At 38.2% G+C, this 72,089-nt stretch overlaps 2 protein-coding genes and 1 long non-coding RNA gene across 3 annotated transcripts; 2 read left to right on the top strand and 1 right to left on the bottom strand.

Annotated features, from left to right (window-relative positions):
* Nucleotides 1–11,361: 11,361 nt before the first annotated feature.
* LOC308696789 lies at nt 11,362–13,087 on the top strand. The gene is made up of 3 exons (XR_014030870.1): nt 11,362–11,556; nt 12,021–12,095; nt 12,186–13,087. It is a non-coding gene; the product is annotated as an uncharacterized lncRNA (long non-coding RNA).
* Nucleotides 13,088–15,992: 2,905 nt separating this feature from the next.
* LOC308703306 (uncharacterized protein) lies at nt 15,993–37,318 on the top strand. The gene is made up of 2 exons (XM_081386667.1): nt 15,993–16,215; nt 36,108–37,318. The coding sequence occupies exons 1-2, from the start codon at nt 16,158–16,160 to the stop codon at nt 37,094–37,096; spliced, it is 1,047 nt and encodes a 348-aa protein (XP_081242793.1). The 5' UTR covers nt 15,993–16,157; the 3' UTR covers nt 37,097–37,318.
* Nucleotides 37,319–53,122: 15,804 nt separating this feature from the next.
* On the bottom strand, nt 53,123–69,044 carry LOC308703341 (uncharacterized protein). Its single transcript, XM_081386748.1, has 3 exons — nt 68,901–69,044; nt 66,319–66,519; nt 53,123–53,976 (listed from the first exon to the last, which is right to left on the bottom strand). The coding sequence occupies exons 2-3, from the start codon at nt 66,374–66,376 to the stop codon at nt 53,198–53,200; spliced, it is 837 nt and encodes a 278-aa protein (XP_081242874.1). The 5' UTR covers nt 66,377–66,519; nt 68,901–69,044; the 3' UTR covers nt 53,123–53,197.
* Nucleotides 69,045–72,089: the final 3,045 nt, after the last annotated feature.

Here is a 72,089-nt window from a genome sequence, read left to right as displayed (position 1 = left end):
ACACATTATTGATATGCTTTTAAAACAGGAATAAAGCATTTATAGCTGTATTTATAAACTGCTTATTAATGTATATTAATTCTTTAAAAAATAATTAACTGTTTACTAATGCTTAAGTAATGAATAATAGCGTGGAGATATTATAAAGCTCCTGAACTAAGCCGCCAGTTAAACATCAGCTCTACAGTCTCAGAGCCTCTCTAGGACAGCAACCTATTCAGACAATAGAGAAGTGTGAACGACGTGTGTTAATGGGCCACTGCAGTTCCTGCTCCAGCCTACAGGAGCGCTGCTGAGTATGAACTTAAACACACACACACATGTAGGTCCCCACTTGGTCAAAAATGAAAAAAATTCACCAGAGCGTGTTTTAGCTGATTTTAACATGTTTTAAAGCATGACCAACAGGGGACTTGAAAAAAGTCCCCACTTGGCTCGACGGTCCCCTGTTGGTGAGTGTGTAACGACACCAAGGTCCCCACTTAGATAGATAGACAAGTACACACACACACACACACACACACACACACACACATAAACTGGATGGCCAAACAGGCTGAACATTAGCCACACCCCTCCCACCCTCACCAAAGCACTTACATCGACCCCATCCCCAAACGATGGAGAACCCAGTGCTACCCAGGCTACCGGCTTTTGCCTAATGGAAACAGTTAAGCTTAAGACGGGCTCCCGCAACTTACAACAATAAAGAACAAGGCACACGTGATGAACATCAGCTGTAACAAAGCACTTAGTGTGTTAAGTAAAAAGATCGTAATTGTCCATACCACTTCCACGATGGTAAAACTGCCTGAAAAGATACCAGATCTCTTACTTGGTTAATGTCTTAATGTATGCTCTGGCGTCCTCCGGTGATTCGAACACTCTCTCGGTACTGTCATATGTAACACGAAGGCGAGCCGGGTAAAGAAGGCCATACCGTAACCCAGGCAACGTTATCTCACGGAGCTGAGATATAACGCCATCTCTTTACGAAGTGATGAAAGCAGCTCCTCCTTGAAATTACAGCACTGTCGCAAGGGGAGGAGGAATCACTACCAGGCGGGGATGAAGCGTGTGCAGCAGGCCGCTGAAGCGCAGCAGATGGAGCATTGCCAGATTTGGGTTTAGCAGGCATTTTACTCAGCGATAGTTAAAGAAGAAGTGTTAGATAGAGCACACACCAAGAAAAATAACGCGAAAATGTGCCAATGAACGTAATTTAACGCTAACAGCAGGAGCTCCGAAAGTTGCGTCCTACTCCATAGATCGTTAAGCCGGAAGTCCATCTTTCTTTCTTTCTAACTAATCTTTGTTTTTAACTAATCTATCTATTTATCTTTTAAACATATCTATCTCTTTCTAACTAATCTTTCTTTCTTTCTTTCAAAACGAATCTATCTTTCTTTCTAACTAATCTATCTTTCTTTTCTTTCTTTCTAACTAATCTTTTTTTCTAACTAATCTGTCTTTCTTTCTTTCTAACTAATCTATCTTTCTTTCTAACTAATCTGTGTTTTTAACTAATCTATCTATCTTTTTAACATATCTATCTCTTTCTAACTAATCTTTCTTTCTTTCTAACTAATCTCTTTCTTTCTTTCTTTCTAACTAATCTTTCTTTCTTTCTTTCTAACTAATCTATCTTTCTTTTCTTTCTTTCTTTCTTTCTTTCTTTCTTTCTTTCTTTCTTTCTTTCTTTCTTTCTTTCTAACTAATCTTTCTTTCTAACTAATCTGTCTTTCTTTCTTTCTAACTAATCTATCTTTCTTTCTAACTAATCTTTCTTTATTTCTTTCAAACTATATTTCTTTCTAACTAATCTTTCTTTCTAACTAATCTTTCTTTCTTTCTAATTCATCTTTCTAAGTAATCTATCTTTCTTTCTTTCCAACTAATCTTTCTTTCTTCGTAATCTTTCTTTCTTTCTAACTAATCTTTCTTCGTTTGTTTGTTTGTTTGTTTGTTTCTTTCTTTCTTTCTTTCTAACTAATCTATATTTCTTTCTTTTTAACTAATCTCTCTTTCTTTCTAACTAATTTATATTTCTTTCTTTCTAACTAATCTATCTATCTATCTATCTATCTATCTATCTATCTATCTATCTATCTATCTATCTATCTATCTAACTAATCTTTTTTCTAACTAATATTTCTTTCTTTATAAATAATCTTTCTTTCTTGCTAATCTTTCTTTCTTTCTTTTTTAACTAATCTTGCTTTCTATCTATCTATCTATCTATCTATCTATCTATCTATCTATCTATCTATCTATCTATCTATCTATCTATCTATCTATCTATCTCCATCTAATATTTTTTTCTTTCTAATTAATATTTCTTTCTTTCTAACTAATCTTTCTTTCTGTATAATAATTATTTCTAATCTATCTATCATTCTAACTCATCTCTCTTTTTCTTTCTAACTAATCTTTTTCTTTCTAACTATTCTATCAAACTTTAAACTACATTCAATTTCAAACCATTTTAACTTCAAACTACTTTAAACTTCTTCAAACTCTCTGGTCCAGCTTTCTCAAGCCAACTTAAAGTTAGTCTCAACAAACTTTTTTTCTAGTTGTTTTCATCTGATGTGCATTTTCTACGAGGCCAATAATCTGTAAAAGCGCAAACCTACAGCAAAATGGCTAACCAAAAAAAAATAAAATAAATTTTTCAGAAAGAGGAGATTAATGTCATTTTAGAGGAGGTGGAGCTATACAAACGTATTTTTTCAGCAGGTTTTAAGGGCAGTCATACAAAACAAAAAATCTGGGAGGATATTGCTACAAAACTGACTTCAACTAGGGGCATTAAAAGATCAGGGAAGGAGGTCAGCAAGAAGGTCAGCTAAAAGGAAAAGGAAAAGGGCACTGCAGAGGACAACATTTAATAAAACAGGTAGGCCTACTGGGCCCAATGATTGAGTCCCCCCTTCTCACAGCAGAGGAAGAAAAGGCCAGTACTTGGCACAAGTGCTTCAGATGGCATTTCTGGTGGTATAAGCATCCATGGAGGAGTAGGGGTAACTCAACCTGAGCCTAAGTCAGGTCCTTCATACTCAGAGGAACTGTCAGCTCTACGATGATTTTCAAGTGCTACTTAAAGGGAGGGTGAAACACTCAGTTTCAGTCAATCTCATGTTAATCTTGAGTACCTATAGAGTAGTATTGCATCCTTCAATCATATCTCCAAAAAGTCTTTAGTTTTATTATATTTATAAAAGAAAGATAGTGGTGCTTACGCGCCAATAGCTAAGAACACACAGACATTTGAAGCAGTTTTACTCACGGTTCCAACGCACGACCGTTAACCTTTATCGTTGGGACTGCTCCATCCTTAAGAATTAGATGATCTGCAAATCCGGCGTCGAACTGGGCCTTGTTTATAAAACAATCATCGTCGAAATGCAGGGAACAAACAAAGTCCTGTGACTGCAGCGAGCACAGCGCTTTGATGGGCGTACTGCTTTCGCTCTCTTGCTCTGGTCTACGGGTGCGCGCGCGCCCTTCCGGGAGAAGTGCCCTTAGGACCCGTATAAGGAAATTCCACCCATCTGACGTCACACAGGCCCATATTTGAAAAAAAAAACGTTCCGAAACTTGTGACAAACCGGAAGGAGTATTTTTGGCACAGAAATACTCCATCAAACGTACTTAAACTTAATTTTTGAAACTTTGTCCATGTTTAGCATGGGAATCCAACTCTTTAACAGTGTAAAAAACTCAGTAGGCCTATGCATGAAATAGCATTTCACCCCCCCTTTAAGTCACAATGCTTTTGGGAAACAGACCGTGATATTAAGATCAGTCGTACGATCGCTTTTACGAACTTACTAATCGGTGAGTGGCGGCTGGTGAAAACTATCTTAGGTGGGGCTGTGCCATATTCAGTCAGTATCAATAGTCTGGTAACCATAGGAGCCATCAGGTCTTTTAGCATTGTGGCTCTTCCTCAAGTCATCCGTCAAGCATCCACCCTTCTCTCATTCAAAAACCTCTTCAAAAAACACATTTTCTTCTCTGAATATTACTCTTCAGCTCACAGTCTGTAAATTCTACCTTATTATATGTTGTTTGTTTGAATCCCTATATCTTTAACTTAACGTTGACCTCTGTATTACTTTCTGCAGTCACTCCTCTTTCAGTAAGGGGCAATATTTGCCCCCTTAAATTGATATAGTTCCAGTGCATTTTTTACCTTTACAAATACCTTTATAAAATAAATAAAATAAATATAAATAAATAACACTCTAGCACCCTCTATTGGCCAGCCGCCCCTGCTGAGCTGATGAATATATAATGTACTGATGATATTCATGACTGATATCCCGGAGAATACAATACAGTTGAGTCTGCCTTATTTATATATTCATACTCCATATGTTCTGTCTCTTTCAGAGATGTCTGTGACCGGCTCCAGTCCAGATGATCCGGGTTCTTCTGATGGGCAGAACTGGCTCTGGGAAAAGCTCATCAGGAAACACTTTACTGGGAGAAAAGAGGCTTAAAGTTAAGAAGAAACAAGAAGCTGAAGTGGATTTTCCAGATACATTACAATACAATACAATACAATCTTTATTTATAGAGCACAATTTAAAAACAACCGAGGTTGACCAAAGTGCTTTACAACATTATGAATACTACAAATAAATACACAGTAAGAAAGACACAAGTTTATAAAACATAATAACATACAAGCTGTAAACACAGGCGAGGTTCCTAAGGCCAAAAACACAGAACAATAGTTCAAGGAATGTTAAACGCCAAGGAAAACAGATAGGTTTTAAGAGTGGACTTAAAAACAGACAAGGTTGGGGCAGTTCTGATGTAAAACGGAAGATCGTTCCATAACTTTGGACCAACAACAGAAAAGGCTACGGTCACCCCTGGTTTTTAGTCTTGTCCTAGGCACTTGCAACAAATTAAGATTAGTAGATCTTAGTGATCTTGATGGAATGTAAGGTGTTGTGGTTTAATTCTTTTCAGGGGAATGACTTCAAAGATATTTGATATCAGAAAAAATTTTACTTTATTAACAAACAAAGCCGAGTGTCCCTCTGCAGAAAAGCCCCTCCAGAAAGGCCTTCCAGCATATGTATATACCTACATCCTTCTCCCAAATATGGTAATGCATTCTATAGATTATTTTGAGAAATAGTTTGTACCATGTGACTTTACTGAAATAGAATTTTCTGCTGCAACAACACAGCTCTCAGGTTCCAAAGTCAAGCAAAAGTCACCCACAGACAAGGAAATAATAGTGTACAAAAACCAGTTGAATTACTTATTTTCTATATAATAAAATCTTCAACATTCCCTCCTCTGGGGCTTATTTAAGCCCCACATTCACTATCATTTTCCAGAGTGTAGTTTCAAAATCCAGTCCCCTCCGTTATACTACCTTAGTAACTAAATTAAGTCACTCATTCTTATTTTCAATGACTAAAATTATGCCACCACACTCCGGTGGAGCAATCGAGCCAAACATCTTTCTCCATACATTTTTCTTTCTTTCAGTTGTTTTTTCTTTTTCAATGGAGAAAGTAAAAGACTCTAATCCTCCCTAATCAACCATCAAACATTGTTACAAGTGTGTGGATGAAATTGGTTCAGCATTGTCTTATTGTCACAGTTATGTAGAACATGTCAAACACAAAAATCCCTTATACAATTAAAAGTTATTCTTGCGGTGTAGATATCCTCTTCGACCCAGACACCCAGGATCTGGCTTATTCATTTTCTTCTTCATCCTTATTTGAGGTACTTCAATCAATGTCCAATGATTGTAAATCTCAATTTGGGTTATAAGCCCAATCTTCTTAATAATATATGATTTAGTTGCCCTCTAATATTAGTTTTCATTATCTGTTTAATATGGGAAGTACACAACAGAATAATAACCCCCTTTCAATATTGCAACTCCAAAAAACATTCCTAATTCTTTAAATAAATTTTCCTTAACTTTTTGACTCAATCGTATTTACAAATTTTTCTCCAAACATAAGTCATTCTGTTTTTTTTTTTAATTGTTTTCCTTATAATAAAGGCAAATCATTATAATAAATCTCTGCTGATTATAATAGAATAAATTATTTAGTTTGCATGTTTTTCCCGCATAATCCATATGAATTAAAATAGGGCTGGGTAAAAATAATTTTATCTCTTTTTTATTTGCTTATTATTTTTATGAAGGAATATCAATTCTTAAATTTGAAGAATCAATCTTTTAGTCAGTCATTTTTAGTTGATGAACAACCATAACACTGTAGTGCAGCTACATTAAATCACAATTTTCTTTGTTATAACGCTTTATATTTCAAATTCTGTCTACTTTATTACAAATTTAACAATAAATAGTATTTTAAAATGTTTAATCTCACGTGTTGCAGCTTTTTCTCATGATAGCTCCTCAGTTCAAGCATACCTTAACTGAATACCTTTTCCTTCCTTTCTACTAATTTCTAAATGAACTATTATGAATAAACTTAATTATGTCACATGTAATCACTCAAACTAAGAAAGCTTCAAGAGCAATGTTACATTTACTTCATAAAAGTAATTCAATGAACTCACTAGACAATTAGAAAACAAAGCCGAGTGTCCCTCTGCAGAAAAGCCCCTCCAGAAAGGCCTTCCAGCATATGTATATACCTACATCCTTCTCCCAAATATGGTAATGCATTCTATAGATTATTTTGAGAAATAGTTTGTACCATGTGACTTTACTGAAATAGAATTTTCTGCTGCAACAACACAGCTCTCAGGTTCCAAAGTCAAGCAAAAGTCACCCACAGACAAGGAAATAATAGTGTACAAAAACCAGTTGAATTACTTATTTTCTATATAATAAAATCTTCAACAAAGGCTGTAACAAATCAGTTAAGTACTGTGGGGCCAGACTGTGTAAAGTTTTAAAAACAAACATTAAGATTTTGTAATCGATTCTATACTTAACTGGCAACCAATGAAGTGAAATTAAAACCGGCGTAATATTCTCGTATTTGCGCTTTCCTGTGAGAAGCCGGGCTGCTGCATTTTGGACTAACTGCAAGCGAGAAACACAAAACTGAGAAACACCGACATACAAAGAGTTGCAGTAGTCAAGCCGAGATGTTACAAATGCGTGCATAGCTATTTCAAGCTTCTTTAGAGATAGAAATGGCTTTACTTTTGAAAGAAGACGAATATGGTAGAAACAAGACTTAACCACTGTGCTTATCTGCTTATCAAATTTTAGGTTATTGTCAAACAAAACACCCAGATTTCTGACACATGAGGTACTGTACGGTGACAGAGATGTACTATCGAAATCGTATACACATTGTTCAGTCGGACCAAACACAATAAATTCAGTTTTACTCTCATTGAGGCTCAAGAAGTTTGTTGCCAGCCAAAGTTTTAGCTCCTCCAGACAATCCAGAATGGGCTTAAAGGCATTCTTATTACCACGCTTTAAAGGAATATAAATCTGAGTATCATCGGCATACAGATGGAAAGAGACCCCATATTTACTAAAGATAGACCCCAATGGAAGCAGATAAAGAGAAAACAACGCTGGACCAAGAATCGATCCCTGAGGTACACCAGATCTTAACTGTATCTCAGAAGAGAAATGGTGCCCAATATTGACCACAAACCTCCTATCAATAAGATACGACCTAAACCATTCCAATACTTTGCCCCGTAAACCAACGCAAGTTTCAAGACGAGAGATTAGAACGTTATGGTTGACCAGATCAAAGGCACAGCTGAGGTCTAACAAAACCAAAGCCATAAACTGGCCAGAATCCGTAGTCAACATGACATCGTTTAAAACTCGTAATAGGGCTGACTCCGTGCTATGGCAAGATTTAAAACCAGACTGAAACTTTTCGTAAATGGAATTATAAGACAGATATGACGGAAGTTGGTTTAAAACAGCTTTCTCAAGGATTTTAGATAAAAAAGGCAAATTTGAAATGGGACGGAAGTTAGACAGCAGTGTGGAATCAAGATTTGTTTTTTTTTAAGATGAGGTCTCACTGTAGCTAGTTTGAAATCATGGGGAACAGTCCCAGTTTGGAGACACTTATTAATAACAGACAGCAGATCAGGGCCAACAGTATCAATAATCTGCCTGAGAAAGCGTGATGGAATAACATCCTGGGGACACATTGTGGATTTCAGACTGGACATAATTCTGATCAAGGTGTCCAGGTTCACAGACTCAAATTCAGACCAGATAGAAACAGAGTATGGAACATCAACCAATTTGTATGATGACAGTGACAAAGCAGCTGTTATTTCAGAAATCTTATCAATAAAATAAACAGCAAATTTCTCGCATAGAGTGTCAGACACCTCAGGAAAAAGATTAACATTTGGATGAAGTGCAGTCTCAATTGCAGAAAATAAAATGTTTGGCTTATAGTTGTTTTGTGTTATTAACTCTGAGAAATATTTACACTTTGCTGCTTTGGCGGCTCGCTGAAAGGCAGAAAGAGAGTCCCGTAGGATTTCATACGAAACTTGTAATTTGTCTTTCTTCCACTTACGCTCTGCCTTTCTGCAAGCCTTTCTAAGGGAACGAGTAGTATCATTGTGCCAAAATACTGAATTATGCTTACGTTTTTTCGCCTTTAGTGGTGCAATAGAATTTAAGATATTTAGACAGTTATTGTTAAAAATACTAAGATGTTCATTGGCATCCAAGCAACAGGTGAAAGAGTTCATAACCTGAGTAGCACTTAATAGTTCATACTTTGTAGAGAATTCTTCACTTGAGCGATCCGTAAAAATATGAGTCCAGCGTAGCTTTGATGATTGATTTAGGTTATTTCCATCAAACATCATAGAAAACCGTATAGGCAAATGGTCAGATATACCAGCGTCCATGATCTTTATATCCAGCAGTGATAGACCACGAGATAAAATCAAGTCCAAAGTATGTCCCTGAACATGAGTAGGTCCAGACACCCATTGCACAAAATCAAAGGAATCAAGTAAACTAAGAAAATCTTTTGAAAGTGGTTTAGAGCCACAACACACATGGATGTTAAAATCTCCCAGTATTAAAATCCTGTCATAACTAACGACAATTTCACTCTACTGATCTACTGGATCCATATCTGAATCTGGAGATGATGATGAGAGAACAGCTCGTCTCTCGACACACCTGCACTTTATGATAATGAACTCAGTAAAGTGGAGATTGTAGCTGAAATAGAAAAGTTTATTATATTCTTGTCTCCTGGACTAAACACTTAAAGTGGACAAAAAAAAAAAAACATACCTATGGACTAAACATGTGATGCGCATGTGCACACCGTCTGTGTTTTCGCGGTTTTGCATTTTTGAGGTTTGCGCAGAGAAAACTTTTTTTTTCAGCATTTTTCAGGGCTTGCAGCTTGATCCTATTTCAGGGTTTGCGTTCTCGAGCCTCAGGCACTGTTTGGTGCGGATTACTTCATGTAATTATTGATTAAACTCTTTACTCATTTTATCAACATCTCATTGTTATTATCCATTTTCTTATTTTCTGCTGATTCTGCTTTAATTAGGAATAATTTTAGTTCTTAAAGTCATGAAGTAACTTGATATGGTTGCTTTTTGAGCTTTCCATGTTTTCATTTTCTCAGAGCTTTTAAATGCCTAATAAATTATATTTCACTGTAGACATGACTGACACTGATTGAGATTGATGTCTGTCTACATTTAACAGTTTCATATCCAGTATCATATGTACATTTCAAAGAGTTTGTTCTAGTCAGTTTGAAGTTCATTCACACCATGAGGCTTCACGAAGTCAGAACAATCACTATGAACTTTAAACAACACCAGCCCTGGCTCCAGCTTTGAGATGTAGGGTGGGCCAAGTGAAACTCCTAGTTTTAACATTATAGTATTTTTTAATCAATGAGTAAAAAGACCAAAGATCATGTCTGGGGCCCCTGGGCTTGAGTTTATGTTCGGGCCCTACATATGCTGCGAATGACCTTAACTGAACATCATTATAGAGTAGCACAACATACACAACAATTAAAATATAACCTATTCGAGGCTCCTACACTGTAAAAACTAAAGGAGCCTCAAGTATCCTGTTGGATACTCAAGGAACTTCAAAATGTAATTTTGGTGCCTCAAAGCTCTTTTTCCTATAGTAGGGTTACTGGAGGAGCATTGACAATCTTTGAGGTTCTTGCTGGAACTTATGGGATCCTTTAAGCACTTTGTATTTACTTCAGAGGTTCTGGAGTCACCTTTTCATTACCATGAGACCTTGAAGTGCTTTGGGGGAAAATAGAGGAACTTAAATGCGATAAAAGGGTTATTGGAAGATCTTTTAACATTTAAGTGGTTCCTGGAAGATCTCTTATGTTAAAGCCAGCATCTGGAGGAACCCAATGGTTCAGTGAGGCCCGAATTAGATTATTATTCTATTATTATTATTATTATCCTATTATTATTATTATAGGCTACTTAAGTTTGATTCAGTATACATACCCAGGTGAAAAAGACGTACTATTAAATGTATTAAAAATGTACTTGAGTGTGTTTTTAGTAGACCTACAATACAAATATAGCCTACTTTAATGCATTTTTATTATTATTATTATTATAGGCAAGTTTGATTCAGTATACATACCCAGGTGAAAAAGATGTACTATTAAATGTATTAAAAATGTACTTGAGTGTGTTTTTAGTAGACCTACAATACAAATATACTTTAATGCATTTTTAATACATTTAACAGTAACTATAGTCTTTTTCACTTGGGTAGCTTACATATATTTAGTATAGGCCTATTTTATTAAGTCATTTAAACCTTAAACAACAACACTAAATAATAATAATATTATATGAAGAAGAAGAAGCAGGAGGAGAAAAGTATTATTCTGTCACGAAACTGCTGCTATTCCTCTGCTGTCGTCGCTTCAGTGATCCTCGCGCTGCTCGCGCGCAACAAAGCTCAGCTGATCGACGTCATCGGTTTGAAAGTAACGGCTCCTCTCATCAAAGCTTCCGCCGTTTGTTCGGCTCTCCATTACAAGGTTTGTAAACTCGCCAAATAAATATAAATACAGAGTCTATTCACTATATATTTAAACACACATATATATAAACTAAATTTATTATACATTACTACGTTTTTACAGTGTTTACCACTCGTTTATTGCACAGTATCTGGTATGAAGGTTTTAGCCGCGATGCTAACTACGTTGATCTAACGTTAATGAACAAATGGAAATGATTGACTTATTGTCTTAGATTGATTTAGTCATTCAATTCAACATATTTTGTACAACTGTGTCTTCAAATTGCTGATATACCCTAACTAATTTAGAAAATTCTCTGATTCTTGGCGTTTGTTATGAATAACAAAAACAGGTTATAGTTTGCTCTGTTTTTGTTTAGCCTAACGTTAACTTTACTTACTACAGGTGCCCTCATTCTCTCTCCATTTACTGGTCAATAAATATTATGTTGTGAATAATCAGCTTTGTTCTTTTGTTTCCCCAGAACAACCATTACATTTCTAAAATAATCTGAACATTTCAGTGGCAACATTGAATTACAGTAAGTTACCTGCACCACATGCAAGTACTTTATTACTATGAACTTTCTCTGTGTGAAATTGTATTGTTTGACTGTGTACTTGTGTTTTTTAATCAGTTACTCTCTGAAAATCTTTTCTCATGATCTCAAATCTCATTCATGTTACTCAGAAAAATAATATCACAGGTTTGATTCACAAAAAATGCAATAGACATTTTAACTCTGAATTATAACTTCAAGTTTAGTCTTTTTCGACAAAAAAATAAATAAATATGAAAAAGCAATTAGGCTTCAGAAGACTTGCAACACAACCCATAACACATGAGTTGTGAACTCATTGATTATTTTTAGGATCTTTTCTGGGACATTTTTGGAGCTTAACCATTTTTACATAAATTGTTGCATTGAATTGAACTAGACAAGTGTGCATAAGAATGGTTTCATGAATGATTTACACATTTTTTTTCTGCTTGTGTTTCATGCAGTGTCAGCGATCGGTGACTGGGGTTGCATTATGCCTGAGATCTGCTTTTGGGTTCCACAGACAGAAAGTCAAACAGGTTTGGAACGTCACAAGGCTGAGGAAATTATTTAAATTTCACAACTATCACTTTAATAACATTACTAACAGTAAATTTTGTACTTTGCAGGGATCTCGGAAAGCTGAAATACAAGTTTGATCAAGAATAAAAATCCTCCTGTAGACCTGAAAATCATTGAAGTGCCTGGACCATCCACCAGAAAAGAGGAAAAACAAACGGAAAACGATGCTGTACCTTTTCACTTTTCTAACTCGTTAAGTACCTCACACCAACTTGGTCCCATAGTGACATTTTTGACCACAAACGAAATTGCTGATCGTGTGAATTCATATTGAAATGACTGAATTCACCAGTGAACATTCACAGAACAACAGATAATTTTACTGCACCTTAACTCTGTTTCGGGTCGAAGCCTCTACTTCTACTTCCTCTATCTTGTTTCATGAGAATACTCAACAACCATTTATGAACACTGTTGATTCAAGTCACACATTTAAGCTTTTCAAAAGCCATATTGTACATTACAGTCTCCAGTCTAACGGCATCCCAGACTTCAACATTTTATGATTCAAAATAGCTGAATAACTAACCATCTGAGATTTCAGTATAGAGATAAAGGTTTCAGCACAATTAGTGTATATTAGCACTGTTGTTTGTTTTTGGCATCTGATAAAGCTTTTGGACTTGGAAACAGTGATGTCAGACTAACCATCGGACTGAAACACAAATGTTTTAAAGTTAAGTATGATGGACATTTTTAATTAGTTCAAATGTAATTTTTTTACATTGATTTATTTAGTGGAACATATGTGTTTCCATGCATTTTGTTGAGATGTCTTTTCTTGTTTATCTATTGTATATACATGGTTGATTATTCATGTTGCTTATGTATTATACTAATTTTTTGTGTATTCATTGATATTAAGCTATAGTTAGCTTTTTTCCCCATGTGCATGGAAGTGTATGTATAAAAATGAACATCAAATATGTAATAAACAATTCTTATTTTGTATTTGGTTCAATTTGTTTATTATAATATAAGTCAAAGGTAACCATAGTAACAACATGAAATTAAATATTTAAAAAAAAAATGAAATTTGGTTCCTGGAGGCACCCAAAGTGGTTCCACACAGTGCCTAATATAAGAGTTCCTCAGGAAACCTGTGTGGTTCCTCAGAGAACCGGCCCTTTTTAAAGGGTGCCTAGAGGATCTACAGACGGTTCCGCCGGTGTGGCGAAGTGAAGAACCCCAAAAGGTTCCTCCAGGCACCTTTTATTTTTACAGTGTAGAACAATTAATATGCAACATGCCAAGCCTAGTCAAAGTTTAGAGGTAATATTAAATAGTCATTAATATACAATACAGGATGTGCTCTATCAGCATAATTGCGTAATCAGTGTTGGGTGTAATACAGTACTAACTAATTAATGAATTACTGTAATTTAATTATTTTTTATTCTAAAATTAAAATAAGGAATTTCTCTTTAAAAATAGTACAGTAATCTTATTACACTGTTGAAGATTTAATAAGTAGCTTTTAGTAGAATAAAGTAGAAGTCACGTGAATACAGTCTTCTGTAGAAGTGTTTTTATTTCAGTGTTTTTTCTTTAGTAAGGACATGCGCTAGTCGAACTGCCTCATGTATCTAAACATAATAGAAGCTTTCTACTTTTATCTGGGGTTTCAACAAAAGGAAATTCTACAGGTGCTAATCTACCAACATGCCTTTACTATTAGTCTTAGGACGCTACAGAATAAACTGAGCCGGACTTTACAGGCCAACACACTTTTCAGACTAGATGGAGGTGATCCTCCTCTGCTTATTCTGACTATTTTGTGCTTCACTTGAAAAAGTTCCTTTCAACTTTAGTAACTGGAGTCACTTCAGTTCTAAAATAATAATAATAATGGAAGGCTACTAGTAAAGCTGAATCTGCGTGGCCCTGATTGGCTGCGGTGGTGTCCCGTACGCAGGCTGATAACGTCACCGCTCGCTCGCGCCGTCTCTCTTCCGTCATAAGCCTCTGTTACTCCAGTTTGGACGCGTAAACGACAGCTGCGCACAGCTCGGACGCGGACTACTTGTATTTATACTTTCTGCTGAGGTCCGCTCGGTAAACGCGTTAAACGCATACGCATTAGATCGGTCTGGCCAGTATAATCGATAATATTTTAAATATTTAAAGTTTATATTTGCATTTATGTCAAAACCTAGACACTTTCAAACATCAAAATTACATTTATTCATATGTATTCGTGTCAAAATGACATATAAACATCTTTTCCTATTCTATTTTGCCTGGAAACGCTTCCAACAGGCTTGCGTGAAAAATAGGCATTGTTTCTATTTCTAGAAGGCACGCGTTTTCCGTTTTTTCAAATTCGGCGTCCATGTTATTTCCATCTCTTTCGCGGTTTTAACCTAATGAACGCGCGCCCTTGGTCCGCGCGGGCACAAAAAATGGGAGGCACGCGCCAGTCCGCAACAAGCCTCCGCGCGCACCCCCGATGACGATTTTTACGTCACGCGGACCCTTGCGGACCCTCGCGCCATCGCGGTCGCGGAAAGTATAACAGAGGCTATAGTGTTTCAGCGTCGAGTCTTCTGAGGTGAGGAGAGCAGAACACGGTATTTCTCATATTTACTCAACCATCACACACACTTTATACAGTTTGATTAAGCGACAGACTCATTTCTGTATTGTTTTCATTGATCACAGCGATACTTGTGCGTCTTTTCTGGCGTCTTCCTTCTGAAATAAACATTTAGTGCAGCAGCAGCGAGCATGAGGAGAATATGTTGAGTTCATTCAGACCTGAGCGAGTTTGTGTTCGTTTGTGTGATTGTCTCGATGTTTGGAGTGAGAACTGTTACTGAATGTCAAGTTAAAGTTTGAGATCTGTGAGGGGAATCGATCTCAAGTGTTTCTGTTGCCGTTTTCATGTTTACCTTTATTTATTATTGTCGACATTTATCGTTGGCAGATTACATTTACTTATTAAAATTGATGTAGACACTTTATATTGTCCCTGTATGAGTAATGAACGTGGGAAACATCAAATCTATACATGCATGGGAATATATTAATTAAGTTTGACACAGGAAACGTTACATTTTCTTTAATTTTTAGTTGTATGATCATTGTCAGTTTCTGTACATATGTAACATGTTAATGATGGAATTACTTTATTGCAATTAATAGTTATTATAAAGTCGAACTATACTTAGATTCACATATTATGTGTTGTAGTTATTTGCCTGAAGAGGTTTGTAAAGACAGGTTATTTAATTATTTTGTTTTATTATTGATGATTTATGTTATATTGATATATTGCAATATAGCAGTTTTACAGGCTTTTATCATCTATCTGACTCAAATAATGTGTTTCTAACAGCAAACACTCAGAATAAAGTGAGATGATCTGCTGATGATCCTGAATGGCTTGTTGAATGAGTGTTGATAGTCTGAGGCTCATCAATATTAACAGATCTGCTGAAAACACTCTTTATTTCATGACAATAGTTCCTGTTTTCACCTCATTTATTATGCTGATGTCTTCAGATCTCCTGTAAATTGACACTTAAAGCTCATTTCATTGGTGTCAGCAGACTGAGGGGATTTGTTGGCTACTTTATGTACCTTTTATTTCTGTTTTTATGATTTTGTTCTGTTTTTCTTCTTACCATTATTTATATTTGGTAGAATTAAAATTATTTATATTATTTTCTATATTTCTAGATACCTGTATTGTAATGAAGAAGTAGAATATTGTTAGGATTAGCAATAAAAATAGGCTAATTAATGAATTGGCGTCAGTTACTGTACGAATAATAGATAGACAGACATAAATGCTTAGAAGTGTCATTTATTATAAAAACAAACTCAGTGATTTATATTTTTGATTTTGGCAGATCAGCTCCTCCCACTGTATTCACATCATCAGTGAAGCTCCTCCCACAGTAATTCAGCAATAAATGCTGTAAATTCCCATAAGCTACAAGTGAAGACGAGCATCAGAGCATCAGGAAGAGCTGAAATCTGCAAAGACTGAGTTTATTAAAGAGGACAGAGAGAACATGAGTGAACCAGAACCCTGCAGAATGAAACACACTGAAGATCCTGAAGAACAAAGAGGTTGGTGTTTATTCTTCATTCATTCATGATGCTGAAGAACATTCATGTTAGAAACATTCAAGCACTTCATCACATTTAGATAAACAGTTCAACTATGAAACGGTACAGAATGTTCTGGGTTTATTTTCAACAAATGGTCAGTAGAGGGAGGTTTGAGACCTTTTTATATTGATTGTCAACATCAGATCAGGCTAAATACTGTTTTAACTGTTTTATTTTACATTTATTTTATATCTGGTTCCCAATTTGCAACAACATTACCAGAATTTTAGTCATTTTCAACATAGTTTACAAAATGTATATTTTTAGGAATAGTCAGTAAACACCAAGTTGTTAAAGTTGTATTTGTCAAATATCATACAAGTTATTCATAGTTATAGAGATTCTTCTTACAGTAACTTTGGTAACAGGGTTGATGAATAGTCAATGCTACAGTTTGTGTAAAAACTGAGACAATGGATTGAGATTATTTTCTTGTCTTCCCATCATGCAGTAGAAAGAGCCTAGATGATGTCACTTCCTGAGTGTCTCAGTTTTAAGAAATACTCTTTTTTTAAAATCAGGAAAATCATGTCAGGAGTAACAGGGTTGAGTGAAACATGTAGGACACAGATAAAGATAATAAAAAATTTTAATTTAAAAATAGTTAAAGCCATGGCCACTCAACACATTGAGCTTGTGAAGTTTCTACAGACACTGCAACGGCCGTGAAATGACGGAAATAAATTTAACATACAACAAATAATAATAATAATAATAATTCAAAATGTTTAAATAAACAATCCCCTCCACTTGAATGCTAAACGCTTGTGTTATTTGTCACAGGTAATTCACTTGAGCTTATGTTTCTGGTGTCCCACTTTCACATGCGGATGAATGGAAGTCAGTGCAAGGAAAAGTCTAGTGTGAACGGCCATTAATAATTAAAACGGTTTTAGTAAAATGTAATATCAATCTCAAAGTTGGTGTCAAAATGGCAGTATTGTATATTTTAATGTTAATATCATGTTAGATAATTGTGTCATTGATCAAATATGTTTAATAGTTCTTGCTAAAGAAACATGGGATTCGTGCCTATAATGTTTTAAAAATAATAATTGGAAGATAAATTTACCTCATTCATGGAAAGACGTACCGTATTTTCCGGACTTATATATATAGTCAGGTGCGACTTATACAGTGCTATGCATAAGTTTAGACACCCATACTAAAGTTGACTAGGCTCTTTGCACCCAATGCAGTTTGGTTTTAGGGCTTATCATTCGACAGAGACAGCAACATGTTATTTTTTGGAAAAGGTTAAATCAAATATGGACAAAGGAGGGATAGTGGGAGGAATATTTCTAGATCTGCGTAAAGCATTCGATACAGTTAATCATTCAGTTTTACTGCACAAACTTCATGCATTTAATTTTTCTTCAAAGTTTATTAGTCTTATTAACTCTTATCTTTTATCTCGTTCCCAAAGTGTAAGAATTGACCAATATAGTTCCACCCCCTTACTATTATCAACTGGTGTTCCACAGGGTTCAATTTTAGGTCCAATTCTTTTTAGTTTATACATTAACGAGCTACCATCTTTGTGTAAGAACTGTGACACTTTGATGTATGCAGACGACACAGTTATTTTGGCCTATGGAAAATCTACAGAGTAAGTTGCATCTAAACTAACTGAGGCCATGTCATCGATTTCAATCTGGCTTGAACAATCCTGTCTGCAATTGAATATATCTAAAACAGTTACCATGTTTTTTTCTAAAAACAATATAAATATAGAACCTGAAATTTTTATATCTGGAGAAAGGTTACAGGTCGTCACAGAATATAAATATCTAGGATTATATATAGATTCAAATCTCAATTTCAAAACTCACATCAAAAAAGTTAGTAATAGGATTAAGTTCAGTCTAGTCAATTTCAGATTCATTAGAGATTTCCTTTCAACAGAAGCTGCTAAATTATATTTCTTTTCCATGATTTTATCCCACATAACATATTGTTTAATAAGCTGGTCCAATACTCACTCTACAACAATAAAACCATTAGAAAGATTATACAAACAAGCATTAAAAATATTGGATAAAAAAACATATCACTACCACCACTGTAGTATTCTGAGGAAATATCAGTTACTTACTTGGGATAATTTAATTAAATTCAAAAACATTTGTTTAATTTATAAAATTAGATACGGCTTAGCACCTCCTCCACTATGTGATTTTATACATTTTAGATCCAGTGAGGTTAGGGTAACTAGAGGGGCAGTGAGGGAAGACTGCATCATACCCCGGAGAAAAACAGCTTTTGGTCAGGCCGTTTTCTCCGTAAGAGCAGTTCAGCAATGGAACACTGTGCCGGCAACCATTAGAGAGTCCTTGTCATTCTTTTCAAAAAGAATGCAAAAAAATGGCTTGTAGAGAGCCAAACCTGTGGGCACTAATGTTTTATGTGTGTGTATTTAAATATTATATTATTATTTTTATGTATTTGGTAACCATAATGTGTTGTATGCAATTATTTATTTTATTTTTTTTCTTGTGATTTTGTACTTGTGATTATTTTTAAAGGTTGCCTTGTTTAAATCTGGCTGGGGGACTACCGATGAAAATTAGCACTTTTGAGTCATATTTTTGTGTCATATTCATATCGTTTTCACTGTGCTGTATGTAAAATTAGCGTTACCTTGTCTTTATTTGAAAAAATTGATTACAGCACGGAATTACCAGATTACTGAGAGCCCTGTTACAGTGTTTAGGCTACCTTCTTTTTATTCACATATTCATATATTTCTAAACGATTACTTTGTGAAAAATACTGTAATAGGATTGCAAATTTAAGAAGTTGCCATCTAAAGTATAAAAGCATGTTTATTTTTAAAATGTGTTTTATAATTTATTTAATATTGATTATCCCTGGAGGCTTAACCAAAGTACTCCAGCCACTCGACATCTCTGTGAACCGGAGCTTTAAGGCAGTCTTGCGTCACCTGTGGGAAGAGTGGATGGTGGATGGAGAGCACAGCTTTATGGCAACCGGGAGGATGCGCCATGCAACTTTCCAGCAAGTCCTTGGATGGATCGACACAGCATGGACTTTAGTGACAACCGAAACCATTCTGTCGGGATTCAGAAAGGCTGGAATAATTGGAACTGATGCCGAATCTGACGACAGCCCCGCAGAAGAGGAGACAGCGCTTCATCTTCCTCTGGAGTTGGCGGAGTTGTTCAAAAGCGACACAGAGGATGAAGAATTCAACGGATTTAGTGACGTGGAATGAGATCGCGGGAGCTTGGTGAACTTGCTTTACCGATAACTGTTGGACTCGCTGGCTTATGTTAATTTAGCCTATTCAGCCTCCTGGGTATGTTCTTTATGCTATTGTGTATCTAACTGTTAATGTGTTACGTTAACATACACCTATTCAGCCTGTTTTTCTGTGTGCTATTGTGTATCAGTAGCTGAATAACTTAAATGTCTGTCTGCTTTAATAACTTACCCTCTGGGGTCTGAGCTGTTTTCTGGGCCCTGGCAGGGCTCCAGACTAACTTTTTTTATTAGGAGCGCTGTAGCCCCTGACTTAAAATTTTAGGAGCGCAAGCAGAAAATTTAGGGGCACACCTTAAATCACCTTGCAATGCAATTATTCACATTTTCCCCCAAAATAACTGTATTACTGACAAATGCTTTGATAATAAATAGCCTTAACGTACAGAAATTACAATGTGCAGTTTTATTTTAAGTTCACAGGGCTCCAGACTAACATTTGAGGGCAGCGGCACTAAGTTCTACAGAAAGTATTTGGTAGCACTGTGGGATGACAAAGCACTGAGCTTAATTTGAGGTGTATAGATAAAGTTAACTTTAATTATTATCATTCATAATGTCTTAATATTAATTCAAAAGCAAAATGAGTGACAAAATAGATATTAGGGAGTGAAAATAGCCAGTAAGCGTCCTCTGCAGCTATGTTTACAATAGTAATTTAATCTTTATCTTTTTTTTTTTTAAATAAGTGTGAGTTTTCCTACTTCTTGAAACTTTTAGTTTTATAAATAGGTACAATCTTTAAAGGATGAACAAAAAATGTTTTGGTCAACACATTAAAAATAACATTTAAATATGATAATATAGTTTTGAAGTGCTGGAAAAATATGTGTAGGCTACTGTTATAACCACAGTATACCATAGTTACAGTTAGTGTTACTACAGTAAATCCAAGGTGAATGTTGCTGATTTGTGGACCTAAAGCCTTCTATAACTTGTTCGCTCATTGCACGTTTCTCCTGGTTTCCACGTCAGCGCTGTTTGATCTGATATGGTTTATAACAGAGAATTCTGCGTCAAATCTGAATGTTTCTCACTGGATCTCGCAGCAATGTTATTAATTCTGTCGCGAACTCAATGGATTTCTTCACTGGATCTCCACGATGTAACTGTTTCGCGTGATCGCGATCGGCCCGCGACTGGCGAGAGGAGCTCTGCGCTGTCTATTATTGGTTCGAACTATTAAACGGTCTGTGAAGCAGAATGAGTACTGAGTAGCGCAGTTTTTTTCCACTTTCATTTTGTTTTTATTTATTAACATGTCACGGCATACTCTATGCTTGAGGCTGAGATTGAGTGTTTAAACTGCGAAGTGCCTGCACTGTCTGCAAACTTCGTTTTCCCCGCAGTTCTGGGGTAGCGACTGCAACATTCGCAGCTCATGGAGTTCATCTCCTTACAGTACCTCAACCAGCTGAATTCTCGTAGCCAGTCTTCCCGAAAATAGTGGGTTCAGGCCTTTATCACCTTACAAACCTCTGACTCTGAATCATCATCATCCGACTGTGTCTGTCCGTGACATTGATATTTGTCTCCGTCTCCTTCCCACGGACGTTTACGCGCGCTCGATTATCTCTAGGACCCTCCCCCTCCACACATTAGCCAGTTACAGTGGCCATTCCCTATTCTTCTCACACTCATTGGCCTGCCACATATTCCAGATTCATTGACGCGCCCCTTCCACGTTTAATGTGAAAAAATAAAAAAAATAATTACTGGTCGCACATGTGCGACTGGGTGTAAAATTCAGTCGCACACTCTCAAATTTTGGTCGCAAAATGCGACCATTTGGTCGCAGTCTGGAGCCCTGCCTGGAGGTGTTCTGACATGCTCTGACATTTGTGTTTATTTCTGTTACTTGTGACATTTTCATGGCTAAAGTCTAATTACACTGTATTCAGCACAAACTCTGCTACAATAATATATCAGCAGCATGTATGTAAAAGTTTGTAGTTTTGAGATAATGACATTTATGCGTGGTTTGTGAAAATACAAAAAAAAAATCTCTCTGAAATAAGGCCATGAAACCCATACTGATTATTTCTTCACTTTTGGAAATTGTATGACGTAGCCTAGAATATTTGCTCTAAAACTATGTGAAAATCACCCTGACTGCTCATTCAGAGAAGACAATATATTGATTTAAAATTTTTACGACGTGTTTTGTGTGAGAAAGCTTTATGCGGGAGGTCATAAATATGTATGGCTTTTCACACCTGAGAAAGACAAAGACCCTCCCCTAACGGCCCTATTAGGAGCTATCAGGCACTGTCATTCTGAGCAACCTTTCACCTTTCATTTATTTACAACACAACAATCCAAAGATACACAACAAATGACAAAAAAAGCACTTAATGAAAACAATGATCCAAAGAAAGAGACCTTTGTGCCATTCCTAAAAACATTGTACATACCTTTCATTTCCAAGGTGTTTGATTTTCACTTTACCATGTTCATGTACAGAGACTCGTGTGAATGTTGAAGTAAGCAGGACTCAGTGGTATCTGGGCCCTGAAAAAAAAAAAGTGAACATACTGATATCAAGAGAAAGGCCTGCACGATTTTTGGGAATAAATTTGAGATTTTTCTGGTTAAAATTGCTTTTTAAAATTCACAGAATACACACACACAAATGTTTCCAACAATATATAATATAATGAACACCAGGTGTGTTGTGCCTTGTAGGCATAGGCTATGCACAGTGCTGCATAAAATAATAACAATAACCTATAGCAGCCTATAAATCTTCCAAAAGATTTCAGTAACAACTAAGCTAGAGAAGAATATATTGATTATCATGTTACTTCAAATTAGAGCCCGACCGATATGGATTTTTGGGGGCCGATGCCGATATTAACTCGAAAAGAGCCGATTTATAAGCCGATATTTTGATTTTGAAAATAAACTGGATATTAGACCCATTTCCTATAAACTGCACTTACACAATATTCAATAGCAAAATATCTGCCTGTTCTATGTATGTGGGCTGTATAAACCATTTTCCAGAAGGGATTATGTTAAAAAAAAGCCTTAGATTACAGTCTCAATGACTAAGCAATTGCACATCAAAAGTATATATTTTTTAATGATCAAAAAACAGTCTGATTTTAAACATTTAACACTTTTACTTACTTCCAGTTGAAGCTGGTTTTAACAGTCTGTGTACTGTAAATAAATTATAATACTAAAGTTAAAGTAAAAGAGCTATACCAAAACAAATTAAATATTCCACAAAACCATGTCAATGAATTGAAAATTAGAGAATCATTTTCAATCATCAGTTGCTGCCTGCCTTCTAAAACCTACTATTTAGCGATCTAAATCCATTATGTGACTCGTTAATGCTGCGGCTGAACGACAGTCTGCAACGTGTTTACTATTACTACTGTCTCTTTAAGAGCTGCGCGCAACGCGTCTAATATACACGCATTTAACAAGCAGATTTTCTCTCAATTTTCTCAAGTTTGCTTTCACTTTAGACATCACCGACTTTATGTAAACTTTGTGTGTATTTGACAGTATTAGCACAATAAGACTCGAAAGATAACTTAGTCCAGTATCCAGGCGCTGGTAGACAGGCTTTTAGTGCATGTGAGCTTCACATGATGTACACGCTGAGAAACACATGTTAGAACAGCACATCAGCACGCGAATTAAATGTTTAACCGACAAGGCATCAAAGCACATGCAAATTATGAACTTTTATGAACTGCAGTGTCCCTTTTCGCTGCTTTAACATTTTATGTGAATATACGTCGCGTTGTTCAGTATGATGGGCGCTAGAATAGGAACTGATAGAATGCCCGATACTACGATATTTCTTCAAAAGCAGATCGTGGAGACATTTTAATCGTCCACGATCAAAAATCGTCATATCGCACACCCCTACCATGAACACACTTCACCGATGATCTCACTCGCGGATAACTGGTTCTCTCTGCCCGACTCTGTCTGGATCAGCAGGTTGCAGGATGTGTGGCGCGTTTATACCCTGTTACCAACAGGGACGTGTAGAGTGCCCTCTGGTGGACAAACTATACAACGCCAACACTCATGACATGGTTGAAGGGTGTTTCGTCCGTTTTTATATTATTTTTGAAATATTAATTTATCGGCCATTACAAATGCCGATACTGATAGTTTGGAAAATGCCTAATATCGGCCGATAATATCGGCCTGCCGATAAATCGGTCGGGCTCTACTTCAAATGTTTCCATACGTTATGATGATATGAAATTAGATAATAGTAACCATAATGTTTTATATTTGAGCGCGATCGCGTATGAATGTATCATATTTTGGATCGTGATCGCGCTCAAATATAAAACATTATGGTTACCATATATCCTACATATCTACGTTTGAGCAGATATCCACAAACACAGTAACAGTAAACACGGGTCTAAATATTATAATATTCACCATATATCTAGCAACAGTTCAACTGCAATGTGAAATTTATGCAACAATAACAATCTAATATGTAAGAATTTCTTACCTGTATTTCTTGTCTTCAAATCACGTTCTTCTTCTTCTGATGTAAATCCAACATAAGCTCACAGCGCGTCTTTCAAACTCGACGAAAAGCAGAGACTTGAAGTGTTTTGGTGTTTTGTTTTTGAGGTAATGAGCGCTATCGCCCATGTGGAGATTTGCATGTGAATCTCTTTTGCGCGAGTGGGCATGGTCAAATTAAAAAATAATTAGGAAGTGTTTGAGAATCTGGGCATCTTGTTGGTTTTATACAAATTACTTAAACAGAGAATATTTGTTTTCAGTTTGAATCCTATCATTTAAAAGTACACACTTAAATGTTTATAAAGGTATATGGCTCATAAATGTGTGACAAGTATTCGCTTTTGTTTCAGTTTATAGACGTGCTCAAGAAAAAAAGTTCACCGCGACGGAGAGGCAGAACGCACACCCTGTCTATTTTCTTTATTTTACAAAAGCACAATGTTTTGATTTGATTGTAAGTGGACACATACAAAAGTAGAAATATCACAGATTCTTTTTTTATATTTCTTTTTTTCTGTATGACCATAAATGACTGATAAATTTAAGTTTATAGTGCTACAATGTGATGAAAATCCAGCAAAACGCGCGGGCACGGGTTAATGTCTGTTTAAATAACTTGTTATTGGTCTTGGATTTTGTTAAATCCATTTCTAAATAAATGCAACTTATAGTCCAGTGCGACTTATATATGTTTTTTTTCCTCGTCATGACGTATTTTTGGACTGATGCGACTTGTACTCCGGAGCGACTTATAGTCCGGAAAAATACGGTAATCAATTAAAAAAAGGCATCAAATTATTACAATATTTTATAACAGTTGTCTACTTTCTACTATTACATCAGGGCTCACTTTCAGGTCCTTTCACTTTGTAGCTGCCTGGTTTAAGAAAGGTTGGACTCTTCGACTGATGATTCTCACACACTTTATTTGAATGTCCGTCATCACATACGATCACCGTCGGACACCATTGACTCGTTGAGAATCAACGTAAAAGCTTGTACAAAAGAAAAGAAAAATACCAAAATGAATAAACCTTGAAATTAACATACATCAAAACCAAATAAATAAAGATTAAAGACTTAAATATACATAAACAACAAAGCAACAACCAACAATTAATCTTGATACAAAGAAAATAAATCAAAACAAAACAAAGATAGCAGAAGTCTATAACCGTACCTTGTTCTCCATTTAAACCAGGAGCTAAATCCTTTTAAACTCCTTGCAAACCGTAAACCTTTGATACCACAAACATGTACGTCTGGGTCTCGTTCCATACTGAAATGTTTGGACCATATGCGCATTATATCCGCTCACGCGGGCGAACGTCAAAATAAAAGACCTCCGTTACCATAACACAAATGAAACCCAATATATAAAAAAAATAAATACCATACAAAAATAAACAAAAACAAAAAAATAATAATAATTAAATTTAAGGACTATATTATTTACATACTTTCAAAACAGACAATATAACAAAGTCATTAACACTCCCACCAAATTATGAGTGCAAATCTCACACCAAAATGTACAAGCACGAGTAATTTCCCTTTATCCTTTTTTTTTTTTTACTTTTTTTTTGTTTTTATACTTTTTTCCTTTCTTTTTTTTTTTTTACAATTTAACCTCAAACCAACATTAAAAATTCCAAACCATGAGTTTAGACATTAAAATGATACTCATTGACCTCTCAATCTCTCAATGGGAAATGTTCGAATGAAGAACACTAATGTCCCTCCATTAGTAAAATTAGTTTTTGCACTGGTCTTTCAATTACGGACGGTTTGCTAACACGCTTGCCCTTTGCATTAAGCTTCGGATCGCCTAGAAATATCTTAGCTCTTCTTACAAGTCCATCATCGCTAGAAATAGTTTCCTTTATTCTGCCAAGCCTCCATTCGTTTCTAGGCATTTCCTCTTCTTTGACGATAACAAGATCATCAACTTGAAGATTTCTCTTAGACACATTCCACTTCTGTCGGGCAGCTATATTCGCAAGATACTCTTTGCGCCAGCGACTCCAAAATTGTTCCGCTAAATACTGCACATGTCTCCATCTTTTCCGTGCAAATACATCCTCCCTAACGAAATTTCCTGGTGGAGGCAAAGCAGTAGTCGATTTTAATGTAAGCAGATGATTTGGAGTGATTGGTGCTAGACTTTGAGGATCAGTCAGGCAATCAACAGTGAGCGGCCTATTATTCACAATAGCCATTGCTTCATACAAAAAAGCTCGTAAGGAGGAGTCATTTAACCTTCCCGGATGAAGTGCAAGAGTAGCATTTAACACAGATCTGATTGTTCTAATTTGACGTTCCCACACGCCGCCAGCATGACTTGCATGCGGTGCATTCATAACAAAATCGCACTGCTTCTCTGATAAGAAGGTTTTCACTCTTTCCACATCCATTTCCTCAAGTGCATTCTTTAACTCATTTTTTGCTCCCACAAAGTTACTTCCTTGATCGGACCTTAACTGCTGCACAGTACCTCTCATGGCAATAAAACAACGAAGAGCATTGATAAAAGAATCCGTTGTCATATCAGTGAGCATCTCAATGTGTACAGCACGGGAACTGAAACAAGTAAAGAGAAGACCATACCGTTTATGAACACTTCTGCCCTGCTGTATAAGAAACGGGCCAAAGCAATCCATGCCAGTATATGTAAATGGAGGCGATGGAACCACTCTCTCCATGGGGAAATCCGCCATTTTCTGTTCTTCAACTGGTCGCCTGTGCTTTCTGCAAATTATACAACTCCTAATACAGGATGTCACAATCTTGTTGATTCCTGGTATCCAAAAGCCATTAGATCTTATCTCATTTACAGTAAATCCTTTGCCTTGGTGCGCAACTTTGTTGTGAAATTCTATCAAAGAATTTGCGGACTTTCTATCAGAATTAATATTGACTGCAGATAAAGTACTAATTGTTGGTGATTTTAATATACACATCGATAATGAAAAAGATGCATTGGGATTGGCATTTAAAGACATTGTAAATTCAATTGGAGTTAGACAACACGTGTCAGGACCTACTCATCGTCGTAATCATACTCTAGATCTAATATTATCACACGGAATAGATGTTGATGCCGTTGAAATTCTGCAGCAGAGCGATGACATCTCAGATCATTACCTAGTCTCGTGTAATTTGCATTTAGCCAAGGCTGCAAAGCTGACTCCGTGTTTCAAATATGTGAGACCTATCACTTCTGCTACTAAAGATTGCTTTATTAATAATCTTCCTAATCAGTTTCATCATCTCAGCATCTCAGATAGCTTAGAAGAACTAGATATTACAACAGAAACGTTTAACTCTCTCTTTTCCAGCACTTTAGACACAGTTGCTCCGTTGCGCTTAAAGAAGATTAAAGAAAATAGTCCAACGCCGTGGTACAACGAGCACACTCGGGCCCTTAAGAGAGCAGCCAGAAAAATGGAGCGCAACTGGAAGAAAACAAAACTAGAGGTATTTCGCATTTCATGGAAGGAGAGCTCTATTGCTTACAGAGAGGCTTTAAAAGCTGCTAGATCTGCTTATTTTTCAACCCTATTAGAAGAAAATAAACATAATCCTAGGTATTTATTTGAAACGGTGGCTAAACTAACGAAAAATAAAGCTTCAAGCCCAGAAGTTTCCAAGCAACACAGCAGTAATGACTTTATGAACTTCTTCAATTATAAGATTGATAATATCAGGGACAAAATTATAACTATGCAACCGTCTACTACAGTATCGCATCAGGCAGTGCATTGTAGTCTCCCTGAGGAAAAATTTGATTCATTCGTTGCTATAGGAGAGGAAGAATTTACTAAACTCATTAAATCATCTAAATCTACAACATGTATGTTAGACCCTATACCGACTAAGCTACTGAAAGAAATACTTCCAGAGGTCATAGATCCTCTTCTTAATATCATTAATTCGTCTTTGTCTCTAGGATACGTACCAAAAAACTTTAAGCTGGCTATGATTAAACCGCTTGTTAAAAAAACGCAACTTGATCCTTCAGAATTAGTCAATTACAGGCCGATCTCGAATCTACCTTTTCTGTCAAAGATATTAGAAAAGGCAGTATCCTCACAACTGTGTTCCTTTCTTGAAAGAAATGATATCTGCGAGGATTTCCAGTCAGGATTTAGACCGTACCATAGTACCGAGACAGCTCTCGTTAGAGTCACAAATGATTTGCTCTTATCATCCGATCGTGGTTGTATCTCTCTATTAGTGTTACTTGATCTTAGTGCTGCATTTGACACCATTGACCACAACGTTCTTTTAAATAGATTAGAACATTATGTTGGCATTACGGGAATTGCACTAGCATGGTTTAAATCATACTTATCTGACCGTTATCAGTTTGTAGCAGTAAATGATGAGATGTCTCATCGATCACAAGTTCAGTATGGCGTACCACAAGGCTCAGTACTAGGACCGTTGCTGTTCACTCTGTACATGCTACCCTTAGGAGATATCATTAGGAAACATGGCATTAGCTTTCACTGTTATGCCGATGATACTCAGCTCTATATTTCTTCAAAACCTAACGAAACTTATCAATTCACAAAATTAACGGAATGCATAGCGGATATAAAAAATTGGATGACTTGTAATTTCCTACTTCTAAATTCTGAAAAAACAGAGTTTCTAATTATTGGACAAAAAACTTCCTCACGTAATAATCTAGAATACTGTCTAACACTCGATGGCTGCTCTGTTAAGTCTTCGTCGTCGGTTAGGAACCTGGGTGTGCTCTTTGATACCAATCTTTCATTTGAAAGTCACGTGTCTAGTATCTGTAAAACTGCATTTTTCCATCTTAAAAATATATCTAAATTACGCCATATGCTCTCAGTGACAAATGCGGAACAATTAGTTCATGCGTTCATGACCTCAAGGCTAGATTATTGTAATGCTCTACTGGGTGGTTGTCCTGCACGCTTAATAAACAAATTACAGCTGGTTCAAAACGCAGCAGCTCGAGTTCTTACCAGAACCAGGAAGTATGACCATATTAGCCCAGTTCTGTCAAAACTGCATTGGCTCCCTATTAAACATCGCATCAATTTTAAAATATTGCTGATCACTTACAAAGCACTGAATGGTTTAGCTCCGCAGTACTTGAGCGAGCTCTTAACGCATTATAGTCCGTCACGTCTATTGCGATCTCAAAATTCCGGCCAGTTGATAATACCTAGAATATCAAAATCGACTGCTGGCGGTAGATCCTTTTCCTATTTAGCACCAAAACTCTGGAACAGTCTTCCTACCATTGTCCGGGAAGCAGACACACTCTGTCAGTTCAAAGCCAGATTAAAGACACATCTCTTTGACCTAGCTTTCACATAATACATTATAGACTTCTATAATTTAATGTTAGGCTGCATAGATTAGGTCAGCCGGAACCGGGAACACTTCCCAAAAATCCTGATGTACTCGTTACATCATGAGAAGAATGGCATCTACGCTAATTTTAGTGTCTGTGTTTATCCTGAGGTTTTCCTGCAGCCTGCCGGATCCAGGCCGTATCCAGATCTGACGAAGGACCTTCGCCTGGACCGATGACAACGCAGTGCTGAAGTGCCAACTAGTCTCTCCCTATGGAGGATCCCACTACCACTCTACAGATAAGGCGTTTTCGGGAAAATCCGTTTCGCGTTCCTACCCCAAAGCAACAAAATAAAATAAAATTCTTTATCAAAATTTATAGGGAAAGACAAGTACTTTGTTTAGGCTTGGCTTGTAGGGAATTCCAAACCTGCATATATTCAAACGCACATAACTATAGAACCCATTCTAAATGCTCATGTGAACGCCATCAGTGTTTCTCACAGGTTCGCGTTTAAAGTCTGTGTAGAGGGAATGGTGTCGTCTTAGCGGCCCCTAATTTAATAACAAATGATCATTGCGACGGAAGCAAATCAATCAAAACTAACTTTAGATGGAAATAACTTAACTCTGCTGTAAAGCCGAAACAATCTCTGTTACCTTAAATTATACGCTTATCTCTGTAAAGCTGCTTTGAGGCAATCTACGTTGTTAAAAGCGCTATATAAATGAAGATGACTTGACTTGACTTGAAAGTGAGCAACAATCATTTCTGTGATCTGATGATTTCTTGGAATTATTATAGGATGTTTCACAGAATCTGGAAAGGTTGAGAGGCAAAGTCTACCTCCCACCCTGAGTAAACCATCTTTATCCATGAAAGGGTCAAGAGAGTACAATGCACTCCGAGATGAGATATTTCTTCCACTCTTAATCACTTTCAGATCATCCTTGTAGGAAGTATCTTGCAGACATTTGATTATGTGAAGTTCTGCCTTTTGACGCTCAAGCATAGTACTGAGATGATTAGATTTGTCTTTGTTAGCTCTCCTTAAAAGACGAGCTACAGCTCTGACTGCCTTTGACCAAGAAGAAAACTTTGAAAGAAGGTCTATCAAGCTCAGATTCCTTGTGCAATCAGTATTCAAAGCACAACATATTTTTACCTCTGGATCTCCAAGCAGAAGTTCAGGAACATGTTCTTCTGGTACAGACATTTCTTCATCCCACAAGAACTTAGGATCAGTGAACCAGTTTGAGGTGAATAACTCCTTCGCTGTTAAACCTCTGGATGCATGATCAGCAGGGTTTTCCTCTGTTGGAACATATTTCCACTGCTGGGGAGTCGTACTGAGATGTATTCTTTGCACTCGATTGGCAACAAAAGTGTGAAATCTGCGTGCCTCATTACTTATATATCCCAATACTACTTTGGAGTCTGTCCAGAATGTCTCCTTGACAACAGCATAGTCCAGTTCTCTCTTAAGCATACTGCTCACTTTAACAGAAACGACGGCAGCTGTTAACTCTAATCTGGGAATTGTTGTAACTTTAAGAGTTGCAACTCTTGATTTCCCAACAACCAATGCACAGTGAATATCTCCATCCTCATTTTTGAGTCTCAAATATGAACACTGACCATATCCATGGACACAAGCATCAGAAAAGTGGTGCAATTCAATTTGAATAGCTCTTCCAAAACTAGAGGGTGCATATGTTCGTGGTACATCTATTTTCTGCAGATGGTTTAAATCTCGTCTCCATCGCTCCCACCTTAAATTCAGTTCATTTGATAGAGGGTCATCCCATCCACTGCCACGCTTGCATACATCCTGCAGTATTCCTTTTCCACTCAACAGCACGGGTGCAATAAGTCCCAGAGGATCATAAACGGAAGCAACAGAAGACAAGATGCCACGTCGAGTAACAGGTTGATCCTTTAACTGAACTTTAAACTTAAAACAGTCCGATTCTCTTTCCCATTGTATGCCAAGAGTTCTTTCCAGGGGTAACTCGTCAAATGAAAGATCAACATTCTTCACATCAGAGATTCTTTCTGAGATGGGAATGCTATCCAGCACTACTTTACTGTTTGACACAAATTTGTGGAGCCGTAGGCCACCTATAGCACAAAGCTGCCGTGCCTCATCTGCAACTTTAACAGCTTCTTCAGCATTCTCCACACTGATCACTCCATCATCCACATAGAAATTTCTTCTCACAAACTGTGAACCTAGTGGATACAACTCACTGTTTTCAGTTGCAAGATGTTTCAAACCATAATTTGTGCACCCTGAGGATGAGGTGGCACCAAAGAGATGAACCTTCATGTGAAACTCACTTGCAGGCTGGTTGAGATCGCCATCTTTCCACCATAGGAAGCGCAGGAAGTCTCTATCAGATTCGTCGACATGAAACTGGTGGTACATTTTCTCTACATCACACATGAGTGCAACGGGATGTTGACAAAATCGAATCAAGATGCCATTTAGACCGTTTATCAGGTCGGGACCTTGAAGCAGGAAATCATTTAAAGAATACCCCCTATACCTGGCTGAGCAATCAAACACTACCCGCAATTTATCTGCCTTTTTTGGATGGAAGACACCATGGTGCGGTATGTACCAGGTTTCTCCCTCCTTGCCGCTGTCACGTACTTCCTCCGCATCTCCTCTCTGCAAGATTTCATTCATGAATTCATCATAACGTTTTTTATACATCTCATCTTTAGTCATCTTCCTTTTGAGATGGTTGAGTCTGATAATGACACCTTGTTTATTGTTTGGTAAGTTAGGCCTCACTTTAAAAGGAAGTGGCATTTGGTAATGGCCATGAACATTCCTCTGTATACCTTCCTTTAATTTCTCAAGAAAAAGGATGTCATCCTGGGAAACCTTTGCACTCTCTTCTTCAGTGTCTTTAAAATCACTCTCAAGGACACGAATGACATCACCTGGCATGATAGAAGGGAGCTCCTTAACCGCAATGCGGTGAGACAATCTATTGATTTCAGGTAGATCAAGGTGTGGTGAAGAACAACCTACTATACTCCATCCTAAGTCTGTCTGAATGGCGTAGGGTTCATCATCACCTCCCACAATTACTTCTCTGGGGATCATTGACCTTGAAAAATTGTAACCTATTAAGAGAGCAACATCACAGTTCTGTAATGGAGGTATCCTGTCCGCAATGACAGTGAGATGATTCCAGTTTTTAGCGACTTCACAAGTTGGAATATGGCTACGATTAGCTGGTATGCAGTCTTTGGTGTAAGCGGGTGGTAAATCAATATAATTATCAGATTCGTATGCTCTCACTTGGAGTCCTGATACTCTCTCACTCTGCAGGATAGTATCTTTTCCAAGCATGGTGGTAAGCTTCAATCTTACTGGAAACGTTGTTGCCTGTAGAGCATCGCACACTTCTCTGTCGATAAACGTAGTATCACTCTGAGAATCCAAAAGTGCATATATCAGCTTCTCACAACTTGGATTTTGTTTTACAGATACCCAGACAGGTACAATCATTGAAGTATAAGCATTTCGCTCTTCCGCGTTTACACTCAAAGTCACTGCATTCATTGTACCATCAGGGTCACTTTGAGTCTGAACTGCAGAAGATAAAGTCTTTACCACTTTCACAAAGTTGTCGTTGTGTAAACTAGTTGGATGCTTCCTTTTACAGGTATTACAAATGAGACGACAACGACACTCCTTTGCACTGTGACCAGACTTCAAGCATCCATAGCAAAGCCTCTTCTCTTGAATAATTTTCCGTCGCTCCTCCAATGGTTTACTGAGAAAGCTGAAACAATTGTCAAGTTGATGGTTATCTTTCTGGCAAAGCATACACAACATTTTATTCACTGGTTTGACAGCTTTTTGACTCTCGATGTTTGCGTGAGTGGTGAAAACTCTAACTCTGTTTCTTGTAGTTGTTTTCAGATTTGACTTTTCAGTGAAAGGTTCTGCAACGTGAAGAGCATGAAATGAAGTAACTGGGTTGCAAGCAATCTCTGCTTCAGTAGACACAAAAGCAGCAAATTCTTTAAAAGTGGGATACTCGTGATCTCCAGAAAGAGATTGTGTGACTTGACGATTCCATCTGCCAATTGCCCAATCTGGTAATTTCAGCACAAGTTTCTGATTTTCTTGATAATCATTTAAAATTTGAAGGCCTTTGACATGTGGCATGGCATCTTGGCATGCATTTAAAAAGTCAGAGAAGGTTTGAAGACCAATGGCATCCTTTTGATGAATTTTAGGCCAGCTTGCCAGCTTTTCTCTGAACGCTTTTTGTATCACAAATGGTTGGCCGTAACGATCGTTCAGTCTGCTCCACGCATCTTTATAGGCTTCATCATCTGCTCTGAAGAATGTTCCTTCCAAAGCTTTCCTAGCAGGACCACTCACATAGCCTACTTCTTGAGGTAAAACATCTTATCAGCAGGAGAGACAGTTTTCTTGTCAATAAGTGCAGAAAAGGATTGCTTAAACTCAATGAAATGAATGGGGTCACCAACAAAAACAGGAGGCTCTGGCACCGGTAACTTACTCATGGTCAGGCCATCTTGAAATGCTTGAACAAGAAGCGGTATATCAGTTGCTGATGCTTCAACTCTCTCCCTTTTAGTTTCATGACACACCCTTTGAAACGTTTCTTGCTTTTTCACATTTGTTTGAGAGAAATCTGATTCTGATCCGTTTATACTGCTACAATCTTTGGACAAGTTAGTCTTCTCTTTCTCAACCTCTTGATTATAGACTTCTAGTTTAGCTTGAGCTGCTTTCAGATCCTTTTGCGCTTGAATCTGCTCTAGTTCCTTCAACTCGATGTCAAGAGCCCTTTTATGTTGTTCTTCTAACTGCTTTATCTTTTCTTTTTGCTTTGATTCTTCTAGCAAAACATTATATGCAGCTTGCTTAGCTGCCACTTCTGCCGCAGCGTCTACACGTTTGGCTTCTAAGCTTGATACAACAGAGCGATGACTAGAGTAATTACTAGTTTTCTGACTAACTCGTGAAACCGTTGAACCAAAGATTGAATGGGCATACTGATGGTCTAATAAGGTACGAAGACGACTTCTCTCCCTTTCACCATCAAAATCTCCATCTAAACCTGTTATTCTTTCATAAATGATTTTAATGATGTCAGCTGTAACTGCTTCACAAGCATCCATTTTTCTCCTCATTTCAATAGCAGGTGATACACGCTCTCTAAAGTCTTTGTAAGCACTCAGAACTTTGTTTTTGGCCGCCTCCAAAGTATCAATCAAAATAGCTAACTGAGTCCCTAGTGCGTCTGATTTAAGATGCTCACGTGCACTACGAGCTTCTATTTTCCATTGATTATATAAAGATACAACCTTTTTCTCCTTCTTTGATAGCTCTTCTTGCTGATACGCTAACATTTTTTCAGTAGGGACATGCGTGCGCTTTGAATGGCGTGTACTCTCACTTTGAGTTTCTACATGATGGCTCTCAGTTTGCCTATCTGCCTCCTTTGCACCTGCATCTGATTTTGACATTTTCAGTTCACCAAATTAGATAACATTATTCACATTTAAAATTCAAATCAATTTGTTGAAATATGTTCAGCAAGTTCACTTTAGCCACATGTGCTGAAACATAACCCTTAAAAGTGAAACTCGTTTGATACACTTTAGTCCATTAATATACGATCTACACGCGGCAATGTTCATTCACCCTTTAAATCAGACACGAAAAAATGAGAAAAGATTTCTCTTCAGAGCTCATTTCATATCTTTGTCTTTGGTACTCACTGCGATCCACCAAAAAATTTGGAACAGTTCACTTCCCTTAATCAGTTCATTAAATCGCTCCAACTGCTGCCCGTAGGTTTGTAGAGCCGTCCTCTTGAACTTCACTTGAAACTTGATCCATATAGAAAACAGTCAATCACCTAACGTTAGTCCACGACGAGCGCGCCGACATAAGTTCCTCCATCAACCATGGCGTTCCTTCAAGCAGTACAGCGGTTTGATGATGGCAAGCTTTTACTGTAGCTGCCTGGTTTAAGAAAGGTTGGACTCTTCGACTGATGATTCTCACACACTTTATTTGAATGTCCGTCATCACATACGATCACCGTCGGACACCATTGACTCGTTGAGAATCAACGTAAAAGCTTGTACAAAAGAAAACAAAATACCAAAATGAATAAACCTTGAAATTAACATACATCAAAACCAAATAAATAAAGATTAAAGACTTAAATATACATAAACAACAAAGCAACAACCAACAATTAATCTTGATACAAAGAAAATAAATCAAAACAAAACAAAGATAGCAGGAAGTCTATAACCGTACCTTGTTCTCCATTTAAACCAGGAGCTAAATCCTTTTAAACTCCTTGCAAACTGTAAACCTATGATACCACAAACATGTACGTCTGGGTCTCGTTCCATACTGAAATGTTTGGACCATATGCGCATTATATCCGCTCACGCGGGCGAACGTCAAAATAAAAGACCTCCGTTACCATAACACAAATGAAACCCAAAAAAAATAAATACCATACAAAAATAAACAAAAAAAATAAAATAATAATAATTAAATTTAAGGACTATATTATTTACATACTTTCAAAACAGACAATATAACAAAGTCATTAACACACTTTATATTTCTCTCTTTGAATTATTTTGATGTACTGAAAATTAAATGTAATATTTGTTTCTTTCATGTCAGACCTGATGGAAGAGAGCGAGGAGAGTGAAGAACTGAGTGAAGTGGAGGAGGAGAGTGAAGAACTGAGTGAAGTGGAGGAGGAGACTGAAGAACTGAGTGAAGTGGAGGAGGAACATCATGTCCAACCTGGAGAAAACCCTTTGAGTCGCTCAAAGACTAAAAATAATTTTTTAAAGAAAAGAAGAGCCAAGAAATCTTTCACCTGCACTCAGTGTGGAAAGAGTTTCACAAAGAAAGGAAATCTTGAGCAACACATGAGGATCCACACCGGAGAGAAGCCGTTCTCATGTGATCAGTGTGGGAAGAGTCTCACAACCAAACAAAGTCTTGAGCATCACATGAGGATCCACACCGGAGTGAAGCCGTTCTCATGTGATCAGTGCGGCAAAACATTTCTTAGTGCATCACACCTGAAGAAACACCTGACAGTTCATACGAAGGAGAAGCCGCATTCATGTTCTGTGTGTGGAAAGAGGTTTTCACTGCTGCCTAATTTATACACACACCAGAAAATTCACACTGGTGTAAGAGAGTACATGTGCTTTGAGTGTGAGAAGACTTTTACTACAGCGAACTGTTTAAAACGGCACCAGAGAATTCACACTGGAGAAAAACCTTACAAGTGTTCACACTGTGACAAGAGATTCAGTCAGTCAGCAAATCTGAAAACACATGAGAGGATCCACACTGGAGAAAAACGTTACAAGTGTTCACACTGTGACAAGAGATTCAGTCAGTCATCATCTCTGATAAAACATGAGAGGATCCACACTGGAGAGAAGCCTTACAAGTGTTCACACTGTGACAAGAGATTCAGTAACTCATCACATCTGAAAACACATGAGATGATTCACACTGGAGAGAAGCCTTACAAGTGTTCACACTGTGACAAGAGATTCAGTCAGTCAGCAAATCTGAGATCACATGAGAGGATCCACACTGGAGAGAAACGTTTCAAGTGTTCACACTGTGACAAGAGATTCAGTTGATCATCAGATCTGAAAACACATGAAAGGACTCACCCTGGAGAGAAACCTTACAAGTGTGATCAGTGCGGAAAGAGTTTCTCCTATAAAATTTACCTGGATCTACACATGGAGAAACCCCTTCACCACAGTCTGAGGAGAAAGAGAAAACTTAACATGGTTTGGACTAGGGATGCAAATTATCGATTAATTCATTAATCATTAATTGATTGACCTTATCGATTGATTAACGATTAACTGATAAGCGTCTATTTTCCTGAGAATGTAAATTTCTCACGGTATCAATAGTGTCTTTAACCCTCTGAGGTCGGCAATCACGCCGGCGGGATCTGCTCGGTTTTTTCCTTATCAGTTGAATTGAGACCCGAAATACTCTTTTGACTTTGATTTTACAAAACAAGTTTCATACATCAATCGATTCTGTTAAATGTGTATTATTTTTGTGTATACTCACAATAAAAACAAAGTGTTGTGCTTTTTGCCAAATAAAGAAAAATAAACACGAAGCGAGTTCTGCCTACTCTTCGTCAATGAAGTCAATTCTGAAACACTTCCGAAAATGAACTGTAACTCAGCGAATACTCAGTCAAACAGGCATATCCTCATATCCTCAAACATTGGAGTGTCCGTGCTCAACTAAGGCAGAGGCGACATTTATGCTAGTGAACCGAACAATGGTGTAATGATTCAGTTCGACTCCCAAGATGAGACGATGCTCACCCGACTGGCCAATAGGAACGTGGCCCCGCCCATGACACAAATTTCACAGCTAAAGCAAAATCCTGACACGAGAGCAAAAAATTGCATCGAGAGCAAAGAAAAGCGTTTTGAGAGAAACTTTTTTTTTTTTTTTGAGAAAATATTTTCACACTGATAGCAAAAAATATAGTATTTTGAGAGAGAAATAATTTTTAAAATATGATTTTTTTTATTTTTTATGTTCTATGAGAAAATACTTTCTCTCAAAACTTTTTTAGTCTCAAATATGATTATTTTTTGCTATTGGTATGAAAACTTTTTCTCTCAAATATTATTTTTTCTCTCATGAAATGCTTTTTTGCTATCAGTGTGATAACTTTTTTCTCAAACTTTTTTTTTTCTCTCAGATCATTTATTTACTCGCATGTAATAAAGACACAAATCTATCTCCATACACCTGTTGCATGTGAAACATTAAGCAACATAAAATAAATGTTAAATAAAAATCTACATGGGTAGGCTTAGCTTACAATATTAAGCCTACATATAATAATCTATCTGGTAAACTACTTGAATGAAAAACTTGAAACATTAGCAGCAGCAGCACTTATAACCCCCCTCGGTCTGAGAAAGGTAACAGTAATATTACTAGACCTGGAAACTTCAAATATAGAACTGAACACAACTTAAATCATCCCTGAGGAAGGTGACAGTAAAATTAGAGGGCGTCCCTCATTTACACTGTCAGTGAAATGTGACCAAATTCCGATTTTTTTCTCACATTTGACACAGATTTGATGTGTTCTATGACAGTGTAAACAGGAAAAAAACGCATGCATTCGGATAGATCGAGATCGGTTTCAGGCCTCATTCATATGTGGAATTAAATCTGTGCCAATGCGATTGTCATGTAAACAGGCAGGTCGGATTTTCTGAGGCATTAGGCAACGTCTCCGCAGTTTAATGATGAGAGAAACCCACGCGCATCTGCAAAGTGACGGATGACCCGACGAAACGTGTCGTACGAGGAATGTGGACAAACGTTGACACAACATATTGTTGTACACAACAAAATTTCGGACCCACTGCTCCTCGTTAAAGCCAATATTTAAAGCCAGTATGCTCCCACCAGTCCTGAGATCTCTCTCACACACAATAACTGAAGCATATGCGCAATGGTGGCACTTTTCGTCCTCCTTCGCCTCAAATTTGAAATGCTCCCACACTCCACTCCGTTTTGACCGCCTCATGTTTGGTCTCTTTTTTGCCGCCTCAGGTTTGTGTCGGTTCTCTCATCGCCCGCGAGAACCTCGTGTCACGCTCGCAATGTTCAATTAGCCGACAATTAATTTAATTTAATCGAGTAAATTCTTGTCGACAATTAATCAATAATCGATTAACCATTTACATCCCTAGTTTGGACCGTATTAACCAAAATAATTATTGGCATAACTGTCTCTTATAACCCTGCCTGTTTCATTGTCCTCAAAATGGCTTCAATGTCCCAGTCTTCCTCTACAATCCTTGGTTGCCTCTCTCTCCTCAGACAGGCAATGTTATGTTGCACAACACATGCAACTACAATGTCACATGCCCTTTGTGGAGTCACTCTGAGGTAATTCAGGCACTGGAACCTTGACTTGATGAGCCCAAATGCCATCTCTATACGAGCTATTGTGCGTGCATGGGCAATATTGTAGCTGTGCTGTGCCTCAGTCTGTGTCTCCTGATAGGGAGTCAAGAGATAAGACAGGCATGCATATCCCTTGTCTCCCAGCAAAACTCCTTAGAATTCACCTGAATCGAATTTTTAAATTTTTATTAAAGGGGTCATATAATGGTGCATGCACTTTTACAAGTTGATTGCACTGAATTGTCTGTTGGCAGTGCCTGTACACAACCATCCTATCATGATAAAAATCCATCCAGTGGTTTTGTTTTAATCTCCTTATATGTTTGACCCTCTCTGAAATCAAGCCGTTCGATATTGTGACGTCATAATATCCAACGCCCCTCCCGCGATTGTGATTGACAGCCGTGTTTCAACACAAGACCCGCCCTGAGTGAGCTGTGACAGCTGTCGTCATAGTAGTCCGCCATTGTTGTTATGCTGGAGCAGAATGGCGTCTAAGCGATTGTGGTGTTCAGTTCTTAGATGTAATAAGGAACACAGCAGTCATTTTACTGTTCCGAAATCCGACCCGCTGAAGACGCAGTGGCTGAGTTTAGTTTTTGAAGGAAATATTCCCAACGATCAATCTAAATGCCATTATGTTTGCGCTAATCATTTCTCACCAGACTTCTTTTTAAACGAGTGTCAGTAGCCTATAAAGCTGAAAAACTAATCTGTACCAACTATTTGTGTGCCTGCTGCAATTCCAGAAGAAGTATAACGTTTTATTAACCTGTATATTAATCTTTGCAAATCGCTTGCACTTTATGATGAATGTGGCTAATGTTTACACTCATTACTGCATCGTAGGGTACATTACGGCATGTTTTCTATGTAACGACGTTCTCAAAACAACTCATAATCCTATACTGTATAATAATGAACAACGCTTTATGGTAATGTGTTATAAAAACTGTGTACAACAAATTATTAGGTAACGTTATCTTTCAACTACTGCTAGAAACAGTCAACACAGAGATAACGATACACAATAAGCATCATTGAGAAGCCTAACATTTACAAAAATAGTTTTTGAGCATCAATCTGTCAACGAACTAACCTATAAATAAGTAAAGCTAAACACGTAGCGTTTGTATCTCACTATTCTACCGTGCCAGTACATACAAGAATAGATCAAAATGGCATTGCGTTAACCAACCATTCAGAAACGTCCTGTCCGAGCCGTAATGGTCGAACTTCTTCTGGGCCGTGTGAAGAAAGGTGACGAGGCTCCACCTGAGAGTGTCATTGCACTCGCTTCAATCTCACCTCAAACTCGACGTCAACGCAGAAAGGGTCACAATAAAAAGCCTGCAAAAGCTGCCGAGGAACTTCCTGGTTTGCTAAAACACATGACAATCTAAACATTGTTTTGAATAAAGAGTACTCTGTCTATCCCTGTTTCTCCCAAGTCACATGAGAGAACAGTGACAAGGGTCTGTGTCCAGACATACAAAGGAGCTATTGTATTCTCAGAAGGACAGTCATGCGGGTATAGAAAATAGACTACGCTAGCTGGGATCAGCTGTTGTGCATGTGATGTTTAGTCTATTTGTGCTTACAGTAAATATGATGTAGACACCTCAATTCAGGATATAAAAGGAAGAAATCTGGACGGGAAGATCGCTCTTCCTTGTAATCTCCAGCCCGGAACCCCTGCACTCCGGGTACAAGAAGCCATTAATTGCCTAGCTAACATTACTCTGTTAGTTCAGAACTTTATTATATTCTGTAACAAGTTTTCTTTTCATTTTGATTCTTTTAATAAATATTGTTCAGCATTTATTACAATCATTTGACTGGAACTTGGAATTCTTGAGTACGTCTCCACTTTTCTTCCCTGGACCAGAAGGATCCTAACCGGGAGAAAACTACCAGAGGGTGAGCATTCATTTCTGTTAAAGAAGATGTATGCACTGTTTGATTGATTGATAGCCTAGCTTACAACAGGGTTATTGTTGTATAGCGAACACGGTTGAAGAGTACCTAAAAAGGTAGATTTATACTACAAAGGGGAGATTTATTATATTCATAATTCTTATTATCTTTATAATAAAATACGAATTTGTAGAGACTGTTCACCTAACTCTTAAAAGTTCGACTAAGAGATAGGCTCCTTAGTTACCGCGGGATTATTTATATGTCCTGGTAGGATGTAAAATAATTTGGAACGGTATTAATCGAAAGAAATCTTTTACAGCCGTCATCTTGTTCAGAGTCCGAATCAGGTTTAAATTGGTATGGTTGCAAAGACGTATCCCCAGAAACTCCCGTTGCCATTATTGTTCCAAAATATAACCTCAACTCAACTCAAGTTGTCAAGGCAACGGTCCACGTGCGTTGTTTCAGAACGCCCCACAGAACAGAGGGGCGGGGTGAGCAAAGCTCATTATCATTTAAAGACACATGCACTGAAACGGCGTGCTGAAAACAGAGCTGTTTTTGACCAGGTAAAATGAGTGTTTTCTTACAATACTAATGAGAATTTTTTAAGTATATTACAAACTTTTAATTTAGACCCTAAAGAAACATATTAGCTTGTACAAAAATGGCATTATATGACCCCTTTAACGGCCAATACTCTTTTCAGGATTGCGCTACGAGATGGGGCACCAAATCAGGTTCAAATTGGTATGGTTGCAAAGACGTATCCCCAGAAACTCCCGTTGCCATTATTGTTCCAAAATATAACCTCAACTCAACTCAAGTTGTCAAGGCAACGGTCCACGTGCGTTGTTTCAGAACGCCCCACAGAACAGAGGGGCGGGGTGAGCAAAGCTCATTATCATTTAAAGACACATGCACTGAAACGGCGTGCTGAAAACAGAGCTGTTTTTGACCAGGTAAAATGAGTGTTTTCTTACAATACTAATGAGAATTTTTTAAGTATATTACAAACTTTTAATTTAGACCCTAAAGAAACATATTAGCTTGTACAAAAATGGCATTATATGACCCCTTTAACGGCCAATACTCTTTTCAGGATTGCGCTACGAGATGGGGCACCAAACAAAAAATGGTGGAAAGGGTTTTGGAGCAAATCCCGGCTATCAGAAGAGTTTTGGATGACCGGAGACACCAACATCTAAATCCAAGCTGTCAGGACATCGCTGTCCTTGAGTCCGTGAATGCAGCACTGAAACCCGCGGCTGAGTTTACGGATCTGCTGTCCGGCGAAAGCTACGTTACAGTGTATTCCCATTAATATTTACCTTTTTTAGCACACCAGGGTGACTAGGAACATGAAATTGTCCAGCTATGACTTCTTGTTTCACAGGAGTTTAAATATGAGGAAGCACAAAGGCCAAATTCCCTGAATCATCCATCACAATGAATAAAACCAAAGAATATAGTTCTGATGTGCAGCAAAAGATTGTTGAGCATCACAAAATAGAAAGTGGCTGTAAGAAAACATCTAAAGAATTGAAAATCCCCATTTTGAACATCAGGGCAATAATTAAGAAGTTATAATCAACTAAAGATGTTACGAATCTGTCAGGAAGAGGACGTGTGTCTATATTATCTTAATGGATAGTGAGGAGGATGGTTTGACTGGCCAAAGACTCTTCAAGAATCACAGATGAAGAATTGCAGAGATTACTGGAGTCTTGGGGTCAGAAAGTCTTTTTGGCAGCAAACCCAGCAAATGTGTTTGGTGCAAACAGGGATGAAGAGTACCCCATGCCTACGGTTAAATACACTGCTGGATCTTATATGTTGTGGGCCTATTTATTTGCTGGAGGTCCTGGACATCTTGTTCAGATACATGGTATTATGGATTCTAGCAAATACAAACAGATAAAAAAAATCAAAAACCTGACGGCCTCTGCTAGAAATCTTATAATGGGCCGAGGTTGGATCTTCCATCAGGACAACGGTCCAAAACAAACATCAGAATCAACACAAAAATGGATAACTGAGCACAAAATGAAGATTCTTGCCATGACCGTCCCAGTTCCCTGACCTGATGAGTGGAGTGAACTGAAGAGAAGAAGCACCAACATGGATCTGGGAATCTGAAGGATCTGGAGAGATTCTGCATGGAGGAATGGTCTCTGATCTCTTGTCAGGTGTTGTCCAAACTCATTAGGCATTATAGGAGAAGACTCAGATCTGTTATCTTGGCAAAAGGAGGTTGCAAAAAGTATTTAATAACAGGGTGCCAACAATTATGGCCAGCGTGTTTTGGAGAAAAACATTTATTTTATAATGTTATTTACCCCCACTTTCAATTATTTTACTTCAATGTAAGGTTAGATTTTTGTAAAATTTTTTAATGAAAGATCAAAAGGATAAACAATGCAGATTTATTTTTTATAGCCATTTTTATCATATTTATCAGGGGTGCCATCAATTTTGACCACGACTGTATATATGACCTACCCCAACCCCATCCCTAAACCTACCCGTCACTGGGGTTAATACCATTTATGAGTCTTCCCCTACCATCCTAGGAAAAAAAATATCGCTCCCCAGATGTAGATATACATTTTGCTTCGTTTCGGGATATTTCTGCCAACAAGTTCACACAAGATACCAACCGATACATCCTCTGTAAAATGGGCGTGTCAAGAACACTTCTGGGTTTTTTAACCGTTCTTGCCAAAATGCAAACACATGTATTGGGACAGTACTTGGGCAGCGACTGATGACGTTTCACAAGTCCACAAGAACACAAGTACAGACAAGAATGCATATTGAGAAAGATACGCAGTTTTTCCGTTTTTCCATGAGCACCACCTACTGTCAGAGATTGACACTGCATTTACTGACATTTTTTGCATTGGTCTGAACAGACAAATCTCATGTGAATTTAGTGCCGAACATTCGTGTTAATGTGAAAATGTCCTGTCGCTCATCGTGGCTGTTGGGAAATTAACTAAATATGAGCTACTGTGTTGATGTGGTTTCTCCACTGCATGGATCTTTAGGTGTTGCTTTAGGTGACTTTTAAAATAGAAACTCGTCCCGCACTGATCACACGTGTGTGGCTTCTCTCTGCTGTGGATCCTCTCATGTGTTTTCAGAGATGATGACTGACTGAATCTCTTGTCACAGTGTGAACACTTGTAGGGTTTTTCTCCAGTGTGAATTCTCTGGTGCCGTTTTAAACATTTTGCTGTATTAAAAGTCTTCTCACACTCAAAGCACATGTACTCTCTCACTCCAGTGTGAGTTTTCTCATGTGTGTGTAAATATTGCCGCAGTGAAAAACCCTTTCCACACACAGAACATGAATGTGGCTTCTCCTTCGTATGAACTGTCAGGTGTTTCTTCAGGTCTGATGCACTAAGAAATGTTTTGCCACATTGATCACATGAGAACGGCTTCTCTCCTGTGTGGATCCTCATGTGAACATTAAGAGTATGTTTTTGTGGGAAACTTGTTCCGCATTGATCACATGTGAACGGCTTTTCTCCTGTGTGTATTTTCATGTGTTCTTTAAGGATTGAAGATTGACTGAAACTCTTCCCGCACTGATCACATGAGAACGGCTTCTCTCCAGTGTGGATCCTCATGTGAACATCAAGAGTATGTTTGAATGTGAAATTGTTTCCACATTGATGGCATACATGCGGCTTCTCTCCAGTGTGGATCCTCTCATGTGATCTCAGATATGATGACTGACTGAATCTCTTGTCACAGTGTGAACACTTGTAAGGTTTTTCTCCAGTGTGAATCCTCTGGTGCAGTTTTAAATTGTTTGCTGTAGTAAAAGTCTTCTCACACTCAAAGCACATATACTCTCTCACACCAGTGTGAGTTTTCTCATGTCTATGTAAATATTTCAGCAGTGAAAAACTCTTTCCACACACAGAACATGAATGTGGCTTCTCCTTCGTATGAACTTCCAGGTGTCTCTTCAGGTCTGATGACCTAAGAAATGTTTTGTTGCATTGATCACATGAGAACGGCTTCTCTCCGGTGTGGATCCTCATGTGATGCTCAAGACTTTGTTTGGTTGTGAAACTGTTTCCACACTGAGTGCAGGTGAAAGATTTCTTGGCTTGTCTTTTCTTTAAAAATGTCTATTTAGTCTTTGAGCAACTCAAAGGTTTTCCTCCAGGTTTGACATGATGTTCCTCCTTCACTTCCCTCAGTTCTTCACTCTCCTCCTTCACTTCACTCAGTTCTTCACTCTCCTCCTTCACTTCACTCAGTTCTTCACTCTCCTCCTTCACTTCACTCAGTTCTTCACTCTCCTCCTTCACTTCACTCAGTTCCTCACTCTCCTCCTTCACTTCACTCAGTTCTTCTCTCTCCTCCTTCACTTCACTCAGTTCTTCTCTCTCCTCCTTCACTTCACTCAGTTCTTCACTCTCCTCCTCCACTTCACTCAGTTCTTCACTCTCCTCGCTCTCTTCCATCGGGTCTGACATGAAAGAAAAAAATATAAAATTTAATTTCATTCATTACCACTTAATTCGCCATGAACTTGTTTGTTTCTTGTATTATTTTATGCAATCAGAAACACTCAAACCGGTCGCGCTTTGTATCTCTCTGTGCAAATCCTTCCTTCCCGCTCTGCCAGAAAGCAGCTGTCATTTACTGACGGAAAGCATGACAATAACCGCAATAAAGCCGTATATTGTCGAAAAGCGCATGTTGTCTTTTTTTAGGAGCAATTTGAATGGTTTTGATAGTGCAAACGGTTAAAGAGTTACGGTAAAATAAATACAGCTTGCTGGTTTGTGCCGGTGACGACACAGCTGAATTAAAAGGGTTAAAAGAGATAATTATAAAGTGAAAGGACATGAAAGTGAGCCCTGATGTAATAGTAGAAAGTAGACAACTGCTATAAAATATTATGATAATTTGATGCCTTTTTATAAATTGATTATATGTATTTATTCATCCATGAATGAGGTAAATTTATCCATCCATCCATCTTCTTCCGCTTATCCGGGGCCGGGTCGCGGGGGCAGCAGTCTAAGCAGGGATGCCCAGACTTCCCTCTCCCTAGACACTTCCTCCAGCTCTTCCTGGGGGACACCGAGGCATTCCCAGGTCAGCCGGGAGACATAGTCCCTCCAGCATGTCCTAGATCTTCCCTGGGGTCTCCTCCCGGCGGGACATGCCCGGAACACCTTCCCAGGAGGCATCCGGAACAGATACCCGAGCCACCTCATCTGACCCCTCTCGATGTGGAGGAGCAGCGGCTCTACTCTGAGCTCCTCCCGAGTGACCGAGCTTCTCACCCTATCTCTAAGGGATCGCCCAGCCACCCTGTGGATAAAGCTCATTTCGGCCGCCTGTATCTGGGATCTTGTCCTTTCGGTCATGACCCAAAGCTCATGACCATAGGTGAGAGTAGGAACGTAGATTGACCGATAAATCAAGAGCTTCGCCTTGTGGCTCAGCTCCTTTTTCACCACGACAGACCGCTACATCGACCGCATTAGGGCAGAAGCTGCACCGATCCGCCTGTCGATCTCCCGTTCCATCCTTCCCTCACTCGTGAACAAAACCCCAAGATACTTGAACTCCTCCACTTGAGGCAGGAACTCTCCACCAACCTGAAGTGGGCAAACCACCCTTTTCCGACTGAGAACCATGGCCTCGGATTTGGAAGTGCTGATTCTCATCCCAGCCGCTTCACACTCCTTCAAGATCCTGGTCTGATGGGGCCAACATGAAAACATCATCTGCAAAGAGCAGAGATGAAATCGTATGGTCCCCAAACCTGACACCCTCCAGCCCCTGACTGCGCCTGGAAATTCTGTACATAAAAATTATGAACAGAACTGGCGACAAAGGGCAGCCCTGCCGGAGTCCAACATGCACCGGGAACAAGTCTGACTTACTGCCGGCAATGCGAACCAAGCATGAACTGAGAATCAAATTTTCCTTGAGCTTTTCACATATAAGTGGTCATCATATTATAAGAATATCCTGTAAGTTTCAGAACTGAAAAAAATTCCCTTGTTAGTCCAATAAAAGCTTGTATTGACACCAGGCACAGCGAACGACAAAGTGGGGATCTATGACGTCAAAGGGTATCAAACCCCGCCTCCACAGAAGATGATCAACGCCTACTTCAACACCGACTCACGTGTCGTGTACTGACGGGCATCAATGCGGCACACTCATAAAAACCGAGCATTTCAGGAGCTCAAAACCAGGGTAGAAAATTCACAAGCTCAAAGTGTAGAGTGGCCCCAGCTTTAACTAGATTTAAATTAACATTTTTATTAGCATTATCTGTGTCCTACATGTTTCACTCAACACTGTCTCCTGACATGATTTCCTCCTTTCACAAATAGAAAATAAAAATTGACAATTCTTAGAATTGTGACACACAGGAAGTGACATCATCTGGGCTCTTTCTGCTGCATGGTGGGAAGACAAGAAAATAATCTCAATCCAATGGGCTTGTTTGAGATGCCTCGCCTGAATTGCACAAGACTAGGTGCTGCAGTGAGGGGAGGAGTGAAGAAAGTGCAGGCGAGACGAACAGATCTTTCTTTTCTCATAGTGGATTTGACACCTATGAGATCAGGCGGATATCGCGGGATTCACGCTTGTGCACGGTGTTGCTAATAAACTGGATCTAATTTAAGTTCTGTTGCTTTTATCTGAAAATAAATATAATGATAATTACATACCCCAAAGACGTGTTTATCAATCATTTTTACTTTAATACAGACATTTGTTTACATGATATCAGAGTTTTAAAATCAAACAGTTTAAAAGAGATCAATACATCACGGTTGTTTAAACCAATGAGAATTAAGCTGTGTCGTCAGCAAGTCGTTTCCCATCATGCTTTTGATCATCAGTGCAACTGCAGAATCTGACACGTCCATCAGAGCAAGGCGGACCGCACTCGGACACATTTCTAACCGGCATGCATCTCGCGCTGATCAACGGTGATCAGTTCTGCACAGATTTTGCACATCTCAAACAAGCCTATAGTCTCAGTTTTTACACAAACTGTACCGCATTGATCTAGTGGTGTGCGATATACATCATTTGCGATAATATCGTAATTGTTGTTTAAACGATATGCACAATCGAGTATGTCACTCATTTTCAGAAACCACTCAAAACGCTGCATCAATTGTTCACGAATTGACGGCGTGCAAGGCTGCACACGTGACACGTGCATTCAGAGCATGCGGTGCTTGACAGAAGTTAAAATGAGCAAAAAAATGTGAGAGAAGAAGATATTCAAAACACCAGCAAACTCACAATCCAAGCTAGATTTAATTCCTATATGTGGGTCGTCAACACTAGCATGGAGGTGGTTTGGTTTTGAAAGGCCAGATGTTCTGCAAAATGTGCCGAAAATAGGTTACAGTCAAAAGCAGCTCAACCACCAATCTCTTTCACCATCTTCCAACTACCCACCGCACTGAATATGAGGATTATGAAAAGCTTCGGGAGTCAGCCGAACACGACGCGCCTGCAGCTGACAGGGTAAAATAAAAAATAAAAAACACGCAACAAACTTTGGCCGATTAATTTACCAAGAAAGTTCCTTACGACAGAAAAAGCGACAGATGCCAAGATGGTGAACGTGATTTTACCAAGTACCCCATGTTCCTGGATCAACATCTTCTGGAACGACTTTCCAAACAACCAATCAGATTTGAGGGACAAGTTTACAGTTTATGATAAGTTTAGGCTTAGAACCAGGGTGAGGTGCTTCAACATCAGTGTCATTCACCTATCATTTCCCTCTGAGTTTAGGGAAAAGTTATGGGTAGGGTTAGGTTTAGTGGTAGGGATAGGGTAAGGACTAAATTTTGGGACAGGAATGTTATTCCAGGATCAACAAAATATGGTGATCCAGGAACATGTCTTACTTGGCAAAATCACAGTGACCATGGCAAGATATAACAAACGCTGTCACCAATTACATTGCCAGAGACATGGTTGTTGGGAAAATTCGTTTCGCGTACCTACCCCGAAGTGACAAAATAAAATAAAATTCAGTATAAACATTTATAAGGAAAGACCAGTACTTTGTTTAGGCTTGGTCTGTAGAGAATTACAAACCTGCGCACATACAGTGAGGAAAATAAGTATTTGAACACCCTGCTATTTTGCAAGTTCTCCCACTTGGAAATCATGGAGGGGTCTGAAATTGTCATCGTAGGTGCATGTCCACTATGAGAGACATAATCTAAAAAAAAATCCAGAAATCACAATATATGATTTTTTAACTATTTATTTGTATGATACAGCTGCAAATAAGTATTTGAACACCTGTCTATCAGCTAGAATTCTGACCCTCAAAGACTTGTTAGTCTGCCTTTAAAATGTCCACCTCCACTCCATTTATTATCCTAAATTTGATGCACCTGTTTGAGGTCGTTAGCTGCATAAAGACACCTGTCCACCCCATACAATCAGTAAGAATCCAACTACTAACATGGCCAAGACCAAAGAGCTGTCCAAAGACACTAGAGACAAAATTGTACACCTCCACAAGGCTGGAAAGGGCTACGGGGAAATTGCCAAGCATCTTGGTGAAAAAAGGTCCACTGTTGGAGCAATCATTAGAAAATGGAAGAAGCTAAACATGACTGTCAATCTCCCTCGGACTGGGGCTCCATGCAAGATCTCACCTCGTGGGGTCTAAATGATCCTAAGAAAGGTGAGAAATCAGCCCAGAACTACACGGGAGGAGCTGGTCAATGACCTGAAAAGAGCTGGGACCACCGTTTCCAAAGTTACTGTTGGTAATACACTAAGACGTCATGGTTTGAAATCACGCATGGCACGGAAGGTTCCCCTGCTTAAACCAGCACATGTCAAGGCCCGTCTTAAGTTTGCCAATGACCATTTGGATGATCCAGAGGAGTCATGGGAGAAAGTCATGTGGTCAGATGAGACCAAAATATAACTTTTTGGTCATAATTCCACTAAACGTGTTTGGAGGAAGAAGAATGATGATGAGTACCATCCCAAGAACACTATCCCTACTGTGAAGCATGATGCTAGCTTTGGGGGTGTTTTTTTGCACATGGGACAGGGCGACTGCACTGTATTAAGGAGAGGATGACCGGGGCCATGTATTGCGAGAATTTGGGGAACAACCTCCTTCCCTCAGTTAGAGCATTGAAGATGGGTCGAGGCTGGGTCTTCCAACATGACAATGACCCAAAGCACACAGCCAGGATAACCAAGGAGTGGCTCTGTAAGAAGCATATCAAGGTTCTGGCGTGGCCTAGCCAGTCTCCAGACCTAAACCCAATAGAGAATCTTTGAAGGGAGCTCAAACTCCGTGTTTCTCAGCGACAGCCCAGAAACCTGACTGATCTAGAGAAGATCTGTGTGGAGGAGTGGGCCAAAATCCCTCCTGCAGTGTGTGCAAACCTGGTGAAAAACTACAGGAAACGTTTGACCTCTGTAATTGCAAACAAAGGCTACTGTACCAAATATAAACATTCATACAAATAAATAGTTAAAAAATCATACATTGTGATTTCTGGATTTTTTTATTTTTATTATGTCTCTCACAGTGGACATGCACCTACGATGACAATTTCAGACCCCTCCATGATTTCTAAGTGGGAGAACTTGCAAAATAGCAGGGTGTTCAAATACTTATTTTCCTCACTGTATCTTCTAGTCAGTTATCTTCTCCTGTAGCTCAAACAGTAGAGTGTTGGCGCTTATTATTATTATTAGAATTTATTAGGATTAACCCCTTGAGAGGTATCATCTCGTTTTCGAGGGGGTCCTTACAATGAAACAATTACAACTTAAAGAACATAAGATTACAATTAACAATACATCAACAAAGAGGCAAACTACAAAACACCACAAAAAAAAAAGCAACAGTACACAACAACAACAACAGTTTCAGTGATAGCATGTGCAATCTACTTTAAAATAAGATAATAAAGATTGTTTAAACAACCGAAATGAAGTAATCTATCTATCTACACTGTAGTGGATCTAATATCTACAGGCAAATTTTTCCAGTCTAATATGGCTTTAAACATAAATGCTCTCTAACCAATTGTTTTTTTAACACGAGGAATGAGAAAGTAAGTCTGGACAGAATGCCTAACTTGATGGTTTGAAGAAAAGAGTACAAAGTATTGTTGTAGATAACTAGGATAATCAAATACATTTAAATATAAATTGGAGCCAGTGAATCTGCCTTCTCACATTCAAAGATGGCCACTGAAGTGCATCATACATTGTACAGTGGTGAGTGGAAAAAGAACATCCTAAAACGAATCTGCAAATTCTATTATATGCCGAATTAAGTGAGACCAGATCAGATTTTAATGCCGTCTGATAAACCACATCACAGTAATCAAAAAACGGAAATATTAATTGAGCAACTAGTTTCTTACGAACAATATAAGAGAAGCAATTTCGAGATCGATGCAAAATACTCATTCCAACATTGACTTTTCGTAAAACATGATTAATGTGTGGTTTAAAGGAAAGTTTAGAATCAAGCCATACGCCAAGATATTTAATAGTGTCAACTCTATGCAGAAGAGTACCGTCTTTACATGATATAACACAAGAACAGGTTTTGGAATTAAGTTTGTCTAGAACCAAAAATCATAGTATATGACTTGGTTTTAATAAGCACTAATTTGTTAGCCAAAAACCAGTCTTGTAAACTATTAAAATCCGATTGAAGAGATAATTGAATTTGTATAGGATCAGAATTACATGTATATATGACAGTATCATCCACATAAATTTGAACCTGACAGTTTTTAAGAAGTAATGGTAGATTATTTACATAATTAGAAAAAAGAAGTGGTCTCAAAACTGAACCTTGAGGCACACCTCTTTGCTGAATCAGAAAATCAGATTTATTCCCATTTATAATCTTATAGAAATGCCAAAAATTGCAGTGTGTAGCAAGTATGACAAGCGGGAGTCAGAAACAGACCTTGTTTCACAAAACCAAGAATGCAAAGAACGGACTTATGTTCTTGGGGAGAACGAACTTGCTAGTTGTTCTTGGAAGAATGAACTCACAAGGTGACGAGCACACAGAACGCTGCTGACAGTTTGAGACGATGTGTTCTTGCTGGATAATACCCCCGCACAGACGCCGTCTGCAGTACTCAAACATAACGAGAATTATTGACGCTAACGGCCAGGCTTTATCGTCCAAGCCTACCCTCAGCTCAAGGGATTACTCTACAACTGTACACTACAATGTAATGTATATTCATACCAATAAAGCAACGCTTATGGAGATTCTCACTTCCGAAAACGTTTGAGCACATTTTCGATTCGCCATAAATTTTCGTGAAAATGCCAATATTTGAAATCTACAGTTGATTTATCGCATCAAATGTTCTCAAAAGTGAATTTAGTGATGAAATAGCGTAGAAAAACGACTTGCTGTATTAACCTGCCTCTCTTTCCTCGAATGCTGGGATATTTCTGCCGTCAAGTTCACACAAGTTACCAACCGATGCATCCTCTGTAAAATGGGCGTGTCAAGAACACTTCCGGGACTTTTAACCGTTCTTGCCAAAATGCAAACTTGTGTATTGGGACAGTACTTGGGCAGCGACTGATGACGTTTCATAAGTCCACAAGAACACAAGTACAGACAAGAACGCATATTGAGAAATGGCCAGAAAGATGCGCAACGCTGTTGTTTTCCGTTTTTCCATGAGCGCCACCTACTGTCAGAGATTGTCACTATTTACTTTTTTTTTGCATTAGTCTGAACAGACAAATCTCATGTGAATTTGGTGCCGAACATTCGTGTTAATGTGAAAATGTCCTGTCGCTCACCGTGGTTGTTGGGAAACTACCTTAGAAAAAACATGTTTCTCAGCACAAAGATGAGCTACTGCATGGACCACTGCATGGATCTTCATGTGTTGCTTCAGGTGACTTTTAAAAGAGAAACTCTTTCCACACTGATCACACGTGTGCGGCTTCTCTCCAGTGTGGATCCACTCATGTGATCTCAGATTTGATGAGTCACTGAATCTCTTGTCACAGTGTGAACACTTGTAAGGTTTTTCTCCACTGTGAATTCTCTGGTGCCGTTTTAACTTGGCCGCTGTAGTAAAAGTCTTCTCACACTCAAAGCACATGTACTCTCTCACACCAGTGTGAGTTTTCTCATGTCTACGTAAAGATTGCTGCAGTGAAAAACTCTTTCCACACACAGAACATGAATGTGGCTTCTCCTTCGTATGAACTGTCAGGTGTGCCTTCAGCTCTGATGACCTAAGAAATGTTCGGCTGCATTGATCACATGAGAACGGCTTCTCTCCGGTGTGGATCCTCATGTGAAGCTCAAGACCTTGTTTAGTTGTGAGACTCTTTCCACACTGAGCGCAGGTGAAAGATTTCTTTAAAAATGTCTTTTTAGTCTTTGAGCAACTCTCCTCCACCACTTCACTCAGTTCTTCACTCTCCTCCTTCACTTCACTCGGTTCTTCACTCTCCTCCTTCACTTCACTTAGTTCTTCACTCTCCTCCTCCCCTTCACTCAGTTCTTCACTCTCCTCCTCCACTTCACTCAGTTCTTCACTCTCCTCGCTCTCTTCCATCGGGTCTGACATGAAAGAAAAAAATATTAAATTTAATTTCATTCATTACCACTTCATTCGCCTTGAACTTGTTCTTTTCTTTTATTATTTTATGCAATCAGAAACACTCAAACCAGTCGTGCTTTGTCAAGTCAAGTCAAGTCAACTTTATTTATATAGCGCTTTTCACAATACAGATTGTATCAAAGCAGCTTCACAGGATTAAATAAAATAGTACATCAGTGTTTGTTTCTAGTTTAAAACATCCATGTTTGATAATGCTGATCAATAGTATTGTTGATTGATAAATTAAATTAAGTATCCCCAACTGAGCAAGCCAAAGGCAACAGTGGCAAGGAACCGAAAAACTCCATCAGGTGACCTAATGGAGAAAAAAAAAAAACCTTGGGAGAACCCAGGCTCAGTCGGGGGCCAGTTCTCCTCTGGCGTTTATGAAGTAAAGACCGGATTTTACTGTAAGATTAAAAATATTATATAAATGCCTGGCTGAAGAGATGCGTCTTTAATCTAGTTTTAAACTGGGAGAGTGAGTCTGAGCAACGAACAGTATCCGGAAGACTATTCCAGAGTTTTGGTGCTAAATGTGAAAATGCTCTCCCTCCTTTAGTTGATCTAGATATCCTAGGTATGACCAAAAGCCTCAAATTTAGTGATCTTAAAGAGCGTGATGGATTATAGGGCGATAGAAGATCCGTTAAATAGACTGGAGCTAAGCCGTTTAGGGCTTTATAAGTCAGTAGCAATACCTTGTAATTAATACGGAACTTTATAGGTAACCAATGCAGTGATGATAAAATTGGTATTATATGGTCAAATTTTCTTGATCTAGTAAGAACTCTAGCGGCGGCATTTTGGACTACCTGTAGCTTGTTTATTGAGGATGCAGGACAACCAGCCAATAAAGCATTACAGTAATCTAATCTCGAGGTCATGAACGCATGAACTAACTTTTCTGCATCAGAAACAGAGAGCATATTACGTAGCTTAGCAATGTTTCTGAGGTGGAAAAAGGCTGTTTTTGTAACATATGAAATATGATTTTCAAAAGACAGGTTACAATCTAATATAACACCCAGGTCTTTTACAGTAGAGGATAAAGTAACGGGACATCCTACTATGTTAAAGTTGTATTGTAAGAGGTTTTGTGGGCGGTTTTTTGAACCGATAAGTAGTACCTCTGTCTTGTCTGGATTTAATAAAAGAAAATTGCGCGTCATCCAATCTTTTATATCTTTAACACACTCTGTCAATTTGGATAATTTAGCGTTTTCATCCGGCCGTGATGAAATATATACAGGTATTTGAGTGTCATCAGCATAACAATGGAAACTAATTCCATGTTTCCTTATAATATTTCCAAGTGGCAGCATATATATTGAGAATAATAGAGGGCCTAACACAGATCCTTGCGGCACTCCATAGTTTACTGGACTTATGATCGATTTTTCTCCATTTAAATAGACAAAATGGTATCGGTCAGATAGGTATGATCTGAACCAGCTTAGTGCTTGTCCTTGAACACCGGTATAATTTTGTAGTCAATCTAAGAGTATTGTATGATCTATAGTATCGAACGCAGCACTAAGATCAAGTAAAACTAATATTGAGATACAGCCTTGGTCAGAAGCTAAGAGTAAATCATTTGTGATTTTAACGAGCGCAGTTTCAGTGCTATGATGCGGCCTGAACCCAGACTGAAACTTTTCATAGATGTCATTTTCTTGTAAGAAAGAGCCTAGTTGGGCGGACACAACTTTTTCTAGTATTTTGGACATAAAAGGAAGATTTGAAATGGGTCTATAATTTGCTAGATTATTTGGGTCTAATTGTGGTTTCTTAATGAGAGGTTTTATAACTGCCAGTTTAAATGTTTTTGGAACATGACCTAAAGTTAAAGATGAGTTAATAATATTGAGGAGAGGCTCTTCCACTACAGGTAACACTTCTTTCAGTAGTTTAGTTGGTATGGGATCTAATAAACATGTTGTTGTTTTAGAGGAAGTGATAAGTTTATTTAACTCTATTTGTTCTATAGTTGTAAAGCACTGTAATTGTTCTTGCGGGGTGATAATCGAGGCTGAATTATAAGGCGCGATTGAGGATTGAACGTTTACAATTGTGGTTCTGATGTTTTCTATTTTCTCAGTGAAAAATTTCATGAAATCATTACTACTAAACTGTAACGGAATATTTTGTTCAGGTGACGCTTGTTTATTTGTTTGTCTAGCCACGGTGTTAAATAAAAACCTAGGATTGTTTTGGTTATTTTCTATTAGTTTGCGGAGATGCTCAGCCCTGGCCGCTTTTAGGGCCTTTTTATAACGTGACGTACTGTCTTTCCAAGCGATTCTAAAAACCTCTAAATTAGTTTGTTTCCATTTACGCTCTAAATCACGAGTTTCTCTCTTTAGAACACGCGTAGTATTGTTGTACCATGGTACTTTAATTTTCTCTCTGACCTTTTTTAGTCTCATAGGTGCAACAATATTCAATTTTCCAGAGAGAATGGTGCTCATAGTGCTGGTTAGTTCCTCTAGTTCATCTGTTTGTTTAGGTTCAGACAGCAGCTGAGACAGATCCGATAAGCAATTTGAAAAATTATCTATGGTGGATGGAAGGATTGTTCTGCCTAATCGATAACGCGGCGCAGCATGATATATTACAGGGGTACGTAATATGCAAGTTACCATGTAATGGTCAGTGACATCATCACTTTGTGGAATGATATCTATATCGGTTGGATCGGTTCCAAGTGATATAATTAAATCGAGTGTATGATTAAAACGATGAGTTAATCCGGTAACGTTTTGCTTAGCCCCAAAGGAGTTTAATAAATCGATAAACGCAGCCCCTAACGCATCATTTTGATTATCTACGTGTATGTTAAAATCTCCAACAATTAATGCATTATCGACATTGACCAATAGGTCTGAGAGAAAATCTGCAAATTCTTTTAGGAAATCAGCGTAAGGCCCTGGCGGTCTATATACGGTAGCCAAGGCTAAAGATAATAGGGATGTTTTTCTAGCGTCTAAGAGCGTAACATTTAGTACAAGTACTTCAAATGAAATAAACTTATAACCCGTTTTCTGAGTAACACTAAGAAAATCTCTATAGAGTGTTGCAATACCGCCGCCACGACCAATCAGACGGGGCTCATGTTTGTAGGAGTATCCTGATGGAGTAGACTCATTTAGACAGAAATAATCATTTGGTTTAAGCCAGGTTTCAGTAAGGCAAAGTACATCGAAGCTATTATCTGTGACTATTTCATTTACAATAACTGCCTTAGGTGTGAGTGATCTAATGTTTAAAAGACCTAGCTTTAGAAATTGTTTTTGTTTACTAATAGCAACATTTTCTGTTTTAATAACAATTCGATTTTTCCTAGATCCTGCAGTAGATTTATTATTTGATCTCACTAAACGAGGAATAGACACAATTTCTATGCAATGTTCTACACTAGTATTTATATCAGTTAATTTGGTGCAGCAGAGACTATGATTTGGACTTTTGGTTACTAGTCAAAAGGTATTTAACATTTTGGAGATGTTATCTGACAGAAGATCCGATCCGAATCTGTTTGGGTGTAAGCCATCAGCACGGTAAAGCCTAGGACGCTCCCAAAACAGATTCCAATTATTTACAAAGAGCAGTTTCTGCTCATTGCACCATGATATTAACCATTCATTTAGCGCGAATAATCTGCTAAACTTTTCATTGCCTAGTCGGTACGTGGGAAGCGGTCCTGACACAATAATCGTTATATCAGGCGATGTGCTGCGTACCGTATCGATCAGATTCCTGAAGTCTTTCTTCAGAACCTCCGTCTGGCGCAGCCTGATGTCTGCCCCTCCCGCGTGCAGGACCACGGTTCCGACGCGCTCGTTCAGAATCTCGGGGACGCGAGCAGCGATTTCAGAAACACGAGCACCAGGAAAGCAGTGACTGTGCACCTTATTTTTACCTAATGTAGCGTGTACGTGTCGAACGATGGAATCACCGATGATCACAGCATCGCGTTCTGTTTCGCGAAGAGGGGAGAAGCGGTTTTGTGTAGATAACTCGAAAACCGGGAGGGTCGGAGAGGGTCTTGGTCTAGACCTGACTCGTGTCTTCCGCTGCGGAAATATCCAGGCTTCGTGATGGCGTGTTGGAGCCGGAGTGAACGAGATCATGGCTGGTCGTGACCTCGACGCTCGGGACTGATGCTGAGTAACGCACGGAGTAGACGAGGTCATAGTCAGCGGGTTAGTAACATTAATCTCTGATTTGTGAGCATCGGCGGCGGCGCGAGATGTTTCAAGAGCTAATCGCCGGTCTATTAGCTCGGCTTGTCTTGCTAAAAGGTCGTGGATCTGTTTCTCAACAGCTTCCCGCTCAGACTGCACCGCGTGCAGCTCAAATGTGTCCTCACCTGCACCAAAAGGTAGACTACTTACATCTGATATATTCGCCATTTTAACAGGTGGACAGTAAGTTAGCAACGACGCTACCAGTGATGCTATCAATATTAATACTAATTTCTGACTAACGTCTTAGATATAATCCGTCTTTTAGCGGTACGGGTGTAGAGTAGACGCACGATAGGCGAAAAAATAAATAAATAAATGTTTGTAAGTGTGTGTTGAGAAGACGCGTTCAGCCGTGATCCACGGACGTAACCTAAAAGAGTATCCAGCGTTGGATCACTAACAGGCTTGAGACGCGTCTGCTCAACAGTCCGTGTTGTAACTATGAGGTTTGAGCAGTAGTGCTTCTCGGTGAGGAAAAGTAGAAGATGTTTGTTGTAAGTAAGTTTAAAGAGTAAAATCAAGAATTATAAATCAAATCGATGGAGCTCCAAAGACAACAACGCGTTCAGACGCGACGCATGCGCATTCGACAACAGGAAGTGTGAGCCAATGTATCAGCCACAGAGCTTTGTATCTCTCTGTGCAAATCCTTCCTTCCCGCTCTGCCAGAAAGCAGCTGTCATATACACTAACGGAAAGCATGACAATAACCGCAAATAAAGCCGTATATTGCCGAAGCGCAAGCACAAGCACAAGAGCAAGCGCATGTCTTTTTTAGGAGCAATTTGAATGGTTTTAATAGGAACCGATGTCAACGCAGTGCTGAAGTGCCAACTAGTCTCTCCCTATGGAGGATCCCTTTACCACTCTACAGATAAAGCGTTGTTGGGAAAATGCGTCTCGCGTACCTACCCTGAAGTGACAAATTAAAGGGGTGGTAAAACACCTTTTTTTGAAAGGCTTGATTGTGTTTGTGGGGTTCACTGTAATATGTGTTCATGCTTCGTTTTAAAAAATGTGCATTATTTTTCACATATTTAACCATTATTCTACACTGCTCTGTCCCTCCTTGTAAAAATGCTCTGATGATTCCGGGTTCTATGAAGCCCCGCCCTCAAAAATACGCAATGGGCTCAGATTGGTTAGCTGGCCCAGTGTGTTGTGATTCGCTAACCGCCAAGTTCACGTTGTTCAGAAACGCCCCTTACCGGTAGATTGTGCTTAAGTAAACAACGGCGTTAATATTCCCATACCGGTTTGAGCCCGAATCAGACCCAGAGAATGTTAGTGGAGACAATCGAGCAGAACCTGGTCAAGAACGGCTGTTTAAGGACGTTTCAGAAAGGTATGTTTTTTTTTTTTTTTTTAAGACTGCAGATCTATTATGATCGCGACACTGTTACTTTTGTATATTTAAAACGATTGTAGCTAACGTTAAATATCTGTCGCCAGAACTATTAACCCAATACGAACACTAAACATTGGCTTTACAACAGTAGCCAAATCAAACACAAACCATGTTTAGCATGCCTGTAGATAAACAATACACAAAAGCTATAATCAAAGAATAATTTATAGTGATCACTTATAAACGACAACAACCTCAAACTTTCCAAGTTCGCTGCGCTGGTGATATTAAACACAAGTTTGTATGTGTTTGTCGGATAAGTATGAATTAACATTAGCATTTAACAAACTGGTTTGTGGAGCCAAACAGCGTTGTCCTTTGTTTACTTCCTCGCTACAACAATACAAACTATTACAGGAAAACACATCAACGAAAAGATCATACTTACAGGTTGTGGCAAAACTGTTTTTAAAGTTGGAACTGCTCCATCTTTCAGGACAAGCCATTTGCGAATCCTACATTGAACTCGTGTAGATTAAGGAAGCTTTCCTCCGGAAAATGTGCAGCACAAAGGGACCGAGTTAAAAATAAATTGTAACCGTACTTAGGAAGACTGAACAAAGTGGACCTGCAATCTGGGTGAAAATAACAGCGTTTCGACGGCATAGCGCCAAGACACTCTACTACCACAACAACTCTTTTCCACAGCAACATAAAATGGCCTCGCCCCCTTTATGTATTGTGTTCCCAGAGGAGGGGTTTATGTAAATGTTGGGCTTAGTGATGTCAGCAAGCCCACAGGAATGTCGTGTAGTCCCTATCAGCCGTTTCTGTAGTTCTTAGAAATTGATTTCTTTAAAAGCAGATATCTCCCTTTGCTTTAAACTTTGAACGTTGTAACTTTGCAGATGTTGTTTATGCTCAAACAGCAACATTACACACTAACTAAAGTTAGAAAAGTGAAATTGTGTTTTACCACCCCTTTAAAATAAAGTAAAAAAATAAAGGAAAGACCAGTACTTTTTTTAGGCTTTGTCTGTAGAGAATTACAAACCTGCGCACATATATTCAAACACACATAACTATAGAACCAATTCTTAATGCGCATGTGAACGCCATCAGTGTTTCTCACAGGTTCGCGTTTAAAGTCTGTGTAGAGAGAATGGTGTCGTCTTAGCGACCCCTAATTTAATAACAAATGATCGTTGCGACGGAAGCGAATCAATCAAAACTAACTTTAGCTGGAAAATAACTTTATTAAAGAACTGCTATAAAGCCAAAACAATCTTACCTTAAATTATATGTTTATCTCTGTAAATCTGCTTTGAAACAATCTACATTGTTAAAAGCACTATATAAATGAGGATGACTTGACTTGTAACATGTCTCCATGCAGCTCTCAAGCCAGATGCTGTGGACAGGCTGGTGTTTTTATCACACACCTTGAAACGCATGTAGATCCAAAGAAACGCAGTTAATGGCAAAAAATGTTCAAGCTGCTGAAAGCCTGTTTCCTCTGTTCGAGTGACTTTTATATTATAAAGACTAGTTTACCTTTTAGTCTTTAAATCATAGACTTTGTTTACAGTAGAATCATTTGTTCAGATTGGTCAAATATTGCTCTCAGGAAAAAAATATGTATGAAACTTTACATACATATATTTTTCCTGAGAGCAATATTTTACCAATCTGCTTATCGTTATCAGCAAAATCCCCAAAAATATTGAGATATAATCTTAATTAAATATATTTATTGATATTTTTAGCTATATTTTTAGATATTTAGATATATTGAGATATATTTTTGTCAATATCGCACACCCCTACGTTGATCACATTCATCAACCCTGTTACCAAGGTTATTATAAGAAGAATATATATAATTATGAATAACTTGTATGATATTTGACAAATACAACTTCACCAGTAACTTAGTGTTTACTGATTATTCCTAAAAAAAATATTTAGTAATTATAGGAGCCAAAACACTGTACATATTATTTGGGATATGGAATAACCTATTTGATTTATAAGGGTTATATTGCTACATTAATAGCTTATTGCTAATAGTAGTCGAACATAACTTTATTAAAAGATTATTATTTCTCAGTTATGTTTCTTAGTAATGTTAAGGAGGTTTACAGAAAACGATCATTGATATAATTTGAATTATAAATGCTGTTTTTTGTTATTTGGAAACAATGAAAATCATTTTCTGTTTAGCTCAGGGTTTAGGTTGAATTTAGGGCTACCGCCCCTTTAAGAAAATTGTGCTGGGTTTCCCGCAATACCGTTGAAGCGTCATAACTGACTTTGGACGCTCGGAGCCAGCTGTGAACGAGGACCTGAGCGATATAGTTTTCTTACCGTAGCCTATGCACGTTACATTGTCTTAGAAATATCAGACAGCATTATTTTTGGTTTAAGAAACATTTATTTTATTACTCCTGTAAGAAGATTTCACTGTGGGACCTGAATAAACGGTCATTTTTGTTATCCTTTGACATTGGAGTTCAGTGAGTTTTTTTTGCCCTGATACAACGTTCTACGGCACGAGTAACTAACTGTTGCAAGGGATTGAACTGCTGGCCCGAACAGTAATCTATATTGAAAATGACTACATTTATGGTAACATTGTTGCACCAAATTGGGAACCAGATATAAACAGTGTTGTGCAAGTTACTTCCAAACTGTAATAAATTATACATTACTTGTTACTGTTATTTAAAAGTAATTATTTACCTTACAATATTACTGTCTCAGAATTGTAATGCGTTACATTACTCCTGTATTACTTTTGAGTTACTTTCACCAAAATAACTACAGAAGTAGAACTTAACATTCTAAAATGATTAGGGCTGTAACGATATGCGATATGAAACTGCTACACTCAGATCCACGAACCTGTGTCACGGTGTGAGAAGGCAGAATCACGACACACCCCTTCCAACTCCCAGAGTTATCTTTCCCGTCCAGATCCAAAGCTACCACATCTTTAATTTATAGTATTATTTGAAATTAACATTATAAAATACGTACCTACACCACAAAACTAGTTGAGAATAAATTCTTTAAAATTGGGCAGTTCCAGCGTTATGGATGTGACATTTGCAGTAAAAACTTGAAATATAAATTCTCAGAAAATGCATTTAATACCAATATATTGAAACGTCTGTTTATATAGCCTATCCATAGGCTACTCCCTTAATAAAGGTGTCCAGACATTAGAAAAATATCAGTCTACATGCGTTTTATATTTAATATGAGAGAAATAGACATGCATGCATGCGTGACACAAAAAATGTTTAACTTTTAGGTAGCAAAATATTTTTTACTAATTCTGTGAATTACACTTTAGCCTAAGCAAGCCAAAAGTAATACTACCCACCGGATGAAGAAGGGTTGGCTATCCATTCCACATTACATAATATATTCATTTTATTTAATTTTTTTTTCGTGTTCGCTTTTATGAGGAAAAACAATGTTACAGTTGGGACAGTTCCCGGTTACGCTCTGAAAGCGGCACTAAAACACTGATTTAAAACTTTCCCAGAAATCTCACACAGAAAGCACAAAGCCTTTCTTTGGAGTGAATTTCGTTTTGTATTAATTGTATCTTAATTTTAATCAATGTTTCATCAACCAATTGCCTGGCTGGATTTAATAAATAAGTAGCTAATATAGTAGACAAGAGATTATCAGGACACGGAGGCGTGGGCGCGTGAACTGGAGCTCTTCTCATAAATGAACCGAAACACAGCGCCTACTTGCCTCACAGTCAGACATGTCTACTTTTAAACAGAACAATTCAAAACGAAAGAAAACAGACTGCTCTCTGGTTAGAAAGAAAACACAGAACAAACAGAGTAATCCATTCCGGGAATGTACAGTCTTCTTCTACCATATTCTCCCATTAACCACTTTTCCACTGGCCAGCATTTTTCATTCGTTAATGCAGTCTGGCTGTTTTTTCCCCCGTTTTTTTTGTTTGTTTGTTTGTTTTTTGAACAATTAAATTTTGGGCTAAAAGTGTGTTGTAACGCAAGCGTTACTGAAGATGTACCGAGTAAAATATTACTGAAAATTGATCAGTAATGCCTTACACTACTAGGTTACAACAAAATGTAATAAGTTACTGTAATACATTACTTTTGTAACGCGTTACTCCCAACACTGGATATAAATGTAAAATAAAACAGTTAAAATTGTATTTAGCTTGATCTGATGTTGACAATCAATATAAAAATGTCTCAAACCTCCCTTTACGGACCATTTGTTGAAAATAAACCCAGAACATCCTGTACCGTTTCATAGTTTCAAATAATCGAGTGCCTAAACAACAAAAATGAATAGCGGAATTAAATACAGATGGAATCGTCAGTAATGAAAGGACTGAAATTGCAAACCAATTTAATAGATTCTTTATCCAATCAGCTGAGGAATTGGCTGACAATTTTCAACCAGTACAATTAAAATACTTACTGAGAGACCAAACAACATCTTTTTGTATAAAAGCGGTAGACCAGAGTGCAAATACTTAAGTTTTTAGACAGTTACGGCAATCTAAAGCCAAGAATAACTTTAGCTTGGATACAGCTTTTATAAAAAAAAAAATAGTTCTCTCCTCTTAATGCCAGTTACACATGTAGTAAATGTATCCATAAGAGCAAATGAATTCCCTCAGCAATGGAAAACGTCTATTATAACTCCAGTCTTTAAGTCTGGAGCATCTGACCAGGTCTCGAATTATAGACCAATTTCAATTTTACCTGCACTCTCAAAGGTTCTTGAAAAAACAGTTGCCAAACAACTTGTTGATTATCTTGAAAGTAATCATCTTCTACACGCCAAACTATTTGAGTTTAGACCACGGTACTCAACAGAGTTGGCAAACTGTTACCTCACTGAAATGATAAAACAGTCATTAGATGAAGGTAATGTAGTGGGAGCAGTATTTCTGGACTTGAAAAAAGCCTTTGATACTGTGAACCATGAAATTCTTTGAAATAAATTAGAAAATTGTAACTTGTCACATGATGCAATAACTTGGTTTAGATCATATCTAGAATGATCTGCAATGTGTTAAAATAAATTCCACCCAGTCATCGATTCAAACTTGTCGAATCGGAATTCAATTTTAGGCCCTTTACTTTTTAGTTTATATATAAATGATCTCCCAGACAGTTGCAAAAGGGTTAAATGCCAAATGTATGCAGATGACACAATTATACATGTCTCAGCAAAAACCCCTCAGATTGCAGCTGAGATGCTTTCAAAAGAACTGGGTGGTGTATCACAGTGGCTCCGAAATAATCATCTGACTCTGAACTATGATAAGACAGTCTCTATGTGCTTTTCAATAAAAAGAAAGGTCAATGAAAATTTTTGAATAAAGATTGATGAGAAGGAGAAAGGAGATAGATGAGGTACATGAATTTAAATTTCTAGGGGTTACTTTAGATTCTGATCTTAAGTTTGATAGTCATGTAAAGAGACTGTGCAGAACTGTCAAGACAAATTTAAACTGCTCCCGATTAATAAGACAATAATACCCATTAAAGGAGAACTCCGGTCAATTTTAACATTGAGCTCATTTTTTTGTACATTTGGAGTGCTGTCAATACAGAGAACAACGACAAAAATCGGTGTTGCCTACACCGAGTTATTCTATTTTTAAAATTTGCACCCTGTTGACTTCAATGGGGCAATGTTTAAACCTGCTTTTAACCTCTTAACATCCTTGATGTGTCATTACAAGTGCACAGAAAATGTGAGTGATTCCTTCAGAGTGAACACGAGTGAATCTGACTGCAGTAGATGTGAAATGTATAAAAATGATGTTATTTAAGCCAGCGCAAATACCTGTTTACATCCTGTTTTTCGGTTGAAGTCCAAAGTAGTCGATTGCCGAGTTCACGCGCGTGATCATAGGTAACTAAATTGACCGGAGTTCTCCTTTAAGGCAACACAGCAGAGTTTTTGAGTTTTGAGTTTTGACAATTTTGTAAATTTTTTGACATTAACTTTTTAAGTGTGTGAACAACCTTGCACCAGAAATATTCTGTCAACTAGTAGTGAAACAAAAGAGCGGAATAAGAACTAGAGGCACAATAAGTGGAAACTGTATAGCCGCAAAACGTAGAACAACATTTGGTCAGACATCATTTTCAGTAAGAGGCATAAAATTGTGGAACGCCTTACCATCAGAAATTAAAACATTGACAGAACTCAAGGTTTTTAATGCACATTTAAAGCAATGGCTGAAACTGAAACAATTCTGTGAACACTGACTGTACAGGATACAACACAATGCATACAAACATAAAGTTGCATATGTTAGCATGCACAGACATATGCACACTTTTGTGTTTTTGTATTGTTAAATGTCTAGACTCTGTTTTATAGTGATTTCTACATCCATTTAAGCCCATATCTTATTGCATGTATAGGATGTATTTATTTAATGTATTATTTTTTAATTCAATACTTAATTTTACAAGCCTAACCAGGGACAGGGGTTGAAAATTAGTCATGACTATAAACCTGTAATCATTGTATTCTTTATAAAGCAATGTTCTATGCATTTGTCCCTGTCAAATAAACAATAAATAAATTGTGTAACTGTTTAAATGTGATGAAGTGCTTGAATGTTTCGAACATGAATGTTCTTCAGCATCATGAATGAATGAAGAATAAACACCAACCTCTTTGTTCTTCAGGATCTTCAGTGTGTTTCATTCTGCAGGGTTCTGGATCACTCATGTTCTCTCTGTCCTCTTTAATAAACTCAGTCTTTGCAGATTTCAGCTCTTCCTGATGCTCTGATGCTCGTCTTCACTTGTTTTCCAGCATTTATTGGAGAATTGCAGTGGGCGGAGCTTCACTGATGAAGAATTTCAGGAGATCTAATAAATGAGGTGAAAACAGGAACTATTGTCATGAAATAAAGAGTGTTTTCAGCAGATCTGTTAATATTGATGAGCCTCAGACTATCAACACTCATTCAACAAGCCATTCAGGGTCATCAGCAGATCATCTCACTTTATTCTGAGTGTTTGCTGTTAGAAACACATTATTTGAGTCAGAATACATGATAAAAGCCTGTAAAACTGCTCTACAGATAAATAATTACAGAAGCATAATTTGTACATTTAAATCTAAATATATTTTATGACAATCACGAAGTACTTAAAGGGGGGGTGAATTGCTCATTTTCACTCAATCTCCTGTTAATCTTGAGTACCTATAGAGTAGTATTGCATCCTTCATATCTCCAAAACGTCTTTAGTTTTATTATATTTATAATGTAAAGATAGGCTGTACCGAGTCTTTCCGGAAAAAACCGAGCGGCTGGGGGCGGGCCGTGTGGGCGGTGTGCTATAGTGCTAACCGAGCTAACAACAACACGAATACCCCTTTTCCACCAAGGCAGAGCTGGTGCTGGTTCGGAGCCAGAGCCTAGTTTCAAATCGGTTCTTTGTTTTTCCACCGCCAAAGCACCAGCTCCGAACCAGTAAAACTGGTTCTTAAGTAGCACCAAATCATTGCAGGGTCTAGAACGGAGCCAAGAAAGAACCGCTTGCGTCAGGGGCTGGGGGCGGGGTTACCGTGACCAACAAGACGAATAGAAACTTGTGACCGCCATTTTTAAATAGCAGCTAGTCGAGCTAATAGCAGCTCGATTATAATATCCGTCTATGTAAGTTACGGCGAGCTGCACGAACGCGTTGGATTCCGATGTATTTTTGCAAACCCATGAGCATCCATAGAATTGCAACGTCCGTTATTGTTGATGGCTTGTTCGAGATGCATCGGAGCGGCGAGGACTGATCGGAGCTGCGGGAGTGTTTGGAGAGCATACGACTCCTTGTGCTTTTAGATCGCTATTGCAGTGCTTTGATGTCATGAGGCGATCGATCTGCGAGAAGCCGATGCATCTCGAACAAGCCTGGCGTGTTTGTGTTTGGCGCTACCGCACTAGCGGTTGCTGGGCAACATGAGACGTATACAGTGACGTAAGATCTGGCTCTGTTCTGGCTCTCTAGCCGGTGGAAAGGCAAACCGGTTCTTAGTAAGCTCGTCAGTCGAACCAACTCTGAACCAGCTCTGGCTCTGGCTCTGAACCAGCACCCGGTTCTTGTTGGTGGAAAAGGGGTAAGAGAGACATTTGAAGCACTTTACTCACCGCATGCGACAGCGAACCTTTATCATTGTGACTGCTCGATCCTTAAGCATTAGACGATCTGCACATCCGTCGATATGGGCTTTGTTTATAAAACAATCATCGTCGAAATGCAGGGAACAAACAGTATACACAACTCCGTTTATGCTCAGGAAAAACAAACTCCATCCACTGTTCCCTTAACGCTGGGTTCTTTGGGAATCTGTGCAGGGTTGTCTTGCCCTGGCAACCAAAAACACACTTCTTTGGTGACATTGACTTCTTTAAAAGCCGAGCATAGCACTTTGAGGTAACGTACTGCTTTCGCTCTCTTCTCTCTCTGGTCTACGAGTGCGCGCGCGCCCGCGGAGAAGTGCCCTGAGGACCCATATAAGGAAATTCCGCCCTCTCTTACGTAAGACAGAGCCATACTCGAAAAAAAACCTACGAAACTTGTGACAAACCGGAAGGAGTATTTTTGGAACAAAAATACTCCTTCAAACGTACAACTTAACTTTTGAAACTTTGTCCATGTTTAGCAATGGAATCCAACTCTTTAACAGTGTAAAAAACTCAGTATGCATGAAACAGCAATTCACCCCCCCTTTAAATCATTCAAATCGATTACATATGTGCGCTGAAACTGATGATCATAAAACGTTTAAAAATAAAGAGCATCACAGAGCAATATTGTTCAAAGAGTAAAGCGCTATTCATTTATAATATTAACATTAAATAGTTGATTTTAAATGTCTGACGTACGTTACTCATTATAGACTCAACGTAAAGTAACTTATCAGTATAACACTTGAGATCGTTTCCCATCAATTCCCCTCACAAACCTTAACTCTTGACATTCAGTAACAGTTCTCACTCCAAACATCGAGTCAATCACACAAATGAACACAAACTCGCTCAGGTCTGAATGAACTCAACATATTCTCCTCATGCTCGCTGCTGCTGCACTAAATGTTTATTTCAGAAGGAAGACGCCAGAAAAGACGCACAAGTATCGCTGTGATCGATGAAAACAATACAGAAATGAGCCTGTCGCTTAATCAAACTGTATAAAGTGTGTGTGATGGTTGTGTAAATATGAGAAATACCGTGAACTGCTCTCCTCACCTCAGAAGACTCGACAGTGAGACTCTCAATGAGGGAAACAGTGTTGCCAACTATTTTCAATGGGAAAGTAGCGAACGCATTCTTCTTCTTCTAATGGAGTTTTTTATGGCGGTTGGCAAACCAACTTTCGGTGCATTACCGCCATCAACTAGACTGGAGTGTGAAGCACTAATAAGCGTTTAAAAAATTAACAACTTTAACAATAGAGTGAAGAAAATTTTGATATTATTTTAAACCACTCTATATTTTATCTTGTTCTGCATACATTTTCAATAAGCTTCCCATATTAATACAACATACAATTTTCTTACTTCCTTCATAAGTTCTAACCTTTCTTTTACATATTTTATACATTTTATTAAAACATGTTCGATTGTTTCTGCCTGATCACAATAATTACATTTACCCATTTTATGTTTTCCTATTTTGAACAACAAATGATTTAGTCTAGAGTGCCCTATTCAAATGCAAGAGATAATTGTATCTTCTTTTCTAATCCTAAAAACTTTTCTTCCATTTCCTACTTCTTGTTATCACTGTTTCATACTTCTTGCCATTCGTTGTTCATGAATTCTTTAATTTTACTTTTAACCTCCTTTTTGCTCAGAGTCGCTTTAATATTTATCCCACTAGAGTGCTACCATCATGCAGGGACGGACTGGGGCTAAAAAACAGCCCTGGACTTTCTCCCAAATAGGCCCATCATCCGGCCATTTGCCCCTAGCCGTGACAGACACTATAGCCAGGATGTCCTAATACTATGCCACAATACTGTAGCCTATCAGACAAGCAAGTAACATCTCAAAACCAATGATGATAATTGGGGTTGTGTTTATTAATGAAGCCTCAGCCTAGCCTTCAAATAAAAAAAAAAATGTACAATGCCATTACATTGAAAATTAAATATAAATAATGAAATGTCACTGGTCACAGAAACCCCAAATTACACAAACTTGTAATTATAATAATAATAATTCATTACATTTATATAGCGCTTTTCTCGGCACTCAAAGCGCTTTACATAGAAGGGGGAATCTCCTCAACCACCACCAATGTGCAGCATCCACCTGGATGATGCGACGGCAGCCATATTGCGCCAGAACGCCCACCACACACCAGCTTAATGGTGGAGAGGAGACAGTGATGAAGCCAATCAGTATATGGGGATGATTAGGAGGCCATGATGGACAGAGGCCAAGGGGCAAATTTGGCCAGGATGCCGGGGTTACACCCCTACTCTTTTTCGAAGGACATCCTGGGATTTTTAATGACCACAGAGAGTCAGGACCTCGGTTTAACGTCTCATTGGAAGGATGGTGCTCTTTGACAGTATAGTGTCCCGATCACTACACTGGAGCGTTAGGACCCACACAGACCACGGGTGAGCACCCCCTGCTGGCCTCACTAACACCTCTTCCAGCAGCAACCTGGTTTTCTCAGGAGGTCTCCCATCCAGGTACTGACCAGGCTCAGCCCTGCTTAGCTTCAGTGGGCAACCAGTCTTGGGCTACAGGGTGATATGGCTGCTGACCATTAATTACTATATAGCCTATCAGGGGTCTCCAACCTTTTTGTGTGCGAGGCTCCCTCAAGGAATAAAATAATCTAGAAGGGCTATACTTGTTTGTTAGACTCAAAAATATTTATTATACATGGTGCTTTTTTAACTTTACCTTTAACTTTTTTTTTTACTTTTCACCATAATATGCAAAATAATAAAATATCTTGACATTCTGGTTCAGACTTACAAGCGTTTTAAGCAATTCCTGAAAAATTATGAAAATATATATTGATTTTTTTTTTGTATGTGTTATCAAAAACAGTAGCAAAATATTTAGTATTAATATAAATGCAAAATAAACTGCCATAACTTCTAAACAAAAAGATTACTGCATTACATTTAAAGTGTAAGTTGCAGGTTAAATTTTTCACGAAGATAATGCAATGTGTTTATTAAACATAAAGATGTTAGACTGCCCACCATTGTTTTTTATACCAAAATGCTGATATAATATGAAAAGTTGGCACTTTTAACAGTGGTTTTAACCGCTCCCGCTCCCTTCCACTAGATGGGGCGTGACGTCATATGAGGAACTCACTAGTAGAGTTACCGGCATAGTCATGGCTATAGATGCCTTACATAACTTCAGAAAAGTTGGTTGTATGTTTTATTTGATAAAAAAAAATTATGGATAAAATAACTCCACTGCAAACATACTCGTGTGTGCTGACTTCAGGGGATCGTGATCCTGCCTGAAATGAGAATAAGCTATTCGCAAAACAAACGGGTTCAGGCACGTCAGATCAGCCGGTCGCGGGTCGAGCTGTTCCACTAAACTCCAGAACGCGTTCACCTCACGGCAGCACACACTCTCCACTGCTGATAGCCCACACACACACAGTGATGGGGACATCGATCTCTCTTTTCTTTTCTGACAATAAACATCGCTAATTAAATCGTGAGAAACTGATAACGCGTGGATTGAGGAAGGGTATTACATGACGTTTAAGGCGTCGATGAGACTAGCGATTGCGCCTGACGTGCATCTCTACAGCTCTGATTTGGACTGACTTACTGTAAGTAAATAATGTCTTCAGTCGTTGTCCCTCCTTGCTATTCTACATGACGGCAATATTTTGAAAAGACTTGCTTGTTCCGTTATATTATCCGGGTTAAGTTTGCACCTGGCTACTTGCTCTAACGTAGCTAACGTTACTCACCGGGACACCTGGCTAACCCTCCACTCATTCTCCTCACACCAAGCATTAATAACTCTTTGAGTGCCATGGCTCCCCTCTCTCACGCCTGACCGGTTAAAAATTGTAGGGCTGTGGTCCATAAAGAATTTGATGGTTTCCCACATCCTCAGTCGTTCTCCAGATAGCCTTAATACAGTGGGAATCTAGCAGTGTATGGGTTGCGAGTTCCTCTTGTGACGTCATCACCCAGTAACTGAAAAAACACGCTACCTTTGAAGAAACCCCAATAAATGCTATTTTAACGCATTTTAAGACAGAAATAATTAAATATATACATATAGAGCACTTTAATTTACACATTAATTGGCTGTGGTGGTTAACCTGCAACTTACACTTTAATAACTTAATTAATACATGACTATACATAAAAGCATTTTTAATATGAATATATACAGGCACATTTATAACACTAAACATTTAAAAAACTTT

The sequence above is a fragment of the Scardinius erythrophthalmus genome (assembly GCF_964197995.2).
Source record: "Scardinius erythrophthalmus genome assembly, chromosome: 1".
Lineage (NCBI taxonomy): Eukaryota > Metazoa > Chordata > Actinopteri > Cypriniformes > Leuciscidae > Scardinius > Scardinius erythrophthalmus.
Note: the sequence above shows the minus strand (reverse complement) of the source record. Positions and strands in the feature narration are given on the sequence as shown.

Excerpts from the sequence above, each read along its gene's own strand:
- LOC308703306 (XM_081386667.1), top strand. The coding sequence starts at position 16,158 with ATGAGTGAACCAGAACCCTGCAGAATGAAACACACTGAAGATCCTGAA. Across the intron at positions 16,216-36,107 it reads AGATCCTGAAGAACAAAGAG|ACCTGATGGAAGAGAGCGAG; the intron begins GTTGGTGTTTAT and ends CTTTCATGTCAG.
- LOC308703341 (XM_081386748.1), bottom strand. The coding sequence starts at position 66,376 with ATGAGTGATCCAGAACCCTGCAGAATGAAACACACTGAAGATCCTGAA. Across the intron at positions 53,977-66,318 it reads AGATCCTGAAGAACAAAGAG|ACCCGATGGAAGAGAGCGAG; the intron begins GTTGGTGTTTAT and ends CTTTCATGTCAG.